The 58,339-nt window shown below is 41.4% G+C and overlaps 1 protein-coding gene and 1 pseudogene across 2 annotated transcripts; both read left to right on the top strand.

Moving 5' to 3' along the window:
• The first annotated feature begins 1,295 nt into the window (after positions 1-1,295).
• Positions 1,296-46,250, top strand: csf1rb (colony stimulating factor 1 receptor, b). Of its 2 annotated transcripts, none has more exons than XM_042007749.1 (22): positions 1,296-1,381; positions 17,007-17,282; positions 17,465-17,758; positions 19,677-19,756; positions 19,830-19,992; positions 30,084-30,417; positions 31,867-31,982; positions 32,406-32,514; positions 32,618-32,778; positions 32,929-33,035; positions 34,001-34,127; positions 34,199-34,303; positions 34,392-34,502; positions 37,143-37,302; positions 37,396-37,469; positions 37,546-37,634; positions 42,982-43,104; positions 43,313-43,424; positions 43,542-43,641; positions 45,473-45,599; positions 45,682-45,775; positions 46,040-46,250. In XM_042007749.1, the coding sequence occupies exons 1-22, from the start codon at positions 1,330-1,332 to the stop codon at positions 46,108-46,110; spliced, it is 2,985 nt and encodes a 994-aa protein (XP_041863683.1). In that variant the 5' UTR covers positions 1,296-1,329; the 3' UTR covers positions 46,111-46,250. The 2 variants fall into 2 exon arrangements, with proteins under 2 accessions (XP_041863683.1, XP_041863682.1); XM_042007748.1 differs by having other exon boundaries at positions 19,620-19,756.
• Positions 11,257-12,864, top strand: LOC121654564 (annotated as a pseudogene).
• Positions 46,251-58,339: the final 12,089 nt, after the last annotated feature.

Below are 58,339 nucleotides of genomic sequence, written 5' to 3'. Positions count from 1 at the left end.
ACTTTACTCATTCCTAGGGCTACTTTACTCATTTCTAGGATTACTTTACTCATTCCTAGGACTACTTTCCTTATTCCTAGGACTACTTTACTCATTCCTAGGACATCTTTACTCATTCCTAGGAATACTTTACTCATTCCTAGGACTACTTTACTCATTTCTAGGATTACATTACTCATTCCTAGGATTACTTTACTTATTCATAGGATTACTTTACTCATTCCTAGGATTACTTCATTCATTCCTAGGATTACTTTACTTATTGCTAGGATTACTTTACTCATTCCTATGAATACTTTCCTCATTCCTAGGACTACTTTACTCATTCCTAGGAATACTTTACTCATTCCTAGGGCTACTTTACTCATTTCTAGGATTACATTACTCATTCCTAGGATTACTTTGCCTATTCATATGATTACTATTCTCAATCCTAGGATTACTTCATTCATTCCTAGGATTACTTTACTTATTGATAGGATTACTTTACTCATTCCTAGGATGACTTTGCTCATTCTTAGGATTACTTTACTCATTCCTATGACTACTTTACTCATTCCTAGGACTACTTTACTCATTCCTAGGATGACTTTGCTCATTCCTAGGATTACTTTACTCATTCCTAGGACTACTTTCCTCATTCCTAGGACTACTTTACTCATTCCTAAGAATACTTTACTCATTCCTAGGGCTACTTTACTAATTTCTAGGATTACATTACTCATTCCTAGGATGACTTTACTTATTCATAGGATTACTATCCATGATCCTAGGATTACTTAATTCATTCCTAGGATTACTTTACTTATTGCTAGGATTACTTTACTCATTCCTAGGATGACTTTGCTCATTCCTAGGATTACGTTACTTATTCCTAGGACTACTTTACTCATTCCTAGGACTAGTCTACTGTCGCAGGTTCACCTCCACACTTGAGGCAGTATGCAGGAGTTGCAGTATGCAGGATGGCAACAATGTTAATGGTTTGTTTAACCTCAAGCCCTATCATATCTGGATAAGTTTGTGATCCCCTTTCAAGTTAGACTATCAACATCTGTCTGGAACCAGTCTGGATTAAATAAGGCTGAGCTGGAACAACTAGGGGACAAACTCAGGCATAGAGTTGTTTCAAGTTGGACATTGTAAGGTGAGTTGCTCTTTGTTTAGCATGAAATACAACCTTGGTCTCAGACCTGTGACATGTTGACATGGTGAGTAGGAGGAGGAAGAGGAGGAAGAGGAGGAGGATCTGGCTTGTTTCAGGAGGAAGTTTGTCCTTCAGTCAGATTCAGTTTGGCTTCAGTCTGAACAACACGGAGAGAGAGAGAGATGTGGCTTCACTCGCTTCTGCTGTTGCTCGCCCTTGGCTGCTCTGATTCAGGTAAGAAAACAACTGTTTATGTTGTTTATGTTGTTTATTGAATGCATCCATATATGGATGAGAACAAGCACAAACATCTCCTGGAAATCCTTTATTGGTCCGTTAATAAAGACTTGTAAACACATGAAGGAAAACAGATGTAAACATAAACAAAACCACAATCAAAAGTCTCAATTAACCAGAATATTTTTTCTATAATCTCATTAAATATTCATTCAGAAAAAAAACACAAGCACGTCAGGTAAAACAAATGCTCTATATTATCAATTAAACTGGATGAATATTTCTGTTAATTATCTGTTTATAAATCATTTATTATTTGTTGTTAATTAAATTATTAGTTGATCATTTTATGAAACGTGTTTTAGTTCATTAGTTAAATTCCAGTGTTAGTTTCTAACAGTTTTTAGAGCAGGAAGATCAGTATTGATGTGATTTATTGCTGCATATTTTATCTTTAATGAGTTAATTAAACATTGACCCAATCAGAAGCCTAGTCTGATTAATCTGAAGTCAGTATTTAATCTAAACCAATCGGCTCTGGGGACACATCAATAACGGTTATGTAACCCCATGAATAATACATGTCTTACCTTCAACAAGGAGTTTAGTTTAGTTTCAATATTTTTACAGTTTGCCGTAGAATCTACGATGTTTGTTTCACTAAGGAAAAACTGCACTTTTATAGACTTCAGCTAAATGGACCGATCTGGACTGATGTGAGTCTGCAGTACTTATCTGGACTGATCTGGACCTGTTTGAGGCAGTAGAACTTATCTGGATCAATGTTAGGCAGTAGAACTTATCTGGATCGATCTGGACCAATGTGAGTGGATAGAACTTATCTGGACCGATCTGGACCAATGTGAGTCTGTAGAACTTATCTGGACTAATCTGGACCCATTTGAGGCAGTAGAACTTATCTGGATCAGTGTTAGGCAGTAGAACTTATCTGGATCCATTTGGACCAATGTGAGTGGATAGAACTTATCTGGGCTGATCTGGACGGATGTGAGTCTGTAGAACTTATCTTGGCCAATCTGGACCGATGTGAGTCGGTAGAACTTATCTGGCTGATCTGGACCAATGTGAGTCGGTAGAACTTATCTGGACCGATGTGAGTCTATAGAACTTATCTGGGCCGATCTGGACCCATTTGAGGCAGTAGAACTTATCTGGACTGATCTGGACTGATGTGAGTCTGTAGAACGTATCTGGACCGATGTGAGTCAGTAGAACTTATCTGGATTGATCTGGACTGATGTGAGGCAGTAGAACTTATCTGGGCTTATCTGGACCGATGTGAGTCTGTAGAACTTATCTGGACCGATGTGAGTCAGTAGAACTTATCTGGATTGAACTGGACTGATGTGAGGCAGTAGAACTTATCTGGGCTTACCTGGACCGATGTGAGTCTGTAGAACTTATCTGGGCTTATCTGGACAGATGTGAGGCAGTAGAGCTTATCTGATCTGGACGGATGTGAGTCTGTAGAACTTATCTGGTCAATCTGTTTCTATATGAGGCAGGAGAACTTATCTGGATCGACCTGGACCGATGTGAGACTGTAGAACTTATCTAGATCAATCTGGACCGATGTAAGTCAATCAAACTTATCTGGACCGATCTGGACTGATGTGAGTCTGTGGAACTTAACTGGACCGATCTGAACCGATGTGAGGCAGTAGAACTTATCTGGATTGATCTGGACCGATGTGAGTTGATCAAACTTATCTGGACCGATCCGGACCGATGTGAGTCTGTAGAACTTAACTGGACCGATCTGAACCGATGTGAGGCAGTAGAACTTAACTGGACCGATCTGAACCGATGTGAGGCAGTAGAACTTATCTGGATTGATCTGGACCGATGTGAGTCCATCGAACTTACCTGGATCAATCTGGAACTGGAGAGGGTCACATGACACCAACATTCAGTCTGGAGACCAGAACATGGTTTCCTGAGTAAACTGGTTTCCTCCTCAAATGAATTTTACACATTTCATTTTTTTAGTTAAAAAACTAAAATGAAGAAACAAATGAAAACGGATCCCCGGAACTTCGTTGATCTGACACAGAGATGTGGTCAGTTTTCTGGTGCACAGAGAGTTTCTATGTTCAGGAGTTCTTGAGGAAAATTCTTGTTTGTGTCATCCGGAAGTAATGAGTCACATGACTAATGAGCCGCTGGCTCAGAACATTCTGGGTCCGACCGTCAGCAGGAAGCCTGACTGCAGCTGGAGGAGTTGGTCCTGTTGGGTAACTTTGGAGTTTTGACTGTGAACGTGGAAGGAAGAGAAGCCGATCACATAACCGGCACACACACCTGCCTCACCAGGATCTGCTGGAGGTCCGACTCTCACTGGGCCCAGTTCTGGAGGTACCTTATAACTGACCTCAAACATCCTCACTCTCGGGCTGCAGAGCCAGAACTCAGAACCGAACTCAGATGGTCTGGCAGCACCACCGGGAGTCAGACTCTGGAAATTAAAAATCCATCAACAGGTCCAAAGAGACAGCTCTGGACCCATAGAACCCCTGCAATCTCCTGTGACTGCGACCAGGGGTTAATCTGGTCTCCAGCCGGACCAGACCAGTAACAAACCAGCATGATAACCTCGAAACAACGTTGGAGCACAAAGACGAACAGGATGTTTACCTTTACTTACCGAGAAAAAGAAGTCGCTTCTCTATATTTAGCTTCAGTTCATCATTTATACGTTTATCCCAGGATCTGGAAACACACAAGTACCCAGAACCTACGGTGGCCGGTTCTGGCCCCAGGACCATATGTTTGAAACCACTGTTATAGACACATAAACTAATATAATTAGTGAACAATAACATCACAGGTTTTTTCTAACAAGGATTAATACCACTGATAAATAATAATAAAGATATTTGGAGTCATTAAATCATTTACTTTCTACACTTCTTCATTTACAACCTTGTTGTTTTCCAGAAATATTCACCCCACACACACATTCTGGTTGTAAACATGTCACCGTGGTAACCAGTTCCTCCACCGCTCCAACCGAGTCCTTAGCAAAGAAGAAGTAAGACGAGGAAGTGGGAAAACAGACCCTCACACACACACACACACACACACAATCCCTGCGTGTGTGCGGTTTCTGGTAGAAAATGTGTTTCCTGACTCTTTGAGGTTTCATCACATCGACCCCTCCGACATGAAACCTCCCAACTGAAGGACTTTCTCTGAAACAGAAACCTGAGCGACGCTTGTTGACGAAGCTCAAACTGTCAATCAACCAGCAGATCAGATCAGGAAGCAGTGGATCAATAACCTGCATCGTCCTCAGATCCGCTTCCTTTCTTTCTGTGTTTAGAAACGGGAGCAGAGGCCACCCAGCCTCTGCCTCATAATGGGGGGTTAAATAAAACTTTTAGTTTTTGTCCTGCTAGCAAAACATGGACAAATCTGTGAAAGTAGCAATGAGCAATCGATGCTGATTCAGCACCAGAGATTCCAGCTACCAAACAAAAAAAAAGAAAATATGATGAGGCGTCCTCGCCTGAGGATGTTTCTTTGTAAGCATCCAGGTGCACATGGCCGTGGATCAGGGATCAGGGAGGGTGGACATTACTGGAAAATAAAAGCTTCAGTTTGCTCTGAATTCTCCATTTACAGAAATTCTGGTGGTCTCTGAAGCCCCTCTTTTCCCTTTATAATAGTTTAGTCCACACATGCACTCAGACACGGCCCCCAGAGGGCAAAGCCCGCCCATTTAAAAGGGTGGCATGCAGGTGGCGTGTGGCGTGCAGGCGGCGTGTGGAGTGCAGGTGACGTATGGAGTGCAGGTGGCGTGTGGCGTGCAGGCGGCGTGTGGCGTGCAGGCGGCGTGTGGCGTGCAGGCGGCGTGTGGAGTGCAGGCGGCGTGTGGCGTGCAGGCGGCGTGTGGCGTGCAGGCGGCGTGTGGCGTGCAGGCGGCGTGTGGCGTGCAGGCGGCGTGTGGAGTGCAGGTGGCGTGTGGAGTGCAGGAGGCGTGTGGCGTGCAGGCGGCGTGTGGCGTGCAGGCGACGTGTGGAGTGCAGGCGGCGTGTGGCGTGTAGGCGGCGTGTGGCGTGCAGTGGGCGTGTGGCTTGCAGGCGGCGTGTGGCGTGCAGGCGGCGTGTGGCGTGTAGGCGGCGTGTGGCGTGCAGTGGGCGTGTGGCGTGCAGGCGGCGTGTGGCGTGCAGGCGGCGTGTGGAGTGCAGGTGGCGTGTGGAGTGCAGGCGGCGTGTGGCGTGCAGGCGGCGTGTGGCGTGCAGGCGGCGTGTGGCGTGCAGGCGGCGTGTGGCGTGCAGGCGGCGTGTGGCGTGCAGTCGGCGTGTGGCGTGCAGGCGGCGTGTGGCTTGCAGGCGGCGTGTGGCGTGTAGGCGGCGTGTGGCGTGCAGTCGGCGTGTGGCGTGCAGTCGGCGTGTGGCGTGCAGGCGGCGTGTGGCGTGCAGGCGGCGTGTGGCGTGCAGGCGGCGTGTGGAGTGCAGGCGGCGTGTGGCGTGCAGGCGGCGTGTGGCGTGCAGGCGGCGTGTGGCGTGCAGTCGGCGTGTGGCGTGCAGGCGGCGTGTGGCTTGCAGGCGGCGTGTGGCGTGTAGGCGGCGTGTGGCGTGCAGTCGGCGTGTGGCGTGCAGGCGGCGTGTGGCTTGCAGGCGGCGTGTGGCGTGCAGGCGGCGTGTGGCGTGTAGGCGGCGTGTGGCGTGCAGTCGGCGTGTGGCGTGCAGTCGGCGTGTGGCTTGCAGGCGGCGTGTGGCGTGCAGGCGGCGTGTGGCGTGTAGGCGGCGTGTGGCGTGCAGGCGGCGTGTGGCGTGCAGGCGGCGTGTGGCGTGCAGGCGGGGGGAGTGGCGCGAACAGGTCCGACGAGGTGGGCGTATTGCTGGATTTCATATATTACTTGCACAAATACTATTAACAACTTTTACTGTGTACTGTTCCAGTAATTCAAATTCCAAGACCCTTACAGATAGACAAAAGTACACAGTAAAAGTACTTCATAGTATTTGTCCAAGTAGTTCACTAAGTCCAGCAGTACATGTTTGGTGAACTATTTATTTAAGACGTGTTTATTTTTAATTTAGTCTAAAATGCTTCGAACTGCTGTCCATGCAGCAATTTGGCTTTTAATTACTGGAAACGTACACAGTAGAAGTAGTTAAATTATTTGTGAAAGTAATATAGGAAGAAATAAGTCCAGCAGTACACGTCTTGTGAACTACTTATGAAAGACATGAGTTTTATTCCTGTTAGAAAAAAATCCTTATCATTACTATCCAGGAGGGACAATAAATTGTTTGCATACCACACAGTAGAATTGTTACATTGTATTTGTACAAGTAGTATAAGGAGTATTAAATCCAACAGTACAAGTCTCTTGACCTACTTATGGAATAAATGTGATTTATTCCAGTTTAAAGTTAGATGAAAATGGCTCATATTGCTATCTATAAGGAACTTTGTCATTAAATTACTGGAAAACTACACAGTATAAGTGTTTGATGTTACTGGTACAAGTATTATAGGAAGTACTTTGCCCAGTAGCACTTATGGAATAAATGGGTTTTATTTAAGTTCTTTTCATACGACTATAACTTTAAACAAAAATATATGTCGATCTGAAACGACAAGTCAGAGCGAAGAGGTGAGCAGCCTGAGCTGAGATCAGGGTTCATCTAAGGACGATACAATCAATACGATCAGAAATGACCAATTATTTCACTCTGAGACGTCACAGGTGGATGTTTTCTCCCTTTCCCAGAGATCAGCCAGGACATGTTAGTATCAGACGATCCTGGAATCTCAGAATTGTGAAGGTGCTACTATCGTCGCTCCACCTGGAAAACTGAAGGCACCAGACCTAAAATCCCTCATGCTAACAGCAAGTTAGAAGGATCAGCTGAGTAAGAAGAGGCTGGTTATGTAACTGTTGCTGCATGAGTCAGATTTAATGTCCTGTGATAAATTACATCTGTTTCTTAATAATGACAATAATGTAATAATTAATGACCTAAATCAAACTGTTTCCAGAGACTTGTTCCTCCTCCATGTTAGACACGGCAGAGAAGTTCCCAGTCAGGGGAGCATGACTCAGCGACTTTTACTGGAGAATAAATTCCAGCATCATATGTGTTGGAGCACATTTCCAACAATCACTTACAATAATAACTAAATATAAATAAATATGAGTAAAGTTGGGCTACATTACTTTAATTTAGCTGGATTTTCAAAGCAAAGCTCAAAATTCATGTGAGATCAAACCGACGTTGCCTGCCAGCGTTTACCACTTAGAAGGTTTTTCTACTTGAATCCATATTAATTCACAAATCTGATTAGATTATAAAATCTCTATTTGTGGAAAAAAAGGAGGCATTTTTTCAGGTGACACCAAACACACGGGACGTGACCAGCGACGGCACTGCACTGTTTCATCACTTTTCTGTGATTGGTTGTGATATTGGACACTTTTAAAGCAGTTGGTGACAGACGAGGCCTGAAGGATGAAGAGTCGGAGGATTTTGCTTGAACTGACAGAAATCTGCCGCTGACGCTGCTGAACCAAAGAGAAAGATAACCTGGGTTCATCCTGTTTTACAAACTAGGAAACAGCATGGTGAAGATCATCATCTGATGGAGGACCTCAAGGCCGATCCAGATAAATCCAGGACCTGTCTTTGTAATTGTGTTTCGGTAAACTTGTAAAAGTGTTTCGCTGGATGTAAATTTGTTTTGCGCTTCATGGCCACCGTACAGACAGGTACTAGGACCTGACTGGAAATGGTACCAGAACCGGACTAGAAACAGACTGATACCATGACTAGACTGGACCTGGTCCAGCACCAGGACAAAATCTTAGAAGTGATTTCCTGTTGATATAAATATGTAAGGCTTGTACTGAAATCAGATTTATTGATCCTGGTGATCAGCAGATGGTTTTTCTGTGTTCCGTGTCTGCATCATTTTTCTCTTTGATCTAAAACCTGATCAGGGTTATTGATCTTTTAAACCCGAAGCTTCCTGAATTCTGTCCATGGTCCAAACACTGAAGATAAACCAGAAACAACCTTGAAGACTGGGCCATAACTGGCGCGGCTGCTATAAGGAAAATGTGAAGGGAGTTGCAACTACAATTAATCAGAACTTGGCAAACATCCATGGCATACAACCATCTCTGACCACGGAGTCAGCCCAGGGGCATGCTGGGACATTCCTGCTCTAACCATGTTTTATATTCCATGTTGTCAACCTGCCGGTGCAGATCATCCGTGGCTCCCATCCAGGGCCGTTGCTAGACACAGTGCTATACAGGGGCCCCCATTACTCACATCACATTTTTATTAAAAAAGACCTGCTATGTTTTCTGTTCCACCAACTTCCGCTTGCTAACCTCGTTATTACTGCTGCTTCCAAGAAAGTGCTGCTGAAACTAAAACACCAAATAATAATAATAATAACAATATGATTATAACAGATTCAAAGTCTTTATTGTCATTATGCAGCATAACAAAATTTTGAGGAGTCTCTTGGCTTAAGTACACATAATTAAGAAAATAGAAATATAACAAGCACCCATAAGTAAAAAAAAAATAATAATAAAACATAAAAGAGCACCTCTGCATTTACAGCAAATAAAAAATTCCCAGCAGACAGTAAAATTTACAGGGTGGATGAAGAGCATCCAGGCGCAAGGATGGAGGTGTGTGGTTGTGGGTGTGTGTGTGAGAAGGTGTGAATCTTCAATGTGTGTGGCTGTGGAGGGTTGAGTGCATGTGTGCCAGTAGTGGGGAGAGAGAGAGAGAGACAGAGAGAGAGAGAGAGAGAGAGAGAGAGAGAGAGAGAGAGAGAGTAATTTTGTACACAGCAGGTATAAACAGAACAAAATGTTGTTTCCTTCAGTTTCCAATAAACAGACATGACAGATCACGGATCATACAGTGCAGGTGATGATAAGGTGCAGAGATTTGAATATTTGTATTTTATAGGGCTGGCACATTAACACGTTATCACATTAATTAATAAATTTCTTTTGCCCAAAATAAATATTTATTATAATATTTATTGTTATATTTATTACAAATATTATAAAGACAAAAAAACTTCAACTCACTTCAGCAGAAAACACGTTTTTGAACAGATTCCCAAGGAACACCATCAGTTAGTGGTCCTGAAACAGATGTTTTAGGAACACCCTGGGTTAGTGGTCCTGGATAAGGTCCCTGATGAACACCATTAGTTGGTGGTCTTGGTACAGGGTCTTGGGCCTATCATTACTACTGTATATATTTTAAGAACTATTTATGACCATCATGTGATGATGGACTTAGAGCCATACAGAGTCACCCAGCATGCTTCAAAAAAGACTCTTCTTCATGTCTGTTGTATGCTGAGGTTTTTCTTCTGTTTCTGAGGTTTGTTTGGGTCTTAGCATTGACACATAGACACAGTACACTTTCCTGTATTTGTGAGATCCTCCAGTTTCAGAGCACAACCTGATTTTTTTCTAATTCCTGCAGCTTCTTCTAACTTCCTGTATGAAAAACAAACAATGAAACTGATTGGTCAGAACCAACATCAGTTCTTTATTGCTATGACCTAATTGCTCTTTGTGGTCCTTATTTGTATCCACTGCACATGCTCAGTAACGGCAGCAAAAAGAAGTCACATGTGGACATTTAAACACAATCTGAGGAGATCATTTCTGCTGTTTAACAGTCTGAACTTTGTCTTAGATTCATCCAGTGATGCCAATACACACTGTAACTCACACCGTAACACACACAGTAACACACACCGTGTGTGTTGGTAGTTTCACTTCTTGTTTTTTTGCTGTGGTTGTGAAACTCGATGATGACGGTCTCCAACTGTCTTATAAGGCTTCAGAAAAATCTCTTATCTGTTTACTGATCTGTTCAACCATTAGTTGGTCTGACTGGCATCATCATCACCACCAGAGTGCTTCAGTCTCAGTCCAGCTGTAAGGTGATGTGTCCATGTCATTCCAAACCAACACAGACCAGGTCTGATCAACACAGTATTGTAAAAAGATCGTATTTTAGCGTCAACCATTTTCACTGTCACATCCTCACTAGGAGATGTTACAGAATGATGTCAACCATGAACTAGCGTTGAATTTCAAGTGAAGCCTTGTGGTTCAGTATCACCCTGAAGTGTAATAACAGTTGATGATCTTGAACAATGAAAGACCCTCCTTCCTGGTTAAATAGACTTCATGACTTTTCTTTTACTCTTTTCTTATGAAACGTTTGTTAAAAGTTGGGATACGAACTAGAAAATTTCTGATGAATTTTGATGGGTAGTGAGGGGAAAATTTTTTTAACTTAGAAATCAAAACCACCTGACCATGTAGGGAAGCAGGAGGAACTAAGGATTTATATTTCTGACATGTCCTCACAAGCTGATATTGTCTTTGTGTGTATGTGTGTGTGTTTGGTTTATTAATGAATGTTGTTGCTGTGTGTCCATACATGTGATTGTGAGTGTGAGTCCAGTAAAGGCGGATTTATGCTCGATTATGCTCATGTGTAGCTGACGCTGGTGAGTTTGCGCTCCACTCGAGCATAGGGGGAACACGTCGTTTTGGTGTTGTGTTGCAGTTTCTCCTCCTAAACTGAAGGTGGCAGCAGGGGTGGTATCGGCTGGTAAACTCACCAGGTTGTAGTTCTTTCAATGATTCACTTCAGTTCAGTAGGTAGTTTCTGTTTTAAAACAAAAATGGCGTCCAGTACGGTTCAGTGTTTTTATTAGCTTGTGGACGAAAACTAAGAAATAATTCGATCAGCCTCTCATCAACTTGATTCAACATGTGATCCCAAACTGACCAATCACAAGGGAGTACCTCTGTGTAACTGTCTGTATAGCAGGGGTGCATGTCAGGTCTGGAAGAGGTGCCCGCACGCTGCGCGAGCCTATGTGTTCTTGTTCTTGAGGCCACAAAAGCAAGAAAAACTTTGTATTGTTCCAGTCATTTCATCGTCCACGACAAGCTTCGTCCGCGACGGGGCGGGGTTGCTGCAAGGAGGTGGGGGTGGGGTGCATGCAGTGGTGTCCATGTAAAACTGTCAGTTCAACCTTGCATCAGAGAAAATGCAGAAGCCATAACTTTCCATTTTTTTCTTTTCCTTGTTAACCACACCTCAAATGTCCGACCAATCATACAATACTTCTTGGAGCCCCACAAGAAGACAGTTCTGCTCGGCTGATGTGTTGAGAACTGTTCCTTTTCAAGTCCGTGAGAGCAAAATAACGTCATTTTGTTCTCGCTTCTGTCTGTCTTCTGAGCCTGAGCGTTAACGTTGCTATGACGATGATGTGTTCTGAGCCTGATTGTTAACGTTGCTATGATGACAGTGTCTTCTCTCTCCCCACATACACACAGAAACTGTCATAGTCTCAGATTTCTGTTGATTCCAGGCTCGGTGAACTCCTCAAACAGTAACTAATAGAAAATTTAAAGTCATAGCAAAACAGTTTCTGAATCATGATCAGCAGACGCGTCTGCTGAATGCAGATGTCATTTTTATTATTCTGTCTTCTATGTAGCTTTTACTGCAGGTTAAAAATAACCGGCCACTTGAGAAAACTGAGTCGACATTGAATGGCCTGAGTGGGCGAACTCTGCGTTCTGAGAGGATTTGAGGGAAAACTTTAACGCCTTTCACAGTTATGCTCGTGTTGGGTGAAAGAAGAAGGAAATTTCTGTTTTGATGTGTAATTTGTATATGTACAGGGCAAACTGTAGGCATGAGGAACTCTTGTTTGAAAAATATTGTAAATAATTTTAGGACCATTTAGCATAATCACCCTAGAATTTGGACTGTTTACAAAATTTAAAAAAACTTTAACTGTGATTGTGTATAAACCATAAAAGATATAAAGACGCGGTGGTCACCGTGGGCGGCCTGATCACTAATGTCCTGAACTTCTTCTGACACTGCCACTGAAAGCCACTTTAAAACATTTAGAGGAGACTGAGCTCAAAACCTTGACAGGAGAAATAAAGACCTTCAAGGCCAAGGCTCCGTGGGAGAGATCTGGAGCTGTAATCATGGCAGTGCGACGTCCTGAATGAATTATGTGCAGAGAGGAAGCTGCAGAGCTGTCCTCTCTGAAGCCCCAACTGGATCAGCTCGGGTTCCCCTGTCTGCTGTGGTGAAGGAGGACATCGGCACAGAGGTCCATAACTTCAGACCATACTTCAAAGGGGAGAGTTTCTTGGATGAAAAGAGGGGGTTTTATGGGCCCCGTGAGCATAAGATGGGGCTCCTGGCATTCGTGTGTTTAGGTGTTTGGCTGAATGGTCTGAGGGCCTTTAGAAAAGGCTTCATGGGAAACGTTTTTGGAGAGGGCTTTGTCCTCTATGGGGTCTTTGTCATTGGAAAAGGACAACAGAAAATTCATTTGGAGCACAGAGATGGAATTTGGAGATAAAGTCAGAATTACTCCAAGCTGCCAAAAGAATTCCACAGGAACTTTAGAGAGGAAACCATTCTTCCCAGTCATTGAGAACATCATCTCTGGTGCCTTTTACAATCAGTTGACCACATTAATAATTCATCATCTTTCAATTGACAAAGTCTTTAACAATTTAAATGACATGTTTGAACTGCAGCATGGTGAAAGTGTTGGAAAGAAAAATATTTTTAAAGTGCATAATAGACTTGTGAACTTGTTTAAGTGCCGGTCTTTAGGAGCCAGGGTGCATTTTACATTACTGTTTTCATTAGGCTCTGGGTGTGTTCATGATGGTCTGTCTTTAAACTCAATAGAGGGAACAGATCTGATATCCAACACCCAGTTTCCTGTGTTACTTTGTGATGCTGCTTTGGCAACTAAGCGAGTGAGAACTTTGAAACAATAAAACATGTCTTTGTGCTTCACAATAAATAAATAAATAAATAAACATGTTTCACAGTGATAGTCCAGGACTGATGATGACACCTGACCAGAACCATGCAGAACGTTCTAGACCAGGCAGGTTCGGCTAAGTGTAGACGGGGGATCATATACCAAGTTTTTCTGTTACTTTTACTTTGACGCGTTACCAGGGAAATAACAGACCGCTCCTTCTTCTAGTTGGTTATCAGTCGCTCTGATAGATGTGAACCAGGACCAAACCACTCCTCTGATGAAGACTGCTGTTATCAGGATGGATCCATCTGGCTTCTGCCTGAGGGATGATCGGAACCATGAAGTCCAGTGTTTCTGGTGAAGATGGTCCTGTGATGATGATGATGATATCAGGGTGTTCTTTCAGCACTTAGTGTTTCCTCTTCATTCCTCCTAAGCAGCTGCATGAATCTGTTTCAAAAAATCTGCAATCATGTGTTCCGTTATGGAAGAAGAGAACATTGGCTCAGCCGGGTCTGAAAGCAGAACACTGATCAGATGAGGTGTGAAACAATGTACAGACACTTAACTCTTCCGACCAGGCTACACCTAAAAACCGGTTCTCAGTTTGGATGCTGTATGCATCGTGAAGTTTTGATTCAGTGGTCTCCACTGCAGGTGATCTCCATGATCGTCCAGCCAAGGCCATGATGATGGGAGCAGCCCAGGCTCCCGACCAATCAGACATCCACCCTGCTGGTCCAAGCTCCACCGCCCCACAATCTAGCTTGGTCCAAAATCAGCAAAACGAGGAAGAATGGAGAATGAAGATCCTAAATCTGCTAACTAGATTGGTCCAGATCCAGGAGGAAATGGCCAAAGACCAGGCCCAAGTGATCCAACAGCTCAGCATTCTCGGAACTCAGGTATGTCCAGTTTTGTCCTCAAGTGGGTTCAGGTTAATTATCTTATTTGTTGGTGATGTCATCAGAACCGGTTTCTGGTTCTGTGTCCATAGGGTTCCCAGCAGATCCAGGATCTGCAGAACCTAGCTCGGCACCAGAGTCTGCTTGTTGAAAACCACCAAGCTTTGCTGCTGCAGACGTCACGCATCGCCACCCAGCTGCAGGACAATAACAAGAAACCCCCTGATGCTTGCCAATGAAGTCATCTGACCCACCACCAACAGCCAATCAGATCCTCTGATCCACCACGACAGCCAATCAGATCCTCTGATCCACCACGACAGCCAATCAGATCCTCTGATGGAATTAGAGCATCTGTAGTAATGAGGTTGAATAGTGTTTATCAAGCTAGCTGATGATTTTTAGATGATTTAATTAACTAACCTTTGAGATTGTTATTGATCAGTTAGCCTTGATAATTCATGTTGTTAATCAATTAATCAATACCCAATGGGCCAATAGGTAAAAGATGTTTTTGGGAATTTGATAAAAAAAAAGTCTGTTTGTTGCAAAAGTGATTTCAATGATTTTACCTGTACATTGACTCTATTGGTTTGATTTTAAATAAAGTTGTTTTGAATCCTAACTGCAGTCATGATATTTGTGTTCAGCTGTTTCTTTTTTTTGTTTGTTTTTGTTTTTTTTCCTTAAGGCAGATTTATACTCACACAGCATCTGCGTAACTGCTGCGTAGCTCTGTGGAGGCCCGACGCACACCTCTTCCAGACCTGACATGCACCCCTGCTACACATACGGCTACGAGGAAATACTCGATTGGTCAGTTTGGGATCACAAGTTTCCGGATTTCTGGATCTTCTCGCTGAATTTGTTTAGCAACCGCCATTTTTAAAAACAACCACCCAATGGATCAAGTTGATGAGAGGCTGATCAAATTATTTCTTCGTTTTCGTCCACAACCTGATAAAGACACTGAACCATACTGGACACCAATGTTTTAAAACAGAAAATACCCACCGAACTGAAGTGAACCATTGAAAGAACTACAACCTGGTGAGTTTACCACCCGATACCACCCCTGCTGCCACCTTCAGGTTAGGAGGAGAAACTGCAACACAACACCAAAACGACGCGTTCCCCCTACGCTCGAGTGGAGCGCAAACTCACCAGTGTCAGCTACGCCGTAGCCGACCATCGTGCAAGCATAAATCTGCCTTAAGTTAAACCAGTTTAACCAGTATTTCGGCCAGTTGTTTAGCTAACACCTGATATTTTCTACCAGAAGAGGGGACCCCAAGTGTGTCGGGTGTGTGGGTTCTTTTTGGTCTGGTGTTTTTTGTTCTTCCTGGTTGGGTGTGTGGATTCTTCTTGGTCGGATGTGTGGGTTCTTGTTGGTCTGATGTGTTACTTCTTCCTGGTCGGGTGTGTGGGTTATACCTGTTCGGGTATGTGGGTTCTTCTTGGTTGGATGTGTGGGTCCTACCTGGTCGGATGTGTGGGTCCTACCTGGTCGGGTGTGTGGGTTCTTTTTGGTCTGGTGTTTTTTTGTTCTTTCTGGTTGGGTGTGTGGATTCTTCTTGGTCGGATGTGTGGGTTCTTGTTGGTCTGATGTGTTACTTCTTCCTGGTCGGGTGTGGGTTATACCTGTTCGGGTATGTGGGTTCTTCTTGGTTGGGTGTGTGGGTTCTACCTGGTTGGATGTGTGGGTTCTACCTGGTCGGATGTGTGGGTCCTACCTGGTCGGATGTGTGGGTCCTACCTGGTTGGATGTGTGGGTTCTTGTTGGTCTGATGTGTTACTTCTTCCTGGTCGGGTGTGTGGGTTATACCTGTTCGGGTATGTGGGTTCTTCTTGGTTGGGTGTGTGGGTTCTACCTGGTCGGATGTGTGGGTTCTACCTGGTTGGATGTGTGGGTCCTACCTGGTTGGATGTGTGGGTCCTACCTGGTTGGATGTGTGGGTTCTTGTTGGTCTGATGTGTTACTTCTTCCTGGTCGGGTGTGTGGGTTATACCTGTTCGGGTATGTGGGTTCTACCTGGTTGGATGTGTGGGTTCTACCTGGTTGGATGTGTGGGTTCTACCTGGTTGGATGTGTGGGTCCTACCTGGTTGGATGTGTGGTCAGTAACTAAATGTATGTTGTTGCTTTGTATCACTACATGTGACTGTAAATGGAGGTGTAATTCCAGTAAGATATAAGGCTGTTTGATAATTAATGTTGCTACGACAACAGTGTTGTATCTCACACAGTGAGACTCGGAGACAATCAGAAAGTCTCAGATTTCTGTTGACTTCAGGCTGGGTGCACCCCTCCAACAAATACTGATAGAAAATTACAAGTCATATGGAAACGGCATGGCTCAGTGGGTAGAGTGGTCGTCCTGCAGCCCAAAGATTGCCAGTTCTAGGAGAGGGAAGTCTGGGTTTCCCTACTTAGGCAGCTGCCCCCGGGACCCGACTCCAGATAAGCGGCAGAAAATGGATGGATGGATAGGTCAAACCCCATTGGGGGGGGGTGTCTTCTGTCTGTCCTGTTACACAGCTTCTAGGCTGATATTTAAGTATTCTCTTCAGCAGCTGTCCCCCTACTAACTGAAAACAACCTTCACTACACCACTTATATTTATAATTTATACAATATTATACCCCTCTGATACCTGACTCCTGTACGTGTCACCTGTCTAATTGTTTTCTCATCCTCACAACACCATTCAATAGATTTCTACCAAAAGTCGTGGCACACCTGTCCCCACCTGCATGTTGTGATGTATGTTCTGTTTGTTTGTTTTTTATAAAAATATAAACATATGTTGGTGATGGGTTTTTTATTGTTGCTGGACATGAACCTTTACTGTGTCCTTGTTTCAGAAAATCCTGGTCAACCAAGGATCCACCTGAATGCAAAATTCCTACCAAACCAATCAGAAGTGGTTCTCAGTGATGGCTCCGCCTTCAACCTTAGCTGCCACGGTAACAGGCCAGTCGAGTTATCCAGCACTGCACTGCATCTGCGGTACGAAGAAAAACTGTTGAACCCGCTGGAGATCAAGCATGCAGTTCCCAAATACACAGGAACATACACATGTAGGTACAGCAACCACAGCCTGGAGCACCTCAGCACCTGGATCCACCTGTACTTCAAAAGTAAGTATAGCAAAGGCCACACCTCCCTGTAGTAGGTGCAATAAGATGGGAATTGTTCCTTTAAAACTGGGTTGATGTGCATCCTTCTTTGGGTGAATGTGGCTGACTCACTGATTCTTTTCATGACCTTGTATTTATATTCTAAGCATAACATCCAGTTTCCCATAATACACCTCTGCTAGAGCCAGCCGACCCCGCTTCTGTATTCGTCACACCTCGCATCATCCCTAGCCTTAAGGAGGGCGATGACTTCCTGTTCATGTGTCTGCTTACGGACCCATCTGTTACAAACCTCACCCTCCAATCAGAGGACAGGGATGGAGGCCTGCCCATGGGTATGAACGTCACTATGGATCCCAGGAAAGGAGCCCTGATCGCAGACCTGAGGATGTCTTTCAGAGGACGGTACACCTGTTCAGGCTGGAAGAACGGACAAGAGTTCAGATCCACACCTTTCGATCTGCTTGTGGTCCGAAGTAAGCTCTGAACACCTGTTTGTCTGATCACCTGTCAGACTGATCACCTGTCCGATTGATCACCTGTCTGTCGAACACCTGTCTGTCCGAACACCTGTCTGTCTAAACCCCTGTCTGTCTGATCGCCTGTCTGTCTGAACACCTGTCTGTCTAAACACCTGTCTTTCTGAACACCTGTCTGTCAAAACCCCTGTCTGTCTGATCACCTGTCTGTCTGAACACCTGTCTGTCTAAACCCTTGTCTGTCTGATCACCTGTCTAGCTAAACACCTGTCTTTCTGATCACCTGTCTGTCTGAACACCTGTCTGTCTAAACCCCTGTCTGATTGATCACCTGTCTGTCTAAACCCGTCTGTCTGATCACCTGTCTGTCGAACACCTGTCTGATTGATCACCTGTCTGTCTGAACACCTGTCTGTCTGATCACCTGTCTCTCTAAACACCTGCCTGTCTGATCACCTGTCTGTTTGAACACCTGTCTGTCTGAACACCTGTCTGTCTGATCACCTGTCTATCTAAACACCTGTCTGTCTGATCACCTGTCTGTTTGATCACCTGTCTGCCTGATCACCTGTCTGTCTAAACACCTGTCAGTCTGATCACCTGTCTGATTGATCACCTGTCTGTCTGATCGCCTGTCTGTCTGAACACCTGTCTGTCTAAACCCCTGTCTGTCCGAACACCTGTCTGATTGATCACCTGTCTGCCTGATCACCTGTCTGTCTGATCACTTGTCAGGCTGATCACTTGTCTGATTGATCACTTGTCTCCCTGATCACCTGTCTGTCTAAACACCTGTCAGTCTGATCACCTGTCTGATTGATCACCTGTCTGTCTGATCGCCTGTCTGCCTGAACACCTGTCTGTCTGATCACCTGTCTGTCCGAACACCTGTCTGATTGATCACCTGTCTGTCTGATCGCCTGTCTGTCTGAACACCTGTCTGTCTGATCACCTGTCTGTCCGAACACTTGTCTGATTGATCACCTGTCTGTCTGATCGCCTGTCTGTCTGAACACCTGTCTGTCTGATCACCTGTCTGTCTGAACACCTGTCTGTTTGATCACCTGTCTGCCTGATCACCTGTCTGTCTAAACACCTGTCAGTCTGATCACCTGTCTGATTGATCACCTGTCTGTCTGATCGCCTGTCTGTCTGAACACCTGTCTGTCTGATCACCTGTCTGTCTGAACACCTGTCTGTTTGATCACCTGTCTGCCTGATCACCTGTCTGTCTAAACACCTGTCAGTCTGATCACCTGTCTGATTGATCACCTGTCTGTCTGATCACCTGTCTGTCCGAACACCTGTCTGATTGATCACCTGTCTGCCTGATCACCTGTCTGTCTGATCACTTGTCAGGCTGATCACTTGTCTGATTGATCACTTGTCTCCCTGATCACCTGTCTGTCTAAACACCTGTCAGTCTGATCACCTGTCTGATTGATCACCTGTCTGTCTGATCGCCTGTCTGTCTGAACACCTGTCTGTCTGATCACTTGTCTGTCCGAACACCTGTCTGATTGATCACCTGTCTGTCTGATCACTTGTCTGATTGATCACTTGTCTCCCTGATCACCTGTCTGTCCGAACACCTGTCTGATTGATCACCTGTCTGCCTGATCACCTGTCTGTCTAATCACCTGTCTGTCCGAACACCTGTCTGATTGATCACCTGTCTGCCTGATCACCTGTCTGTCTGATCACTTGTCTGCCTGATCACCTGTCTGTCTGATCACTTGTCAGGCTGATCACTTGTCTGTCTGATCACTTGTCTGTCTGAACACCTGTCTGATTGATCACCTGTCTGCCTGATCACCTGTCTGTCTGATCCCCTGTCTGTCTGATCATCTGTTTGCAGGAATGCGTCAGCCTCCGTTATTGTCTCTCAGTCAAGCTGAATTTGTCTGTCTTGAAGGAGAGCCTGTTGAAATCACCTGTCAGGCCAGTAACCCGTCCCACTTCTACAGTGTCACCTGGACACACCCACACATCCAGGTGAGCTGCAACAGGTCACCTGTGTGTCTTTGCTGATGGCCACTTGTTTGAGTGGTTGTTTGTTTCCTTTCAGAGCCTTAAGAGCACAACCAGCAGTGTATTTGTCAACAACCAGCTGCTCATCTTTAGCACTCTGAATGTCTCTTCTGTCAGACGGATTCACAGTGGGATGTACACCTGCACTGCCATCAATGAAGCAGGAGTCGCCATGGTAACCGCACAACTTAGAGTGCTGGGTATGTAATCAATAATATATAAATAATCACAAATACAGAAGAAGAATATTTGTTTTTAATAGAATCCGTTGAATCTTTCTTCCATCGTTAAAAACTGTAATCATTTTACACAAGAACAGTTTATTAACAATGCCCAACCAAATGGCAAATTGTCAATAATCCACTTCAATAGTAGAAGTTTGTATGCAACTTTTGACTCAATCAAAGAATATTTGCAATGTTTTGATTGTCCCTTTAGTGTTATTGCCATCACAGAAACTTGGTTTAATGTCGACAAAGGTATTCACTTTAATTCAGATGATTATGAGTTAAGATCTTTGAACAGACCAAACAAAGTGGGAGGCGGGGTCGCTGTATACATTCACAAGTCCATAAAATTTAATATTGTAACGAGTATGACCCTAGCAATCGATGGAATAATGGAGCGTCTGACTGTTGACATTCAAACTGGAAAAAAGAAAAATATCACTTTGAGCTGTGTATACCGCACACCAGAGGGGTATTGCACGAAACCAAGATAGGCGATTAAGCCAGGATATGTTGGTTATCCTGGCTGAATTTAGCCCCAAGGCGGTTGCATGAAAGCAGCTCAAACTAAACCCGGCCAAGTTACTGTGGTGATTTATTCACTGCAGCTAGCCTGCTCCAGACCAGGCTAACTGCCGGAAGATTAATCCTAGCGAGTCACCTGCATGTCCAACATCAATTCTGTGAGGAATTAATGTGTTTTACAGCATGTCCATGGTCTTCCTAAGTATGGCGCGTCCTCTTAATCATCCAGTATTAAAATATTACATATACAGTCACTGTACATTTAATCCAAATCTGTTCGTAATCGCAACAGCCTTTTTATATGGATTCGAGTTGCAGTATTATTACTCAGGCCAAGTGTTATATTGCTATGCTAATGAAGACTGCTCGTCAAATTGCTGTCAGAGGTTTTATAAATATGTGGTTTATTGCATTAATTGACATTACAAAACACAGCGGATGAGGTTACAAAGGTGTATTCAGAGAAATCCGTGACGAGGGCAAAGTAGAATATTCAGGTCCAACTCCCCTTCACCTGGTCCCTCTTCATAATGGCTTTCCCTTTTTCGGAGGATGTGCTGGACGAGGAAGCCCGCATCCTCAGAAGAGCATTCAGACGTGAACGAGTCTTCAGGGACAGCTCACATCCCCTGGCCTTTGGAGATGACTATGTCATTGAGAGATACAGATTTTCGGTTACTGGATTTCCAGCAGTTTTCTGAGTGTCCGGCGTTTAATCTCAAGATCCAGCTCCATTCCTTGGAGCTTGCTCTTTTTGAGTCAGCTTTTAACATCTGCCAGCTCTCTCTCTCTCTCCAGGTGCCCTGAATAAAGCGTTCTGACAGTTTGTGAGGTCTGTAAAGGAAATGTCAGTTAGCACAGCAGGATTTGTGCATAACGTAGATTTACTTTAGCCAATACTCACAATGTTACCAGGCCGCTTAGGAGACTGTGCAGCATCCAGGTCCTGCTACACATTTTCTATTAGCACCACATCACTGACTTCATATCCTTCATGGAATAAATAAGCAGGCCAATCCCATAAAACTGACATGCCTCAAGCCTTCTGGACTCCACTGACACAGTCTCCTCATCTGCAGATGTGCATTCTGCAGCTGCAGATGTGCCTTCCCCCTGCCGTATACATGCAGCGAGAGGACTCAGATTAAGATTTCACAGAACATACCAAGCCTGTGATTTGGAGACACTGTACTAACCGGATCATCTTCTGGTGGCTCCAAAAGTGTAATTGTGTTCCCAGACACTGCAAGGTTATCCAAAGTCAGACACTATATTATATTTGATTGTGTTCCATGTGCAGAAGAATTGCAGTACGTGATGTACCTTGTATGAAGCGGACAGTTTCTGTGGCTGGGACAGAGTCAGTTATTGTCCCTCCCTGGATCCCCTCCATCACTGGCCTCCCTTTATTTAAATGGAGGCCAGTTCCTCTGCTGGAGTCACATCCTGGCTTGGTGGGCCGCCCCCTGTGCCAGTTCTATAGGCCTTTTTTTAACTGCTACAATCATACAGACATTGAACATGTCAGCAGACACCTCATCTATTCACCTCATTTGTTCACGGTTATCTACTTTGGAGTCACTTACCAGCCTGCAAAATGTTCTTATATTTAATTTTTCGTGCTGCAGGTCCTTTTATGGCCAGACAGGTTTGTCCTTTATGAAGGACAGAAAGATAAAATAGATAAAAACGTAACATGAGGAAAATAGATTAAATGACACATTGTGGATAATTGTTTGCACCTAATCATACTCTACATTTCCTGAGTAACATGCACCTGCTTGTCACTCTTAAAGTATACAACAGTTAGTGGATTTGAAAAGTAATCCTTTAATTGTAGCCTAATTATGACAGTTCCAGTGGAGCACTGTTTATTAATTGTACAGTTTTTGACTACTTACGCATTGAGCCGGTCGGCTATTGTCTGCCAGGCTCTCTCGCGTTCTTTACTTATGGCATTGGTATTGCCCTTTTTCCTTATAACATCCTTAACTTCGTCAGAGAACTCCGTCAGGAGCTGTTTTTCAGCGGCCTTGACGTAGGACGCGCGACTTTTAGCCATTTCCCCATCGGTGATTCTGTGAGCGATCGCGAGGTCTGCTTCAGTATGCCGTGCACACGCACTTATCCCAACTATCTTCACCTGGCTTAACCTAGCCGCACCTTCTCATCCTGGCTCAGCAAACGTGCAACCAATTAAGCCAGGATAGGCCGCGCAAGCTAGGTCAAGCTGGGCTTGCTTAATCATCCTGGATTTCTTTATTCTGGTTTCGTGCAATACCCCTCAGGTTCCTGTATTGATATTTTTAATGAATGGCTGGACAAGCTGTTTTCTCCCATGAGTCATAAAACTTTTTTTATATGTGGAGACTTTAACATTGAATCCGACAAAACAAAAAGCTACTGATGACTTTATTAATACAATGTATAGTTTATCTCTATATCCAACCATATTAAAACCAAGTAGAATAACGTCCCACAGTGCTATTATTATTGATAACATCTTTACTAATATTATGGATAATCATATTACCAGTGGCTTGCTTATATGTGACATCACGGACCACTTAACTGTCTTTACTATGTACAACTGGGATCTCGAAAAAATGAACGATACGCAGAGAGTTATATATAAACATACAATGAGTGATGTAACTATAAACACCTTGAATAATAACTTAGAGCAACATGATTGGAAGGCAATTTATGAAGAGGCAGATGTGGATTGATATCTTTACCTCCTTGTACAATAAACACTGTCCAGTCAGAGACCTCCGTTTAAAGGAAAAACATATCAAAACCCTTGACTTACCAAAGGAATTACTAACGCTTGCAAAAAGAAAAATAATCTCTATAAACAGTTTATTAAAGTAAGAACAAAGGAAGTGGAACAATAGTATAAGCCAGGGGTCTGCAACCTTTATTATCAAAAGAGCCATTTTGCCCCCTCTTGTACCAAAAAAAATCGTTGGGAGCCACAAAAAATAACAGAGCTTGTAAACTTTTAAAAGTTTTCATCTTTTATTTATTTTACCTGTTACAACCACTGAATATAAAAACAGAAGTGCAGTGTGCATTTGTAGGCATACTTTGAAATAAACTAACTGTGAACTGTAGGCCTATTTAAGTCCTTCCTATATTTGTGTAAAAGTAAAATAAAAACTACCCCACTTCAATATAAATAAAACATTTAGCTGCAGCATAGCAGCTTTAAAAATAAAATTAGGAGCGTCTTTGACAAGCCCATGTCAGTGTTTTCTGGTCCTCTTTGGGTTTTTTGCTCAGCCTGCAATCAACTAAGCATCTGAACATACAAAAAAAACTACATAATCTGATCAGAGTCTGAAATAAATGTTTGTACGTTTCTGGGGGAAAAATTAGCTTTTTAAATGCTATTGTTCTTGCATGTTTAATGTGACTTCTGTGTCTGAAGTTCGCTGCAGATCTTCCCTATGTCGGGGCTGTAAGATGTGACTTTAATCTTTAAACAGGACTGGAGGTTCTCATCTGTGAGGCGGGAGCGGTATTTGGACTTTATGAAGTTCATGCTTGAAAAAACTTGCTCGCACAAGTATGTTGAGCCAAAGCTATGGCGTTTATTCGGTTCCAGAAGCAGCGCGCTTGAAAACCGCCCTCGCGCATAAAAACAATGCACGCTCGGCTTAACAGTCCTCCCTCGCTCGATTGCTGGAGTTTTGAGACTCTGGAGGCGGAGAATTTGACTGATGTGTCTTATCCTCTGATTGGTCAGTTTTCAGACTGTAAGAGCGGTCACGTGGGTCGTGGAGCCTCCAGTAGTCCCAAACAAACCCCGCGCTGCTGGACTCTACTACGGAACAGACAGCAGTGATCGGATTACTGAGGGTGAAATTAAATAAACATATTATTGCTGCACATACACGTTTGTCACTGAATGCATTATTAAGTTAATGTTGATTTAAGTGATGATCAAGTCATGTTTGACTATAGATTAAATAAGTGTAACCAGCACAATAATTTCATACATTTTTGGAGGGAAATATTCATCTCAACCACCAAACTAGCATTTATTAAAGATCAGACATGGTCCTCATTAGCCTCTATATTTCTTACTGATTACCATCCTTACAATTCACTTTTATAAGGTTAAACGATTAGGTTGATACGGCTTAGTTTCATCTTTTAAAGCCAGCCGTGTGGTAGCATGTAATGTCCCAGCAGTATGGACTTAAAGTCAAAGACAATGCAGACAACACTGAAGATCCCCTTCAGAGAGGACTCTGTCTCTCAGCTGCTTTTCAATGGTTTGTACTTAAAAGACCAAATTTGCACCGTCTCTCTTAAGGTGGATAAAAAAATAAGAAATAATAATAAAACGTGATCATGCTTAGTTTATGTTCTTACCTTTTCATCTTTTTTTAAAATTATGCTTTATATAATCTTATGTGTTTAATGTCTTTGTAAAGCCCTTTGAATCAGCATGTTGTTGAATTGTGCTGTACAAGTAAAGTTGCTTTGCTTTGAATGTAAAATGAAATGTCTCACTGAGTAAGAACTTGGTTTAACTAAAAACTCACCTGACTGGTGGGACTGGCACCACAGGACAAGAAAACAAGTGAAACCTTTCAAAAAACAAACTTTTTAATGACATAAGACAACAGGGCATCGCAATAAAGTAAATAAATTAGTTCCAGTGTGCATAATGAAATGATAAAAATAAACCTTGGGGAAGGAAAAATGACAAACTGATAGACATCAGTGTTCCTGCCTGCTGCTCCTGAATTTTTTTTTTAAAATGATTGTAATGGCTAAATTAGCTTCTGTGATGATGACGGGTATTTGTACATAATTAGATAGGGTGTCCAGGATGTACAGCTTCTGGTGACATAAAAACTCCAGGTAATCAAGATTCAGTGGTGTTGTGCTGAATCCACTTTGTATTTTATGCAGAAGCCGTTCAAGCAGGTGACATCTCGGCTATTGACAAATGAAAGCATAGTTGAAGATATGTATTATGATGCACATATCAAACATGGCATTTTTTTTAAGGTATAACAATTGAATGTTTAACATGCATTGGAAAAAATGTGCAATTAGATATAACGTGAATACTTATTAGTTATGCAAAACTAAAGCTAGTTTAACCAACTTAAAGCCATTTGAAATTCGCTGCACAGGTGCTGTTTATCTTGGCTGGGCAATGTGTGAGCATTTAAACTGACCAATCAGAGGATAAGGCACATCAGCCAAAGTCTCCGCCTCCAGAGTCTCAAAACTCCAGCAATCGAGTGAGGGAGGACTGTTAAGCCGAGCGTGCAGTGACAGAACTGAGAGCGAGCAGGTCCACATGTGTGAACACAGTGGATTGATGAGCTCTCACGAGGGTTATTCTCTGCTTGCAAATACTGTGTTATTCCCTCGCAATGCAGAAATGCCTCCTCGCGAAGTGTGTTTTAACTCGCGGGTACTAATTTACGCGCTCATATCACGTACTCGCGCGCGGTGATCCCCGTGCGCGTGCATTGTTTTTATGCGCGCGGGCGGTTTTCAAGCTCGCTGCTTCTGGAACCGAATAAACGCCATACAAAGATGGACAGGACTCCAAAGGCATATTTTTTCATGTTAATATACGTGTCAGGAATGGCTCTCCATGTTTCAAAAACAAGTTTGTTGGGGTGTGGGAGTTTTTCCATATCACTCCATTTGTGCTCTTTAGCGTGAACAGCCTTCTGACGGGCGATTTCTTCGAGCTCCGCCGTCAGTGATTTGAACTTATTTACCCACAAATCTTTATCCGCTATGTCAGCCAGTTCAATTTCTAGATCAGGCTTACTTACTCCGGTGAATGCAGCTGTGTTCAGAAGGGATGGGTCGATGTCCAGCGGTGTGACAGGGAAAGAAAGAGTAGGTTCCTCCTTTCTGAAATCACTGAATCTTTCTCCAAATGCAGCTTGCATTGCAATGATGGCACGGTAAAAATAATCACAGTCTATTTGATTGTTCGTTTCTTTGAACTGTCTTAGGGAGGGGAAGTGAAAGAGTGTACCCTTTTGCGCATCTCTTGCAAACACCGTCATCTTGCGCTCAAACGCTAAAATATCCTCCAGCATCTGCAGGGCCGTGCTTCCCTTTCCTTGGAGATTTTTATTCAGCGTGTTCAAGTGGCTTGTCATGTCTACCATAAAGTAAAACTTTCCCAGCCAATTGTAGTCTTCCAGTTCAGGATAGCTGAGGCCTTTGCTTTCCAAGAAGGTTTTCTCATGCTCCAGACAGGCAGCAAAGCCTTTCAGCACCTCTCCCCTGGACATCCACCGGACTCTGTTGTGCAGCAGGAGATCTGAATATTGCGGCCCATCAGAGTTGACATATCTGCATAACAGTGCTGTCTGCTCAACATCGTTTACGTCACTTGACTCATCACAAGCAACTGAAAATGCTTGAGCTAAATTGATGTCCTTAATTTGCTTACTGGTGACGTTTTCTGCCATTCTATTGGTCCTGTCCCCGATGGTCTTTGCGGAGAGAGGCATTTCTTTAATTTTCCGAACTATTTCCTGCTTGTTTTTAAAATCGGAGAATAGATGCTCTGATATTTTTATGAACGAATCTTTCATATATTCCCCGTCTGTGAACGGCTTCCACCTCTTTACGATCTCCAGAGGTGCCACAAAACTAGCTGTGCTAGTTGACTGTGGAGAGGTAATCCACTTCTTGAAAGATAGTTTGCTCTCTTCAGTTTTTCGTAGCTGTTCTGAACTTGCTCTCTTTCGCTCATCTTCGGTTGGGTATTTTTTCGGTAAATGCAGAGTGCTTGTTTTGGAAGTGTCTTTCAACGTTACATTTTTTGTTGTTCGCTATCTTCTCACCACATATCAAGCACGAAGGTAAGCCAGCGTCATTGGCGATGAAGGCAAATGAATATGTCCACGCTGAATTAAACTCCCTATTTTCTTCGGAAACTTTTCTTTTTTGGGATTTTTTTATGGTTAGGCCACTGCAGGGTTCGCACACTACAAAAGCCGCCAGCACAGCAAAGGCTGATGACGTTATGTGACTGACGTATATTTTCGTTGACAAATTAGAAATTAAAAATAGTTCTTTTAAAATTAGATTGCATCAATTCAAACTCTAAGATAACTGCCCAACAAAATAAACTAATAATATTAATAAAAATCAATTAAGAAATACCATTTCGGTTTAACAGACATGATAAGAACAAGTAAGCAGCTTTATGATAAAAGTAAGTCATATGAAAATAAAAATAATATTAAAGGAACTTGGGATGTTTTAAATACCTTAATTAAACAAAGATCCTCCGAATCAACTTATCCCGACTATTTTATTGATGGAGATAGGGAGATTTATAATATGAATAATATAGTAAATAGTTTAAATGAGTTTTTTGTAAAAGTCGGCCCCGAATTGGCTGCGGAAATCTTAGATCATGATATGATAAAAGTAAGAAGACTATCACAGAGAATCCAGTGTCAGATGAGATGGAAGTGACAAATACTGTGCTGCAGTGTAAGCGCAAATTATTTACTGACTGTCATGATATCAGCATAACACTGATTAAAAAAGTTATTCCAAACACTGTTAAGCCCCTAACGCATATCTATAATCAATCATTTCAGTCTGGTTGTTTTCCAAAAAAAATGAAAATCGCAAAAGTAATTCTTTATTCAAAAATGATAACAAAAATAGATTCACAAATTACAGACCAATATCTATATTGCCTCAATTTGCAAAAATTCTGGAGAAGCTTTTCAACTCTTAACTTGAAAGGTTTCTCAAGAAACATCAATTATTACATGAAGGCCAATATGGTTTCAGACCTCAACGAACTACCTCAATGGCCATAACTGAAGCAATCAAAGAAATCACTACTGCCTTAGATAGTAGAAAGTATGCTGTGGGTTTTTTGTTGCTCTTAAAATAGCTTTCAATACCATTAATCATTCAATCTTACTCAGTAAACTGGAAAACTATGGATTTCGGGGGATAGCCAGAGACTGGCTGGAATGTTACCTAACAGGAAGAGTACAGTACGTAAAAATGGGGCAGTCAACATCTAATAAGCTTAGTATTGTTTGTGGTGCCCCCCAGGGCTCTGTATTAGGGCCTATACTGTTTAATATTTATATGAATGATATTTTCAATGTATCCAAAGTACTTACACTGGTTCTCTATGCAGATGATACTAACATCTTTCTTAGTGGTGGCAGTTATAATGAGCTTATAGAAACTGTGAATATTGAATTGAAAAAACAAAAAAGTGGATGGATATGAATAAATGATCTATAAATATAGATAAAACTAAAGCTATAATGTTCAATAGTCAAAATAAGATGTCAGAATTACTTAACGCCATTGACGGTATTCATATTGAATATGTAAATGAGAGTAATTTTTTAGGAATTATAATTGATAAGAAATTATCATGGAAGCCCCACGTTAGACACATACAAACCAAAATCTCTAAAAACCTCTCAATCTTAAGCAAAGTTAAGGCATACCTTGATAAGAACCCACTCCGTATCTTATGTTGCACCTTGTTCCTCCCATATTTCGCACATTGTGTTGAAGTGTGGGGGAACACTTGTCGGACAACATTAAATCCACTGGTTGTTTTACAGAAATGTGCAGTGAGGATTATGCATAAGGTTGGATTTTTGGACCATACTTATATATATATATATATATATATATATATATATATACATATATATATATATATATATATATATATATATATATATATATATATACATATATATATATATATATATATATATACATATATATATTGCAGTCTAAAGTGTTAAAGTTTTCAGATCTTGTAAATTATAAAACATCTATAATTTCATTCAAAGCATTCAATAAAATGTTGCCAATAAACCTACAACAGCTTTTTATAGTTCGAATAAGTGATTATAAAATGAGAGGATTTGGAGACTTTATCTTACCTAAATTCCGAACTACTCAGTTTTTGTGTCTGTATTTGCGGTGAAACTCTGGAACAGTCTCAGCTCACAACAGAAACAATATTGAAATGTCCACAGATTCAAAATGTTATATAAGCATCTAATCTGGTCTCAGTATAATGAAAGGTTACCTTAATGTGTATGAGATCGCTATCCTGCCTGTGTTATCATGTTCCTATCGCGTGAATATATCTGTTCTCCTTTTTTTTTTTTTTTTACCACTGTTGGTTAAATGACTGCAGTGTAGTGACAATTGTTGTCTACTGTACCTATTGTCAGAACTTAGCACTTGTCTGTGAGTGTAGCACAAAAGTTGTAGCTGCAATCTGGAATGCAAAATGGGGTGGGAATATGTAAGTTTTCTTCTTCCCACTCCCTTTCAGGCAATATATTGTTTTCTATTTATTTTATTTATTTATTTTTTTTGCATTTTTCTGTTTCTATTTTTGGTTTATTTGAATATCGACAGACTTGCATGTCTCACCTGTTTCTCTTTTGTGTTTCTTACTGTCAATGCAACTGCCTGAAATAAATAAATAAATGAAATGAATGTTGACCCTTTCTCCTCTTCATCAGATCAGCCCTATCTGCAGATTTACCGGCTGACCCGCACCACAAACACCATGAAAGTCAGAGAAGATCTGTTTGCTAACATTAGCAGCCAGCCTCAGGAAGCGAAAGAAGAATTGATTGCTAATGTTAGCGCTAACAGAATGAACCTTAACAAGGCTATCGTTGCTAACATTAGCAACAGCAGCATAGTGGAGGTGTATGAAGGTGGAGATGTGACTCTCACCTTTCGGATCGAAGCATATCCTCCAATCAGAGAGCAGCGCTGGACGGCACCAAATCACATTAACAATAATGGCACCACAGTATACCAGCAAGACTACACGGTTAATGGCTACAGGTAAGACCGCTAACATACTACATGCTGAAAGCACATATCAACCAGAAATACCACCTTAGCAAACCTTATCAACTAAATATACCACCATTAGTCACTCTTAGTGTGGTATTTGTGTTCATAGTCACTGTTAAGGTGGTCTTTCTGCCAATACCACGTGTCAAACTCAAGGCCTGCGGCCCATGAATTATTTTTTGCCCACATGATCATATCTAATTACTATCAGAGCAGCCCCACTGATAGAGTGTACGCACAGCCATAACACTATAAGTCCCACAATGCACTGCCAGTGTGTCAATCGTGTACTTGGCTCATTCTCCAGCAGCCTGATGGAGCTGCTCACCTTTGTCAAAGACCCCTCTCCCCATAAATGACTAAAGGAAAATTGGGTTTAGAAACCAGAGAATTTGTTTGAGGATGTAAAGCTGTGCGTCAGTGTGGAAACGGTGAGGCTGTGATGAAAGAATACATCATAAGAAGCTCCACGACAGGTCAGCATCTGGACAGGAAACAAGGTAGAAGAGTTGTTAACCCAGTCTTCCTGTCTGGCAAAGAACTGACTTCCAAAATCCTGCTGTTAGTTTACAAAGACCTGATTGGTTTAGGACCAGAATCCATTCAGGATCTTCTGGTTCATTATGAACAACCAGATCCCTCAGGTCATCAGGGTCAGGTCTACTTTCTGTTCCAAGTCAGAACTAAACGTGGAGAGGCAGCGTTCAGCTTTTATGCTCCTCACATGTGGAACAAACTCCCAGAAACCTGCAGGTCTGCTGACTCAGCAGTTTTACATCAGGGTTAAAACTTTTCTACTTACTGTCTTTCATTAGAACAGCTGTTGATTCCCCAAACTGGAACTTTATTTACTACATTTTATCTGTTTTATTTTGGCCTGTTTCTTTCTAGTTTTATTTCATTTCTTTTAAAGTTTATTTTTTAAGACACTTGTTATTGCCTCCTGCTCCCTGCTGTAATGCTTTAATGTTTTCTGTTAAGCACTTTAAACTGTTTTGTGCATTAAATGTGATGTCCAGATAAACCTTTCTTTTATTATAAAGACTGTTGAGGTGGTATTTTTGGTTTAGAATCATTGTTAAGGTGGTAGTTATGACTGTTAAGGTGGTATTTTTGGTTTAGAATCATTGTTAAGGTGGCAGCTATGGCTGTTAAGGTGGTATTTATGGTTTAGAATCATTGTTAAGGTGGTAGTTATGACTGTTAAGGTGGTATTTTTGGTTTAGAATCATTGTTAAGGTGGTAGTTATGACTGTTAAGGTGGTATTTTTGGTTTAGAATCATTGTTAAGGTGGCAGCTATGGCTGTTAAGGTGGTATTTTTGGTTTAGAATTGTTGTTAAGGTGGTAGTTATGACTGTTAAGGTGGTATTTTTAGTTTTGAATAATTGTTAAGGTGGTAGTTATGACTGTTAAGGTGGTATTTTTTTTACTACAGGGCGAATGCAAGCATGCTGCTGCGGCGAGTGCGTCAGGAGGATCGAGGCCGATATAACTTTATTTTTTCCAACGCATTCTTCTTCGGCTCATGTGATGTGGACCTCCAGATCTTTCGTGAGAAAACTTTCTTCATCTTTCTCTTCCTCTCCCTCTTCTTTTTCATTTACTTCTACCTCTTCTTCTACCTCTTTTTCTTCTACTTCTACCTCTCCATCTTGCTTTATCTCTTCCTTTTGCTCTTCCTTTACTTCATATTTGTTTGAGAACTGGTTCTCAAACATTTTTTACCTGGTTAAATAAAGGTTAAATAAATAAAATAAAATATTTCTATCGCTTCATTTTCCTCTACCTCTTCCCAGTCTACCTCTGTCTCTTCATCTTCCTTTTCCTCTTCCTCCTCATCTACCTCTTCCTCATCTACCTCTACCTCTTTATCTTCATCTAGCTCTTCCTCTTCTTCCTTTGATGACATGATGTAAGAAGAACCGTTTTCATCCTCTGTGATTGGTTAAACCCAGAACGTTGTCACCTCATCAGGTTCACCGTCTACTGACATAACTGAGCAGAACTCCACTCTGACCTGCAGCAGCTCTGGATATCCACCACCTACAATCCAGTGGTTCACCTGTCCAGGTGTCCAGAAGTCGTACGTACCACAGGGGCTCTCTGAGCCCTGAACAAGCCACAAGGTTCATTACCAACATGTTTAGTGACTATAAACAGATAGAATACCTCTGTCTCTTCTTCAGGTGTGCAGAAGGTGCAGTCTACCAGGTGTCGTCCGGTGTGACATCACAGGTGGAGGACAAAGTGAGGACACACCTTCAGCTGTCAAATGATGCTGATGATGTCACTGTTGAGTGTTTTGCTTACAACCTGGTGGGAAACTCAAGTCAGGTCTTCGTTCGTCGTAAGTGTCACAAGTTTCTGATCGATCAGGTTCATCAATTTAAACTGATCCTAGGTCAGAGCTGAAGTTTCCGATCAATCAGGTTCAAGAGATTATTGCTGCGTTTAATAAAAACTGATCCTGTTATTGATCAAACTCTGCTGCTTTCAGGTTCTACAGGACTTCCCTCTGTCTTAATGCCAGCTCTGATTGGAGCTCTGACCTTTTCTGCTGTCCTTCTCCTGTTCCTATTGGTCGCCATTTACAGGTGGAGACAGGTGAGGTCACCCATCAGCATGAAGTTATTTACACAAACACAGGAGAGACAATCGTCTCCTCGCGGTGGGATCCGGGTAGAATGATGGCAGAGATAGTCTGTAAGGACCCTAAACTAAGAACTCTAGTCATGTCTAGTCCTCGAAAATGTTCAGTAGTAATTTAGTAAATTAGTAAAGTAATTTAGTAGATGAAACTTTATTTAATCCATTATTATGGACAGTCATCTTCAGTCGATGAGATCTGGGCATCTCCTGCAGAGTCAACATCCCAATAACATACCAAACAGTGTGAAATGGACCCTTTCCACCATTCATTTCGCAAGTCCTCTACCAGAGGTCTGGGAATCCGCAGCATCTTAGAGTTCTCTCCGTTTCCTCTCTGGATGTCCACCACTGTTGTTGTTGTTGGTTTCCTGTTAGAACAACTACTTTTTCAGCTAATACACCGAGGCAGTGCAGCCTGTACTGCCCCCTTATGGTGACTTTACATAGCCCAGTTTATTCACTTCAGACCAATTCACGAAAACCAGTCAAATTCACGGAAACTATTTGGATCCACAAAAACGAGTCCGAGACTTTCTAATTTCTGAATTGAGTCTTTTTAAATGTTGAAGATGTTCGTATTAGTCAATTAATTTATTCTGTATACATGCTTTTTACAGAGACTCCTTCGTAGATTTTATATAGAACTTTTATATAGTTTTTGTTCTGTATAGTTTTTTTGTTCTTATCTCTAATGCTATTCTTTGTACTGAAATTTCCCCACTGTGGAACAAATAAAGGATTATTTTAACTTATCTTAAATGCGGGTGACTGTTGGTGTTGGTACACGTTCTTCTATGACAGAGTCAGGGGAGGATTGTGGGAGTTGTCCGGTCCTGATGGAGACATCCATCTGTTGGACTCTCAGATTCTCGGCAAATGGACAGGAAATACCAACAATCAGTCTATTCTTCTTTTTCTAGAAACCCAAATATGAGATTCGCTGGAAAATCATTGAGAGCACTGACGGGAACAGCTACACCTTCATTGACCCCACCCAGCTGCCATACAATCAGAAGTGGGAGTTTCCTCGAGACAAACTGCGGCTTGGTATGAACCCGTTGTCTTCCTCAGCCTTCCTCTCCGGTCTGCGATCCTGTTTCTGACTGGCTGTCTTTCAGGTGCCGTGTTGGGTTCAGGGGCATTCGGGAAGGTCGTTGAGGCAACAGCATTCGGTCTTGGAACTGACAACCAGGCTACCAGAGTCGCGGTCAAGATGCTCAAACGTGAGTCCGCTGGCATTCATCATCATCTTCATAATCATTGTTGTACTCTGTGAAGGGACAAACAGATATTTGATCTTTTCATCAATAGCGAGTGCTCACTCGGAGGAACGGGAGGCTCTAATGTCCGAGCTGAAGATCCTCAGCCATCTTGGTTACCATGACAACATTGTCAACCTGCTGGGCGCATGCACTCAAGGAGGTGATGATGATATCATGATATATCATGATATATGATAAATGAGTCAGTCAATGTGGGTTTATGTCGTCTTTAGATTAGATTCTTCTGCCCTGCTTTTACCTTCCGTTTTCTGAACTTCCTGTTTGGTGTTGGCTGACTTCCTGTTTTCTTTGTTACGTACTCTACCATGACCTCTTGAGGTCCTCAGAGACCTTGTTCTGCTTACATCACTGTTCACCGCTGTTCCAGACTGGTTTAGTTTGAACATTCAGTCTTACACTTGGTCTGGAATTGTTTTGAACTGGTCTGAAACCAGGCTGGTTCAGTCTAAACTGCTTTGGAACTTGGTCTGGAATTTTTCTGAACTGATCTGGAACCAGGTGGATTCAGTCTGAACTAGGGCTGGGTGTCATCACTCATTGATGACACCCAGCTGGGTGTCATCACTCAACAGCCTGTTTCAATTACATTATGATTAAATCTGATTTGATTCGATGTTGATTCATTTCCAGCTGGCTGTGTAACAGCAGCATTTTTACTTGAATGTTAAAGACATTCTCAGATAAATATTTTTATACAACATTTACGTGACAATCAAATTCAGTTATTGTTACACATGACCGCCTTGGAGACAAGGGAAGATTATCAAAACTTTTTAAACAACAGAGATCGGATGATTGGTCTTACATCTTGGGAGGAAACCGGTGAAGCTGACAGAGGAGCAGGAATCACAGAGCTGGGCTGGGGAAGAGGATAAGTCCAAGTAGGTGCATAGGTTAAGGTTCAACAGGGAGTGAATGTGGTGCTGGGGTATATAAGGACTGATGAGTAAATGGGAGACAGATGTGACTGGTTAGGGATCCGGGGAGCGCTTGGCTGTAGTGCAGGACTGGAGGGTGAGATGATCAGGGACAGGTGTGGATGATCAGGGGAGTGATTCAGGTTGGTGGCTGTGGTGCCTGGCTGGACCAAGTGAGGGTGTGACAGTACCCCCACCCCTCCAGGGCCGGATTCCAGACAGCCTAGGACAGGGCTATTCAATTCGGTCCTACGAGGGCCGCAATCCAGCAGGTTTTCCATGTATCCCTGCTTCAACACACCTGACTCAAATTAAATGGATCTAACAGCCAATCAAGTTCTGAACAATGACTAATTAATTTGAGTCACCTGCTGGATTGCTGCCCTCGTAGGACCGAATTGAATAGCCCTGGCCTAGGAGAATGGCCGGAAGGCCATATTTACATGGGTTCAGTCGCAGTAAAGCCAGAATAAAAGCCAGTGAGAAGGCTTATGAACTGGTTTTACTGGGACTAAAAGCCGGCGGGAAGGCTCTATGAGCTGGACCTGGTTGACATGTTTTCAGACTTGTGCACTCTGTCCTCTGTGTGTGTGTGTGTGTGTGTGTGTGTGTGTGTGTGTGTGTGTGTGTGTGTGTGTGTGTGTGTGTGTGTGTGTGTGTGTGCTGACTGCTGTGGACACAGAGAGCAGCTATGACATGTCGTCATGGAAACCAGGTAAATAGCATCAGACTGTTTCCTGTTTGATAAAAGGACAAATTGGAAACCTGTTCGATAGGAAATGTGGCTTTAAATGACCATGTCCGATTTATTTCAAAGTACATACATGTGTGGTGACATCACTTCCTGTTGTTGAACATGGAGGTGTCTGCGGTCTGTCTGCTAATGTGAAAACCTGCAACCTTATCATTAGCTGCTAATGTGAGAACTCGTGGTCTTAGCGTTAGATGCTGATATGAGAACCCGTGGTCTTAGCGTTAGCTGCAAATGTGAGAACCCGCGGTCTTAGCATTAGCTGCAAATATAAGAACCCGTGGTCTTAGCGTTAGCTGCAAATGTGAGAACCCGCGGTCTTAGCGTTAGATGCTGATATGAGAACCCGTGGTCTTAGCGTTAGCTGCAAATGTGAGAACCCGCGGTCTTAGCGTTAGCTGCAAATGTGAGAACCCGCGGTCTTAGCGTTAGATGCTGATATGAGAACCCGTGGTCTTAGCGTTAGCTGCAAATGTGAGAACCCGTGGTCTTAGCGTTAGCTGCAAATGTGAGAACCCGCGGTCTTAGCGTTGGCTGCTAATGTCAACAGTAATCCACACTGGTGAATGAAAACATCTGAATGTGACATCATCTTGGCAAGAGAAGCTGACTGGACGTAGGTAACAGGAAACCAGTTGTGTGTAAGAGCTCGCTGAGGTAAGTCGCATGAGAGTATGGTCATGTCATGACAAAAGAGGACATGACCATAAAAAAAAAATCAATCTCCAAGTTAATGTATTAATTTAGATTTATTAAATTAAAATAGATTTAGAATTGTTTTTTGTTTTTTTTCATACCCCTTGTCTGAACTGGTCTGAACTGGTTTGAAACCAGTCAGATCCTTCAAGAACCCTCAGGTCTGTAGAGGCCAGACTCCCAGATCTGGTTCAGTTGTGTACATGTGACCACAATTAGCTCTTAGAACTCATAATGTGGATCACTCTTCTGTGAGAAGTCGTCCCAGCAGATACACCATTCCTTCCCGTCCAGGAACCTTTTGGAAAACTGTGTTCAGTAAATTATTGATCAGAGTATCTGATCCCCTGAACAACATCATGTTTATTTTTTCTCATGTTCCTCAACAATCTCACCTGTCACCTTCCTCCTCCAGGCCCCATGTTCATGATCACAGAATACTGTAGTCATGGCGACCTTCTTAATTTCCTGCGGGCTCACGCTCAGCACTTCATGGCATCCATGTGGAGCCTGGATAAGGTGGAGGAGAAGTGGTACTATAAGAACCTGGGAGTGCAGCAGGCAAGGCTGCGTAGGTAGGTCCTCTCTGATTGGCTCACCTGTACAAGTCCAGGTGAAGGTTTATGCACATGGTCAGCTGACATGTAACGTCCAATTGTGTGCTGCAGTGACAGCGGGATTTCGTGCTGTTCAGAGTACCAGGAGATGCAGCCGGTTCTGAGTCCAGGACAAACTGCCCCAGGTAGGTCATCAGATTCACCTAAATCCACCTGCACTCGCACCTGAGCTCATCTGTAGCGTCCATCTCTGTCTCTCAGGTGTCTTGTCAGACAGTCTTTCCATCTGTGACCTCATGAAGTTTTCTTACCAGGTGGCTCAGGGTTTGGACTTCCTGTCCACCAGAAATGTAAGAACACACACACATTTCTGTCCTTGTGAGGACCATCAGAACCCAAACACTAACCTGCACAACCAGCAGTTATTATTTAACCCTTAAACCTCCAGCAGATCTCCCCAAGATCTATCTTCTCCACCACCTACAAGTGTGTAGCTCTGTGGGGTAAATGTGATGGAGGTTTACAATCCAGCCACTAAATATAGTTTTATTCAGAGACTCTATCTGGTAAATCCACAATGATCCATGATAACAGCATTATTTATCACATTTCACCATAAAAACATCACCATCACTACTATGTTGCTAAGAGACCTCTATTTAGACCTGGACATGATGATGAAGCCACTTCCTGTCAGACTTTCCACCAATCAGAGAGCTTAGATTGACGGTAACGTCCAATCAGGACATAACACACAAACACACAAACACACACACACACACACACACACACACACACACACACACACACACACACACACACTCACTCTTGCGCTGGCTCTGCATTCTAGGCACTAACTGATCAATAGCGTTAAAAAAAAATAAAAAATTAGCTATCTCTTCATCCTCAGAGTCAGAACGGGCAGAGAGGGAGGGGCAGGAGCTTGTGGCCCCACCCTATGGAGTTATGACTCATAAATGGGGGTCTGTCATGTGGGAACTTCCTTACACTTTAAACACAGGGGCAACGGTATCTAACGGGTGGGCCTCAGCCGTCAGAATGAGTGTCCCCCTGGCTATAATGAACATACTTTGTGTTAGAGCAGGCATGTCAAACTGGTCCAGCAAAGGGCCGTGTGGCTGCAGGTTTTTGTTCCAACCAAGCAGCAGCACACCAGATTTGACTGATTCAATCAACTGATCTCAGTCTTCAGACAGCTGATTGGTCAAACTGTGTGCTCTTGGCTGGCTGGAACAAAAACCTGCAGCCACACGGCCCTTTGTTGGACCAGTTTGACATGCCTGTGTTAGAGGGATGATATTCAGAGAAGCTCCCACTGCACTGAAGACAAGTCAGCAGAAACCCATCATAAATAATTTCTCTTCAACAATTTGACTTAACAGAGCTCTCTTGGCAAAATGTATGCAGCTGCATTCCTGCAGAAAGAATGTAGCCTAAAACAGTAATGAAAACACACTGTGCATATTTGAAATGGTAAATCAAATAGGTTTAAATAATAATTTTATTTGAATAAACCTGAGGTTTCCATTCATAACACAAATAAGCACTAAGTGTGGTTCTTTGTTTATAACCAAATCAAACAAGCTTCTCACAAAGCACCTAAGACAATGTTTCAAATGATATAATTATGTAAATGAGTCTTTAGTTGTGTTAATGATAAAAACACAACAAAAAAACGTTACAATGACTTTGACTCTCTCCAGCACCCCCACCCCGCCACCATATTCAAGCAGTAGATAAAAAACATTGATAACAAAGTCTATTTTACCACGAGTGTGGTAGAGGCATGGAGCTAGAAATAGCGCCAACAGAGAGGCAACATTGCGGGGATGTGCCTTTCGATCAGTTGACTCCGCCCCTTTTTCTGCAGGCGGAGCAAGGGGTCACAGATCCTGATGGGGAAACACTTCATACTAGACTGGGGGCAACAGCCACAGCTGACGTAGCGACCCCGATTGTATTTGTGACTTGAAAATAAGTGTGTGCTCGTTCATTGTGGAACATGAACATGAAGTCATCATTTACAACCGCTCGTAGATCCGTGTAAAAAAGTAGTGGTTGAGATAAACTGTCCGTTTCCAATCAGCAGGCCAGTTATATGAACAACCATGGCATAGCACCTGAGTCTAGAAACATCTGTCTGATAAGCTCAAAGGATGCATGTTTTCTCTGAATGTTGATGAAGCAACCACCCAAAACATGGAAAAAATACGGAATGTAATGGTTCGCTTTTTTGATGATGATGCGGCTAGAGTAATAACACAACATCTTGCAAGCAGGAAAGTAGACATTAGCAATGCAATTAGCAATGTTTCAGCACTTATGATGAAAGTTAAAGATGTCCTGCAGTGCTATGATCTATGAAACAAGTAACCAGTTACTTACTAGTAACCAGTTGGACAATTGTGGTGTCATGAGAGGGAAGAAAGGTGGACTTGAGGCACTGGTGAGGAAGGAAAACTCACCTCCTTGACATTTCTGGAGATACTGTGCATATGGTGGGCCATGTTGAGCCTATTCAAGTCAGAAGTAGAGAACTTATGCTCTGTTCTATATTATGACATTGAAAAGTCACCAAAACAGAAGATCTTTGCCAAGTTCCAGAGTCTGCTGCATCTCCCACCCAAGACCTTAATAAGACCAAACAGCAGCAGATTTATTCAGATGCTGGAGGTGTGCAACAGGCTGAATGAGCTCCTGGATATACTGGTGGTTCACTACTATCATGTGCTGGATCTGAATGAAGAACATAAATACAGGTAATACAAATCATAATTTATTAAATTCATGATATGTATTTTAATAAACGGCTTCTGTTGTTTGTGGGCCATCGCGCTGTATGTAATGTGTTGCTTTTTAATCCACATTCTAGAGTTGTTAAGCTTGAAACAGTGTCCTCAGTGATGTGTGTGTGGATATATATGTTACACATGCTTAAGTGTGCTTGTGTATGTGTACTACAGAAGGCTTCTTTACCAAGTGCTTGAGGAAAATGAGCTCACAGTAGAGGAAAAGGCTAAAACAGAAGTCCTTCAACAAGAGCAGGCCACAGCATCCCGAATGAGAACACAGGTTAATGTTAACCAGAAGGCACGGATCACTGTGCTCTTCACAGAGTTTGAAAGAATGAAGATCACGAGTGACTTGTTCAGAGGTATCTTAATATAAGATAAGACTATATTAATCCCACACCAGAGATATTCACATGTCACAGCATCAAACGAACAAGATGGTGCAGAAACTAGATAGTGTACAAACAAATACATTATACTATATACATACACACACACAGGCTATACTGTAAACAAAAAAATTTGAGTTCAAAAGCATGCAAATTCGTTAAAGAATGTATCAAAAAGTAATCCCTTCAATGTAACTATTCTCAATACCACCCATTTAAAATGTAACTAACTGAATGCAGTTACTCTTATTTTGCATGTAATCCTGAATACAATTATTCAGTACAACAATACTTGTTCTGAGTTTTAATTATCATATTTTTAATTACTATTATATTATAATTACAGTTATGTTAGTTATACTTTGTGTTCTGTTTGCAGGTGTCCTTCCACTGTTCCAGAGATTTGAGAAAAAACAGCAACCTGAAAAACCAATGGTGCACTTGTTGCATGTGGAAGTGGTGGTCCTTGTGAGAGATTCTCAGCAAATTTATGAAGCCAAACACTATCCCTCTGAGCGCAACGGAGATCCTCAAGGTTGATTTCCCGAGCAGAGATTTGCAACTGTCAGACAAAAGGCTCTGTGTTGGAAAGTTCTGCTACTCTGCGATAAACAAGGCCCGTGTGGAGAGGAAGATATGGGTTAAAAATATCAACAAATCTCTCAGAGAAGTGTACATGAAAGCAGAAGGGTTCCTCCTCAAAAACCTTCCAGTGGATAACAGCATAGTATCCTCGCTGTCTGCTCTGACTCCGTCTCTAATGCAGTGTGACTCTGTCTGCAGAGCTTTTATCACATGAGGAGAGGCCTTGTTTAATGCTGTTCCTCCAGAAGAGCTTGGTCACCTGGAGGAAGAGGCTCGGGCATACCAGATTGATGTAGACCTGGTACCTCATGCCCAGACCTACAATGAAGAGGACGGCCGAGTGGATGTAAACTGGTAGAGCCATGTTGCATCTCTGAAAAACCCAGAGAGAGGTGTGAGGTATCCCTGCCTGTGTAAGCTGGTTAAAGCTCTTCTCTCCATTTTCACAGGCCCACTAGTAGAAGGATCATTCAATTTAATGGATGACATCACTGAAGCTGACAGGTGCTCCATGAATGTGGAAACTTATGACAGCCTTGCAGTTCTTGAGTCCACAATGAAAGCCAGGGACTGGACAACCTCAACCATGACCATAGACCAGCCTTGTGGCGGTCCTGTCTGCCATCATACCAAAATTCCCAGTTACACCTGCAGAAAAAGAAAGCCAAAGAACAGACACGAAAGGAGAGAAGGCTGTGTGAGGCAGCAAGGGTGCAGTCATCAAAGATGGTACAACAGGCCAAGAAAACCAAAAGGCCAGCCACCGCCTCCTCTGGACCAGCTTCCTCTTCTGGACCAGCCAGACCTCCTTCCTCTGGACCAGCTTCCTCTTCTGGACCAGCCAGACCTCCTTCCTCTGGACCAGCTTCCTCTTCTGGACCAGCCAGACCTCCTTCCTCTGGACCAGCTTCCTCTTCTGGACCAGCCAGACCTCCTTCCTCTGGACCAGCTTCCTCTTCTGGACCAGCCAGACCTCCTCCTCTGGACCACAGAAGTTCTTTCCTCTCTTTTATGGCCAAGCCAAAGCCAGAAACTGTCTCTGCAAATATATTAAAAAAGAGAGGAGTCAAAGCCCAACCAAAAAGAAAGAAGAAATAGAACAAAAAAAAAGGTGTCAATGGTCTGTGGTGATTGCACTGGAAGCTTCAGTTTAGCAGTTCTCAGTTTCTGAAGTAAACTGTATTTATTTCCTAATTTCTATTTATTTCCTGTTCGGTTTAATCAGTTCTTGGCGCACTTTACTTTCACCTTTTTGTTGCTGTTGTTGTTAATTGAACTGACTTGTAGTTTATTGTATTAAATTGTTTGTGTTTATTTTCTATTTTGTATTTCTTATACCTAATTTGACATTGTTTGTTTTGAACAAAAACTATGGATATGTTACAATGATCTACAGTTCCCTTTACTGAATTAAATGGTTGCTAAATGAATAATTCTAATTAATTAGCCTGACTGAGTTTCACATGTCCTTATATTATCAACTTTACTTTCTAAAATTCACATTTAAACTGGAGGTCATCCTGTACCTTACCAAGCTCAATGCCAAAAGTTGTTTGCCAAATTGCTTATAGTGTCCGCTGCACCCCCGCACCCTGGAAAACAGTTCAGGCTCAGGATTTTTTTTTACTTTAAGCCCTGTATATATATAATTTAAGAAAATAGACATGCCTCTTCCAAAAAGTTAAAAAAATGCCTTGAAGTTTTAAAGGTTAAAAGATCAATAGAAGAAGACAGTACACACCTACACCACCGCACATTCACTGCTGTGCTATACCCATCTTTACCACTAGATGTCAGTAACTAGTGCACAAAGTATCCTCTGTGATGGTTAAAGTGAAACTGGTCCACATAAAAAAGAAATGCAGTAAATAACTGTTTATCCTCCTCTGTCTCACCTGTGTGTCTCTCAGTGTATCCACAGAGACGTGGCAGCGAGGAACGTTCTCCTGACGGACTGCCATGTTGCAAAGATCTGTGACTTTGGTTTGGCCCGAGACATTCAGGACGACGACAGCTACATCATCCAGGGAAATGTGAGTACTACACACACTCACGCAGGGTTACCTGTCCAGGTGTTAACATAGAAAACTGATCCAGTGATGGAGGCTCTTCTCATTCTTCTCATTACATTGTTTTTACAAAGACGTAAATCTGCACCTGCACAGGTAGTTGGGAAATTAGATGATGTCACCTCTGACAGCCAATCAGAGTGATAATGAACCCTGTGATGTGTGGTGACAGGCCCGCCTCCCGGTGAAGTGGATGTCTCCAGAGAGCATCTTTCAGTGTGTCTACACGGTGCAGAGTGATGTCTGGTCTTATGGAGTCCTGCTGTGGGAGATCTTTTCTCTGGGTAATGATGACAACATTCAGTCTCTATGGATTTCATTTCCCATGATCCTCAGCAGCTGCTGCTGTGACATCACATTCAACCTGTAAAATCTGTCTCTTTCTGTGTTCAACTGATCAGGTAAGAGCCCATACCCTAATGTTGCTGTGGATACCAACTTTTACAAAATGATCAAAGATGGCCGCCACATGGATCAGCCAGACTTTGCTCCAGCTCAGATGTGAGTGGACACTCATTCATGCTGCTGTTAATGACCCACTCCAATGCTTATTTGGAACTATTTCAAATGTTCTCAGTGGTCTTTAAATTGTGATGATGAATTTTTTGGCAAAAAACACAAAACCATTGCCCTTTTCCATAGCTCAGTAGCTCATTAGAAATTGACCTCTGAGTTGTGGGCGGAGTCAGCGCTGCTCAGGGCCCTCCCCCATTGACCCCCCACCAACCCACCGACCCTTCCTCCTGTGGCTATGTGCTGGCTCTGCTTGCTAGTGCACCAACCAATCATTAGCAGTGACAAAGAAAAAAAAAACAGGAGCTATGCTGACCCATGTCTTCCTTTAAGTGTTGACACCAAATCAGCGTGTGGTTTGTCATATTGTGATGACAGAGAAGCCTAATCCATTGCTCTCTCACAGCAAAGTTTTTCAGTAAATAATGAAAGCTAACATGATTAGCAACCCGCTAGTACACATACGTGTCGATCCGCCATCTCTTCGTCCTCAGAGTCAGAATGAGCGGAGAGGGCAGGGCTGGAGCTTATGGCCCCGCCCTGTGGGGTTATGACGTGTAAATGGGGGTCTGTCTGAGCTCGCCTTTTCCTGCTCGTCACTGGTTCACAATGATTTGAATGCAGAAATATTCAGGAAAGCCATTTTGATCAAATTTTGTCACAAAATATGTCCTCTAGCATCAGATAAATGCCACATGGACATATGAACAACATGAAAGACATGATTTTCCCTGGAGTGGGTTTTTAATAAAGTTCAGATGAAACACAATCCAGATTTGTGTTACTGCGTCAGAGAAAATTCACCTAGAATAAAGAGGGAAATGAAAATGATATCTCCTCCTGAATGAAAATCAGGTTACTTTTAGTGGAAACCAGAGAATAGCAGCCCAGTTCACCTAGGAATGAGTTGAATGTAATCCCAGGAATGAGTAAAGTAGTCTTAGGAATGAGTAATGTAGTCCTAGGAATGAGTGAAGTAGTCCTGGGAATGAGTAAAGTAATCATAGGAATGAGTAATGTAAACCTAGGAATGAGTGAAGTAGTCCTGGGAATGAGAAAAGTAATCCTAGGAATGAGTAATGTAAACCTAGGAATGAGTGAAGTAGTCCTGGGAATGAGTAAAGTAATCCTAGGAATGAGTAATGTAGTCCTAGGAATGTGTAAAGTAATCCTGGGAATAAGTAAAGTAATCCTACAAATAAGTCATTTAATCCTAGGAATGAGTAAAGTAGCCCTAGGTATGACTCACGCAATCCTAGGAATGAATAAAGTAATCTTAGGAAATGAGTAAAGTAATCCTAGGAATGAGTGATGTAATCCTAGGAATGAGTAAAGTAATCCCAGGTAAGTGTGAAGTAATCCTAGGAATGAGTAAAGTAGTCCTAGGAATGTGTAAAGTAATCCTGGGAATGAGTAAAGTAATCCCAGGTAAGTGTGAAGTAATCCTAGGAATCAGTAAAGTAGTCTTTGGAATGAGTAAAGTGATCCTAGGAATGAGTAAAGTAGTCCTAGGAATGAGTAAAGTAGTCCTAGGAGTGAGTAAAGTAGTCCTAGGAGTGAGTAAAGTAGTCCTAGGAGTGAGTAAAGTAGTCCTAGGAATGAGTAATGTAATCCTATATCACTCATGGTGTTTGAACTGTGTTTGGTTTGGATGCTAAATCCTTTAGCTGAGTTCCCGCGTCATTTTGCTATGCTACATGTTTGTGTTTGTGCTTCCTTCTTCTGGATACAGGATCTCCTGCTGCCCTTCATATTGGGGGCTCTTTGATTTTGCTCTTAATAATGTTTATTTAAAGGTGACACCCACCTGTCCTTTCAGGTATTACCTGATGAAGCTGTGCTGGAGTCTAGAACCCACACACAGGCCGACCTTTAAAACGATTGGCAAGCTCATCAGCAGGCTCCTCCCCTCCACCAGTGACGCATTACCACAGCACAATGAGCAGGTGAGGAGAATGTGGGTTTTTGAGCCCTCCACGTGGTCTGGCAGGCTTCTGCTTTATTCTTCGCCCTTTGTTTGTTTTTCAGCTGACCTACAGGAACATCAACGAGGTCCGAGAGCAGGAAGAAGAAGAGGAGGAGGTCCGAGGGGACACGCCGAAGAGAAAAGAAGAGGAGCAGGGTGAGAATACAAACATGGATGTCTGCACATACCTAGATGCTTCACTGCTGCTTTTCATTCTAACAGACGACAGTGCAGCCATCTGATTAGTCCCTGATAAGCCCCGCCCCTTCCTGTATTAATGCCGGTGACATCTGATTAACAAATGTAAACATAAATCGGCCTACAGTATCTCAGATATTTAGAATCAGAAGCTTGAATCATGATTTCAGCTGCAGCTCGTCTTCATGACTGTTTCTAAACATCTCGCCTTCCTGCTTGCAGGTCACCATGACAACCGTGGGGATGGAGACGAGAGGGAGCCGATGATGAAGAACATCTATCAGCTCTCCTGATGCTGTCTTCCATTCAGGATGCTCTAAACAGACTGCATCATGCGACTGAGGCCAGTTTTATCTGTGCTGCACTGATGATAAAACTTTATTGACACAATCAGACTGGACAGGAAGCGACTGATCAGCTCCCATCAGCTTTCTGAGTCTTTCAGATACTTTTTATTTCTTTTCAACCTGAAACTAAACAAAAATTAAGATAATGAGAAATTTTAACCAAAATTTTCAGATCTTTTTTCCTGATAATTGTTTCTGATTTAACTTGATTGAGTTTTTTTTTTTTTAGTTTTTTTTTTTATCCATTTTCAGTCATTTTGTGTGTTTTTTATGGGGGAAATAAATGAATTTTAATGCAACATTTAAAAGTTGTTGGTTGGTTTGATTTTTTTTTTTTCTGATTTCATTTCCTGTTTTTTTCTTTCTGCTGACTCAACTTCAGCCTGGTTTTATTCACCTGCAGGGTTTGTTGCCATGGTAACAAATTGTGGACAGTCAATGATGAGGAGGTGGAGGTGTTTCTATTTCAGTATCAGGTTTCTCATAAATACATGTGATTGATCAGAAATAAAAGTTTAAATAATGTTTATTTCAACATTAAAAAGCATCAGCACCAGCAGACACATCCTGCTGCTGCCCTTAGAAAACATGGTGCACATCACATTCGTTTCAATTTCAGATCCTTTTTTCTCCCCAGAGAATAGAACACAGACAGAGGACAGAATCACAAAATCAGAACCAATGGCACAAGTCAAAATGAGATTCACACAAACAGGATAAATAAAATCACAGCTAAACGCAAACAGAGGACAACTCTGTCACCTTCGTGGCCATTTCCCTGAACAGCAGCAGGGACAAACGCCATGTCCTCCCTGACGGGGCCCTGAAGCCACGGCCCGGAGGTAATAAAATAAACTCAATCTGGAGAGGAGGTTCAGTATAGAATCAGCCTTCCTCACAGCATTTTTGTTAAAGATGGCCAAAAGCCCTCCTGCTGGGATTCAGAAACTTTGCCAGCAGCTTTCACTAAAGGACTCAAGCGGGTCTGATTAACAACAACAACAAAAAACGATTCAATTACTCGTTTATAAAAGAGAGACATCGTTCCGATGCAAATATTAAAAGACCTCATCTTTATTAAAAACAACCTCTTATGAACCTTTTTTGAGGTGATGTCAATGTGAGACTCAAAACATAATTTATTGTTAAGAAGCACCCAAATATTTATTTTTGTCCACCTTCTCCATGGCAGCTGCCTTCAAAGGAACTCCGACTATCAGCACAAGTTGGTGTAGTATGTTGTTATTGTTCCGTTTGTCCTAGCGTAAGGGTTACTGGCATGTGAAAACCTCTAATTACTTTTAAAACCACACTTGTTTACTACGTTTTTTATGGTGGTCGCCATTTTGCTTTTACCCGCGGAACGCTTTTCAGAATGTGACGTAGACGGTTGTTGGTGAGACAAGGAGACTAAGAAAAGCATCTAGAAAGGCTATCTGTTCTATTTCATTTTAAAGAAGTAAAGATACTCAGAAAAAATTCCACACTGTGCTGCTTTTGGCTGTTTCATTTAAGCTAAAGGCAAGAAAAGTGACGTAAGTTTTTATGTCTTTCTGAACGACAAAACAAGACGAGCTTAATGGGAAAAGGCCTGTGGACGGACCGCGGTGACGGACCGACACAGCTACCTCAGGACCCGCGGTTATGCTCTCAACACTTCTCTCTGACGCATTTAAGTCGTTTTTTCGGCCACAGCTGCTGAAGAGCTAACGGGCTAGCAGTGATTACAGAAGGCTTAAACCAAACGCTGTGCCATCTATTTTCCCCACAAGCCGCCTAAATGCGTCAGACAAACGCGAGGAGAGACGTCGGAGACGGGAGACTCTGGAATCTCTCCTGTTAAAATCCACACAGCCCGTTCCTTCTGTCACAGTCTCCGAGTTTGAAACATCGGACATGGCCCGGGACACGCAGGAACCTGCCAATCCGACTTCTCGTGTGTTCCAGTTATCTGTAAACGTCCAGTTTTCACCATCTGTGACCGACGCTGCTACTCAAACAGATGACAGCACATCGGATGCAGCGGTTCAGTGGCTGGAAGACTTCTTTCAGCCCGTAACTATGGATCATGTGTTTGCAGGTAAACAGCTGGACAAACAAGAGGAAGACTGTCATTCGAGGAAATGTTTCCGTCAGATGAGGAATCTAGTGAAGAGAACGAGTGCAGACAATCTGATCCAGAGTATCGTGCAGGTTCATGTGAGTTTTCTCAAAGCAGCCAGGAATCACAAGCATCCACAGATACCTGCACAAAAGACAGAGTTTTTCTGGTCTTTGAGAAACAGCTACACCAGATGCTTGCTTACTGTTTAAAGTGTGGCGCTTTGCTTGTCAAGGAAGACGTCAAAGAGCTGCAAAACGAAGGCTCACAGTTAACGTTAGACTCCTGTGTTTTAATGGCTGTAAATACAGAAGCAGTCTCAGCCGACTGTAGGGGGAACAAAAGGAGCAGCCAACCTTCCTCTGACAGCCTCAGTGTTCTTCAGTGGGATCCACTTTGAAAAATTTAGTCATAACATGAACCTCAAAACAATTAGTGAAGATATTCTACACTGAGGAAGAAGTTTATCTTTCCTATTATTGAAAAGACATGGACCAAAGAACAAAGTGCTTTAATAACCACCTTAAAATCACAAGAAGCTGAAGCTGTGCTGTGTGGAGATGGACGGTGTGATTTTCCTGGCCGTTCGGCCAAATACTGTACATACACCTTTTTAGATGTGCAGAGTCAAAAGGTAGTGGACTTCAAAATGATTAGCTGTAACCAGGTGTCTAGCTCCAACACACAGGAAGCTCTTAAAAGCATAGAGGAGAAAGGAGTCAACGATTCCTACTGACAGACATCCACAAATCATTAAAGAAATGAGAGTCATTAATCAAGGAAAATGCCATGAATTCCATCCCTGGCATGTCCAAAAAACTGTCTGGCAGCCAAGAGGAAGGATTGAAGAGCGAATTCCATCCGTTATCAACCACCTCCGCTGGAGGACACAAACCTGTGAGGCCAAAGCTGAAGTACTGAAGGAGAAGTGGGTTTCAATAATAACAAACCGATATTACTGGCAGGGAACAGGCACTATCGTGCATGTGCTCATGAAGTAAACTCTGGCTGAGGCCAGGATCTGAGGCCCACAATGTTCCTGCAGACTGAAAGACAAGAGGCTCCCGAAGGACCTGGATCATCTGACAAAGTGCATTCACACAACTGCAGTGGAGGCGTGTTAGAAAAATTAAGTTTAACCTAATTACAATAATGTTTTCATGACATACAATAAAATAATACAACACAATACAATACAATAATGTCTTCATGACATAATTTTACAACATGTTTTTTCAGGTGTATAACTCCATGTACCTCAAGTACCTTCCAAAGAGAAGACATGTTGGATATGATATGATGGTTCCATGCTTGCTGCCCTGGATCATAACAACGCCAACAGATTTCAGGAGAGAGTTTAATCTCCACACGTCTCCATGTGGAAAATTGTCTGTTCCTGTTATATTCTGTTTCACTTATGTTCGTTTTTTATATATCATTTTAATAGCAGTGTACCGAGATGGGGGGAGTGTTGGTGAACCACTCTTCAAAATCTCTTGGAGCAAAGTCCACAAGAAGTTCAGGGCAGGACCAGGACCTGTTAAGAAGGACTACAGCTACATGATGGCCATGGTGGGAAATGTTCTCTCCTCTGTGTCACATTCTAACCAGGACAAGGACATGAGAGTAAACAAAAACGCTTACCATGGCTCCACAAGAGAGACGCCCCAGATCACTTATTATTTTGGAGACAGAGAAGTTCTGAAGTTTCAAGTACTTTCATGTCCAGTGGTGGCAACATGCCAAACATGTCATATCACAGTGTCTTTCAGGCCTTTTCCAAAATGTTTTAATTGTACTTTGTCATGTTTGTTTTAAATGTTTAGCAAGTTAGTTTAGCAGCAAAATCCAGGCCAGATTAATCATTCTCACTTTAATAACATTAAACTTAATTCTCTGTAAGATTTTCATGTACAATAGTCGTGGGAAATTAGAATCTTTTGAGCTTTCTTTCTGAAGCAAGCAGAACTTATTGTCTTCTGTTTTGATTTTTTCCAGTTCTTGTTGATCATCCTAGTGCATGTGCTCAGTTTGTGGTAGTTTAATAACATGTGCAGCCTTAATTAATGTCCACGTTAACAAAGGTGTTAAGGTGTTTTCACATCTCCCTGTTTAGACTAATCAAGCTTTCCAAATTTTGTTCTCTCCAGACCTCCAGACCTCCAGATCTCCAGACCTTCAGACCTCCAGATCTCCAGACCTCCAGACCTTCAGACCTCTTGGGTCTGCCTTACAGATTTTAGATGGTTCCTTGCTGCAGCACACCTTGTCCAAATGAATAAGTCATCTTGTGCAGACCTTGACAAGTTGTTGGAGAACCATTTCATTTGAGTTCGGTTCTGAATTTGGACGGTTTGGTTTTTCTAAACGAGCAGAAATAAAAAGAACAGATTTGTTGATGAGTTTATTCCGGTGATTCCTGGTTCACAGGATCTTGTTTTTTTCCTGGTTTACATGTGATCGACACGACACGGTGACATGTAGGTTTGAGTCCGTTTCTACACCTGAAAGGGACCAAGTGTAAAATCTGATGTTTACTTTATTTCCATGAAAAAAAAGAATATTTCTAATACTTTTATTTTGTGCAACATTGTTTTGTTTTCTGTATGACGTGGTTGACCAGCATTTAGCTTTGGGTCCTAATGAAACATATAAATGACAATTTAAGCACATTTAAAAGCTCCTCCATGCCTCATCCACCTCTGCACTGTCAATATCGACATCTGAACCCTGTAAATTCCACGTGGCTCAGGATAGACGAGTCGAATTTTATTCACTGCACATGATGGAAAAACTGTGGATTCTTCTTCCCGCCAGCCATGCATCCACCATGTAAACTGATGATATGAGGTGTATCTGCAAGACCTGTGGGCAGAAGTATTGAATGTTGTTATGTTGTGAGAGCATAAATCAGTTATTTACCACCTTATCTAAGAGCAGTTATACAGAACTACCATCACAACAACGGCAGGTTTCAGCTGAAATAATTTCATTTCAGTTTTGAAATACTAATGTAATCTGTAGTCAAGAATCTTAAAACTGTGAAATCCTTATAAACTTGTTATTAACTCCTCTCGTTTGGACTTGCCTATTGGTGATTTGGTTCCAATTTGGTAGGCCGGCACTCTCCCGATCATGGAGGCTGACTAAGGGAGCCCAAATAACATCTGTATTGAGGCAAACTGCCACGAAGCTTTGGTGTGCCGTTATGCCGGGTAGCTCATGTTGTTCAACACTATAAACTTAAAAAGTTGGTTTGGGTATTTACCACGAACAGCTGTGGACAGGAAGCAGTTCTGTGCAGCTAATGCTCTCTTTCTGAGTTAGCATTGGCCAGCAGCTGCCGCGCTAACACCGGCTGTTTGCCCGACTCTGTGCTCTTCATCCGCCTGACTGTCCTCATTTTCACAGTGTGAGCGTTTCAGCACCGCTGTTCTCACCATCAACGCGCTCGGGTTCAAATTGAAAAGGCTGAATGGTAAACGTTGAGCCACTAGATGGAGCCAAGAGACTGCTTACGACGACCGAAATCCGTCACTTCCCAGAATGCATTGCAAACGTATACAACGATGGCGGCGTACGAGTAAAATTAATATTTTGAATATGTGAGGGACCGAGGCCAAGGATGAAGAGAGCACAGGAGGTTTTTTTAAAGAAACAGTCTTTTGACATTTAATTTTACCAAAAAACAACAAAAATACAAATTCCTAAGTAAAAGTTCTGGGCCCATAAAAGAGATCAACTAAACAGAACATCAACATAAGGAACTGAAAACTAACTGACCTAACAAACTGACACACAAGGGAAACTATATACACTGGCTGATCAGACCATTTTGACACAAGAGGGAAATACATAACATAACCATCTTCAGCTAACTTAATAAACTTAACTAATTCACAACAGAACTTAAACAATTTAGATTCATAACTCATTAGGGAAACAGAAATCTAAATAATCATACTTTTACATAAAGAACAAACAAAGTAATACAAACCAATAGAAGATCTAAACCCCTCTCCCACTATCTTTTTGCAAGATGGATGAATCCAATTAGGCTGTAGCCTCGTCAATGGAGATCCACCTCAGCTGGGACTTTCTTTGCAGGCTTGGTCCTCCCACACAGCAACTTCCTCAGGAACTAGTAACTCAAAGAAAATGCATATTAACTGAAAATAAACCAAAAAAGGTGACAAGAATGAGTCAACTAAAAGTGTGCACCCAATCAGTTAACCCCCCTGCCAAACTTGCTAAGAAAAATGTGAAATATAAAGGAAATGGTAAATATTACAAATAAAATGATTTAACTAAAATGAAGAAAAAAGGTTACCAGACCAGGCTCAGTGTGTGGCTGCCTAGGCGGCCATCACAGAATATATCTAAAAACTAATCAATATCAAGTGTGCTAAAGATCATGTTTTTACAGCTGAAGCAAATTATTATTTAATAAGATATATTCTTCGTCCTTGCCGGAGTTCCCTTTAATAACAGCAGACAGGGTTTGATGGAGACTTTCTAAAATCAATGACCATATCTTTGGTTTTAGACATATTTATATGGAGGAAAGAGTTGTCACACCAGCTCATAAAATCATCCCGTGTGCTGTCTCACCACCATCAAGAAGGCCAACGATGGGCGTGTCGCCAGCAAACTTTAGAATATATCTATCTATTATCTATTATTAACATTACTGCGACACTCGTTGTATATTATATGTTATATGTGTACAGAATGTATAAAAGTGGAGAGAGATGACAACCCAGTGGAGAACCTGTAGAAGATGAGAGCACATTAGAAAACACACCATTCACCTTCAGACACTGGGACCTGTTAGTAAGAAAATCCAGAATCCAGCCAATCAGACTAGGATTAAGTTTGAAGTCAATAAGCATTTCAGCCAATAAATAGGGTTGTTTGGTGTTAAATAAAAAGTCCACAAACAAAACTCTGGCGTGAGTTTTGGTGCCTTCCATGTGTTAACAACGAATGTAAGAGAGTAACTCCAGCATCCTCCACGCCTCTACCCACCCATATGCAAACTGAAATGGCTCAAGGTAGTGTTCAACCTGGGATAAAAACTTCTTTTCAAAAGATTTCATGACGACAGAGTTCAGCGCTACAGGTCTACAATCTTTTAACACAGCAGGGAGCTGCACTCCTACACATCAACGGTTACAGAACGTTCCCAGATCTCAGGAACAGTCTGCAGCTTTAAGGATTGCAGGAAGATAAAATGAAAAATGACACTTAGCTGGTCTGCACATAATTTTAAGACCTTCCCACAGATACTGTCAGGTCCAGGGCTCTTGGCCCTACTATGCCTGAGCTGGTTAACTACGTCTTTAATATCCAGGGAGAAGGATGGAAGAGCAGCAGTCTTTCCCTTTAAAACATCCAGCTGGTCAGTACAGTCAAGATTCTCAAAATGAAGAAAGAGATTTTTAAGACCACCTGCTAAGTATTTATCTGAATTAAACCCATCCAGTGACATAGTGCAGTTACTCTTGGCATTCCCGTCATGATTTTCATTCCAGACAAAACTCTCTTAGTATGATTACTGCCAAATTCAGCTTCTACCCTTCCTTACACCTTCATTTAGACGTGTATATTTGAGGTCTAACTGCCTTTTCATGTTATATGTCTTATATGTCATATATGTTATGTATTATGTTACATGTGTTACATGTGTTACATGTGTTACATGTGTTATATGTGTTATATGTGTTACATGTGTTATATGTGTTATATGTGTTACATGTGTTAGATGTGTTATGTGTTATATGTGCCACACGTGTTATATTATGTATACGTGTTATATGTGTTCCATGTGTTACATGTGTTACATGTGTTATATGTGTTACATGTGTTACATGTCTTAGATGTGTTATATATTATATGTGTCACACGTGTTATATTTGTTATACGTGTTATATGTCTTACATGTGTTACATGTGTTCCATGTGTTCCATGTGTTATGTGTTATATGTGCAACACGTGTTATATGTGTTACATGTGTTATATGTGTTGTATGTGTTTCATGTGTTATATTTGTTATACGTGTTATATGTGTTACATGTGTCACACGTGCTATATGTGTTACATGTGTTCTATGTGTTATATGTCTTACATGTGTTATATGTGTTACATGTGTTATATGTGTTATATGTGTTACATGTGTTAGATGTGTTACATGTGTTATGTTTGTTGTACGTGTTATATGTGTTATATGTGTTACATGTGTTAGATGTCTTCTATGTGTTACATGTGTTACATGTGTTATATGTGTTACATGTGTTATATGTGTCACACGTGTTATATGTGTCACACGTGTTATATGTGTTACACGTGTTATATGTGTTATATGTGTCACACGTGTTACATGTGTTATATGTGTTACATGTGTTATATGTGTTATATGTGTTACATGTGTTATATGTGTTATATGTGTTACATGTGTTAGATGTGTTACATGTGTTATATTTGTTGTGCGTGTTATATGTGTTATATGTGTTACATGTGTTAGATGTGTTATATGTGTTACATGTGTTACATGTGTTATATGTGTTACATGTGTTATATGTGTTATGTGTTATATGTGTCACACGTGTTATATGTGTCACACGTGTTATATGTGTTATATGTGTCACACAGGTTATATGTGTTACACGTGTTATATGTGTTATATGTGTTACATGTGTTACATGTGTTATATGTGTTACATGTGTTATATTTGTTATATGTATTATATGTGTTACATGTGTTACATGTGTTATATGTGTTACATGTGTTATATGTGTCACACGTGGTATATGTGTTACATGTGTTATATGTGTTTTCCGTGTTATATGTGTTATACATGTTATATGTGTTAAATGTGTTATATTTGTTATATGTGTTATACGTGTTATATGTGTTACATGTGTTACATGTCTTAGATGTGTCACACGTGTTATATGTGTCACACGTGTTATATGTGTTACATGTGTTACATGTGTTGTATGTGTTTTCTGTGTTTTATGTGTTATACATATTATATGTGTTACATGTGTTATATTTGTTATATGTGTTACATGTGTTATATTTGTTATATGTGTTATATGTGTTACATGTGTTACATGTGTTATATGTGTTACATGTGTTATATGTGTCACACGTGTTAGATGTGTTACATGTGTTATATGTGTTTTCCGTGTTATATGTGTTATACATGTTATATGTGTTAAATGTGTTATATTTGTTATATGTGTTATACGTGTTATATGTGTCACACGTGTTATATGTGTTACATGTGTTACATGTGTTGTATGTGTTTTCCGTGTTATATGTGTTACATGTGTTATATTTGTTATATGTTACATGTGTTATATGTGTTATATGTGTTACATGTGTTAAATGTGTTATGTGTTATATGTGTCACACGTGTTATATGTGTTATATGTGTTACGTGTGTTATATGTGTTATATGTGTTATATGTGTTACATGTGTTAAATGTCTTATGGTTTTTATGTGTCACTCGTGTTATATGTGTTATATGTGTTACATGTGTTATATGTCTTATATGTGTCACATGTGTTATATTTGTTATACGTGTTATATGTGTTTCATATGTTACATGACTTATATGTGTTACGTGTGTTATATTTGTTACATGTTTTATATGTGTTTCATGTGTTACATGTGTTATATGTGTTATATGTGTTACATGTGTTATATTTGTTATACATGTTATATGTGTTTCATGTGTTACATGTTCTATATGTATTATATGTGTTATATGTGTTACATGTGTCAAATGTGTTATGTGTTATATGTGTCTCACATGTTACATGTGTTATATGTGTTACATGTGTTACATGCGTTATATGTGTCACACGTGTCATATGTGTTACATGTGTTACATGTGTTATATTTATTATACGTGTTATATGTGTTTCATGTGTTATATTTGTTACATGTGTTATATTTGTTATATGTGTTATATTTGTTTCATGTGTTACATGTGTTATATTTGTTATACGTGTTATATGTGTTACATGTGTTATATGTGTTATGTGTTATATGTGTCACACGTGTTATATGTGTCACACGTGTTATATGTGTTATATGTGTTACACGTGTTATATGTGTTATATGTGTTACATGTGTTATATGTGTTACATGTGTTAGATGTGTTATGTGTTATATGTGTCACACGTGTTATATGTGTTATATGTGTTACACGTGTTATATGTGTTACATGTGTTACATGTGTTACATGTGTTATATGTGCTATATGTGTCACATGTGTTATATTTCTTACACGTGTTATATGTGTTACATGTGTTACATGTGTTATATGTGTTATATGTGTTACATGTGTTAGATGTGTTATATGTGTTACATGCGTTAGATGTGTTATGTGTTATATGTGTTATATGTGTTATATGTGTTACATGTGTTAGATGTGTTATGTGTTATATGTGTCACACGTGTTATATGTGTTACATGTGTTATATGTGTTTTTCGTGTTATGTGTTATATGTGTTACATGTGTGATATTTGTTATATGTGTTATACGTGTTATATGTGTTACATGTGTGATATTTGTTATATGTGTTATACGTGTTATATGTGTAATATGTGTTACATGTGTTATATGTGTTACATGTGTTATATGTGTTATTGGTGTTACATTTGTTACATGTTTTATATGTGTTACATGTGTTATATGTGTTACATGTGTTACATTTGTTATATGTGTTACATGTGTTAGATGTGTTATATGTGTTACATGTGTTAGATGTGTTATGTGTTATATGTGTTATATGTGTTACATGTGTTAGATGTGTTATGTGTTATATGTGTCACACGTGTTATATGTGTCACACGTGTTATATGTGTTACATGTGTTACATGTGTTATATTTATTATACGTGTTATATGTGTTTCATGTGTTATATTTGTTACATGTGTTATATTTGTTATATGTGTTATATTTGTTTCATGTGTTACATGTGTTATATTTGTTATACGTGTTATATGTGTTACATGTGTTATATGTGTTATGTGTTATATGTGTCACACGTGTTATATGTGTCACACGTGTTATATGTGTTATATGTGTCACACGTGTTATATGTGTTACACGTGTTATATGTGTTATATGTGTCACACGTGTTATATGTGTTATGTGTGTCACACGTGTTATATGTGTTATATGTGTCACACGTGTTACATGTGTTACACGTGTTATATGTGTTATATGTGTTACATGTGTTATATGTGTTATATGTGTCACATGTGTTATATTTCTTACACGTGTTATATGTGTTACATGTGTTACATGTGTTATATGTGTTATATGTGTTATATGTGTTACATGTGTTAGATGTGTTATATGTGTTAAATGTGTTAGATGTGTTATGTGTTATATGTGTTATATGTGTTACATGTGTTAGATGTGTTATGTGTTATATGTGTCACACGTGTTATATGTGTCACACGTGTTATATGTGTTACATGTGTTATATGTGTTTTTCGTGTTATATGTGTTATATGTGTTACATGTGTGATATTTGTTATATGTGTTATACGTGTTATATGTGTTACATGTGTTCTATGTGTTATATGTGTTACATGTGTTACATGTGTTACATGTGTCACACGTGTTATACGTGTAATATGTGTTACATGTGTTATATGTGTTACATGTGTTACATGTGTTATATGTGTTACATGTGATAAATGTGTTATATGTGTCACATGTGTTATATTTGTTATACGTGTTATATGTGTTACATGTGTTCTATGTGTTATATGTGTTACATGTGTTACATGTGTTAGATGTGTCACACGTGTTATATGTGTCACACGTGTTATATGTGTTACATGTGTTACATGTGTTACATGTGTTGTATGTGTTTTCCGTGTTATATGTGTTATACATATTATATGTGTTACATGTGTTATATTTGTTATATGTGTTACATGTGTTATATTTGTTATATGTGTTACATGTGTTAAATGTGTTATGTGTTATATGTGTCACACGTGTTATATGTGTTATATGTGTTACGTGTGTTATATGTGTCACA

The sequence above is a fragment of the Melanotaenia boesemani genome, chromosome 15 (assembly GCF_017639745.1).
Source record: "Melanotaenia boesemani isolate fMelBoe1 chromosome 15, fMelBoe1.pri, whole genome shotgun sequence".
NCBI classification, from domain to species: domain Eukaryota; kingdom Metazoa; phylum Chordata; class Actinopteri; order Atheriniformes; family Melanotaeniidae; genus Melanotaenia; species Melanotaenia boesemani.
Note: the sequence above shows the minus strand (reverse complement) of the source record. Positions and strands in the feature narration are given on the sequence as shown.

Excerpts from the sequence above, each read along its gene's own strand:
- csf1rb (XM_042007748.1), top strand. The coding sequence starts at position 1,330 with ATGTGGCTTCACTCGCTTCTGCTGTTGCTCGCCCTTGGCTGCTCTGAT. Across the intron at positions 17,283-17,464 it reads GATCCACCTGTACTTCAAAA|AGCCAGCCGACCCCGCTTCT; the intron begins GTAAGTATAGCA and ends CACCTCTGCTAG. Across the intron at positions 37,470-37,545 it reads TCCAGGACAAACTGCCCCAG|GTGTCTTGTCAGACAGTCTT; the intron begins GTAGGTCATCAG and ends TCTGTCTCTCAG.